Source organism: Amaranthus tricolor, chromosome 5 (assembly GCF_026212465.1).
Source record: "Amaranthus tricolor cultivar Red isolate AtriRed21 chromosome 5, ASM2621246v1, whole genome shotgun sequence".
Lineage (NCBI taxonomy): Eukaryota > Viridiplantae > Streptophyta > Magnoliopsida > Caryophyllales > Amaranthaceae > Amaranthus > Amaranthus tricolor.
The window spans coordinates 16,104,124-16,176,212 of NC_080051.1; the positions used below are offsets into that span (position 1 = coordinate 16,104,124).

General features: G+C 34.4%; 4 protein-coding genes and 1 pseudogene across 9 annotated transcripts; 2 read left to right on the top strand and 3 right to left on the bottom strand.

Moving 5' to 3' along the window:
* Window positions 1–3,129: 3,129 nt before the first annotated feature.
* On the bottom strand, window positions 3,130–8,912 carry LOC130814082 (serine/threonine-protein phosphatase 7 long form homolog). 4 transcript variants are annotated; one of them, XM_057680080.1, is made up of 7 exons: window positions 7,789–8,912; window positions 6,675–7,547; window positions 6,543–6,593; window positions 4,469–4,803; window positions 4,203–4,397; window positions 3,687–4,124; window positions 3,130–3,607 (listed from the first exon to the last, which is right to left on the bottom strand). In XM_057680080.1, the coding sequence occupies exons 4-7, from the start codon at window positions 4,793–4,795 to the stop codon at window positions 3,257–3,259; spliced, it is 1,311 nt and encodes a 436-aa protein (XP_057536063.1). In that variant the 5' UTR covers window positions 4,796–4,803; window positions 6,543–6,593; window positions 6,675–7,547; window positions 7,789–8,912; the 3' UTR covers window positions 3,130–3,256. The 4 variants fall into 4 exon arrangements, with proteins under 4 accessions (XP_057536063.1, XP_057536061.1, XP_057536062.1 ...); XM_057680078.1 differs by having other exon boundaries at window positions 6,675–8,912; XM_057680079.1 differs by having other exon boundaries at window positions 4,469–4,806; window positions 6,675–8,912.
* Window positions 8,913–13,231: 4,319 nt separating this feature from the next.
* LOC130814083 (uncharacterized) lies at window positions 13,232–20,714 on the bottom strand. Of its 2 annotated transcripts, XM_057680082.1 has the most exons (12): window positions 20,367–20,714; window positions 19,884–19,973; window positions 19,668–19,793; window positions 18,628–18,795; window positions 18,457–18,543; window positions 18,201–18,322; window positions 17,132–17,173; window positions 14,882–15,877; window positions 14,518–14,688; window positions 14,295–14,426; window positions 14,090–14,176; window positions 13,232–13,997 (listed from the first exon to the last, which is right to left on the bottom strand). In XM_057680082.1, the coding sequence occupies exons 1-12, from the start codon at window positions 20,385–20,387 to the stop codon at window positions 13,373–13,375; spliced, it is 2,667 nt and encodes an 888-aa protein (XP_057536065.1). In that variant the 5' UTR covers window positions 20,388–20,714; the 3' UTR covers window positions 13,232–13,372. The 2 variants fall into 2 exon arrangements, with proteins under 2 accessions (XP_057536065.1, XP_057536066.1); XM_057680083.1 differs by lacking the exon at window positions 17,132–17,173.
* Window positions 20,715–33,542: 12,828 nt separating this feature from the next.
* LOC130814084 (transcription initiation factor IIA large subunit-like) lies at window positions 33,543–45,018 on the top strand. Its single transcript, XM_057680084.1, has 11 exons — window positions 33,543–33,992; window positions 34,210–34,380; window positions 36,625–36,783; window positions 37,040–37,097; window positions 37,202–37,257; window positions 37,446–37,559; window positions 42,215–42,340; window positions 43,632–43,692; window positions 43,782–43,945; window positions 44,046–44,129; window positions 44,545–45,018. The coding sequence occupies exons 1-11, from the start codon at window positions 33,870–33,872 to the stop codon at window positions 44,566–44,568; spliced, it is 1,140 nt and encodes a 379-aa protein (XP_057536067.1). The 5' UTR covers window positions 33,543–33,869; the 3' UTR covers window positions 44,569–45,018.
* Window positions 45,019–50,781: 5,763 nt separating this feature from the next.
* LOC130814086 (D-xylose-proton symporter-like 3, chloroplastic) lies at window positions 50,782–56,144 on the top strand. 2 transcript variants are annotated; one of them, XM_057680086.1, is made up of 13 exons: window positions 50,782–51,097; window positions 51,559–51,637; window positions 51,918–51,977; window positions 52,076–52,142; window positions 52,248–52,372; window positions 52,462–52,563; window positions 52,651–53,022; window positions 53,114–53,161; window positions 53,259–53,321; window positions 53,423–53,503; window positions 54,126–54,224; window positions 54,543–54,680; window positions 55,909–56,144. In XM_057680086.1, exons 1-13 carry the CDS (start codon window positions 50,940–50,942, stop codon window positions 56,098–56,100), a joined length of 1,584 nt encoding a protein of 527 aa, XP_057536069.1. In that variant the 5' UTR covers window positions 50,782–50,939; the 3' UTR covers window positions 56,101–56,144. The 2 variants fall into 2 exon arrangements, with proteins under 2 accessions (XP_057536069.1, XP_057536070.1); XM_057680087.1 differs by lacking the exon at window positions 55,909–56,144 and adding an exon at window positions 55,157–55,316 and having other exon boundaries at window positions 50,795–51,097.
* A 1,062-nt stretch (window positions 56,145–57,206) lies between these two features.
* Window positions 57,207–59,012, bottom strand: LOC130813483 (L-type lectin-domain containing receptor kinase IV.1-like; annotated as a pseudogene).
* Window positions 59,013–72,089: the final 13,077 nt, after the last annotated feature.

Genomic DNA, 72,089 nt, shown 5'->3' on the forward strand with positions numbered 1-72,089 from the left:
GCGTAAAGTACCCTAAAGTAGATCTTCTTTCATCTCGAGACAGCTGGTCCTTGAGGGCACATATTTCCTGTTCATCATCCCCGGTAATGATCATATCATCCACATGGATTATAAGGCACGTGATAATTTTTTCTCTCAAGGAACAAAGTATAGTCAGAGTTGCTTTGTTTGTAACCGAACTTCGTCATAGCTGTAGTGAATCTCCTAAACCATTCCCTTGGAGATTGTTTTAGACCATACAAAGCTTTATTTAGTTTACACCCTTCTCCTGGAGTAAAGTCATTAGAAAAACCTAGAGGGGATTTCATATACACCTCTTCCTCTATTTTCCCATGTAGAAAAACATTCTTCACATCGAGCTGGTGTAGTGGTGAATCTTTGTTTGCAGCTATTGAGAATAGGACCCCAATTGTGTCGATTTTTGCCAGTGGTGAGAAAGTTTCAAAATAATCCACCCCATAGGTCTAAGTATACCCTTGTGCTACCAATCTTGCTTTGTACCGTTAAATATTACCATCAGCCAAATATTTGATTGTGTATACCCATCTACATCCAACTGTCTTCTTTTCTCTTGGCAATTCACACTTTTCCCATGTTTTGTTGTTTTCAAGAGCGGAGATTTCTTCCTCCATTGCCTTTTTCCACTTCGAATCCCGGAAAGCCTCTTTTGTGGTTTTTGGAAGAAAACACTAGAATACAGGGAGGTGTTGAAGGCTACTACTGTCTAAGATAAATTTCCATCATTTTCTCGATTAGTGCGATACCGAGATCGCTAAGACTCAAAATCTGGATCATATCTCTTAGGAGGAACACCTCTTATGCTTCTTGGACGTAACTCATATCTACTAGGAATATCAACACTAGGCACATCATTATTAGATATATCAATTAAGGGTTCAAGTGCTACCTCTTGTTCAGTTGGATGCTCGTCATAAGGGACTGGAGTGAACTGAAGAGGAGATAGTATGACTTCAGAAGCAACATCGGTAGTTTCGCCTACCTTCTCTTATGGGTCCGAATCAATCATAACTGGGTGTATTAGCCAGCTCAGGTCATCACTAATTGTCTCCCCCTGAGGACCAAGCTGGGAATAGTAGTAGGATTGTTCATAGAAGTCACAATCCATAGTGGTATACATTCGGTTTTGTAGAGGCTCAAAACATCTATATCCATTTTGATTCACCCCATAGCCAAGAAAAACACACTTAATTGCCCGAGGTTCCAATTTGGTTCTAGTCTGTTTGGGAAGATGGACATAAACAACACAACCGAAGATACGAGGTGGTAAGGAATGAGAAGAGGGAAGAAAGACAAAAGATCCCAAGGTTTCAAGAGGAGTTTTGTATTGTAAGGGTTTGGAAGGAAGACGGTTGGTGAGATAAGTTGCTAAGATAAATTGTTGTAGCAATTGCTTCAGGCCAAAAAGAAGCTGGAGCATTAGACTCTATTAAAAGAGCTTGAGTAATTTCAAGCAAGGTGCGGTTTTTGCGCTCAGCAATCCCATTTTGTTGTGGTGTGTCAGTGCAAGAGGTTTGGTGGAGCATCCCATGGTCAGAAAGAAATTGTTTTATGGCTGAATTAATATATTCACCTCCATTATCAGAATGTAGTATTTGTGGTTTAGCATGAAATTGAGTTTAAAGCATGTTATAAAAGGTGACAAAAACTGAAAAAACTTCATATTTGTGTTTCAAAAGATATACCCAACTCATACGAGTACAATCATCCACAAATAAAACATAATAAGAGAAATTATGAGTAGCAGAATAGGAGCATGTCCGCACATATCAGAATGTATTAAAGTAAAAGGACTCGTGGAATGAGGGAAACTCGACAAATATGAGTGTTTGTGGCTTTTCGCCAGGACACAAGATTCACAATCTAGAGACATAACAGTATTTTTAAGGGAAGGGAATAAATGTTTCAAGTAAGGTAGAGAAGGATGACCCAAACGTCGATACCACGTCCAGAGTTGATGAGCAGGGGACCCACGAGTAAGCATAGCTTGACTTTGTTGAGTTGTTTCATCCACATAGTACAAACCTCCTTGTTCAGTACCACGCGCAATGATTTTCCCAGTCTGAGCATCCTACAGAATAAAATCAGTGCAATTAAGTTCCTTGGTCAACTGACTGATAGAGAGTAATTTATGAGACAAGCTTGGAATTAAAAGACAATTATTTAAATGAATAGAGGGTGAAATGTCAACATGACCGATGTGGTCAACACTAACACATGCCCCATTTGCGGTCTAGATATGAGTACGGGATGGTGAGCCAAGAGTTAAAAGATCTCGAGGGTCGAAGATCATAGTATCAGTTGCACTACAATTAAAAATTTGGCAGGTTAGGCCCATCCCACTATTAGTAGGTAGATAATTCCAATTTTTTTGTGAAAATTTGAAATACATAAGAGAAAAAATAAAAAAATTAACAAAATAAACTAAGTTTTAAACTTATTCCAAAAGTAAGCGTGAAATTCCCAAACCTGAGGTTTGGGGCTGTTCGCAGTTAGTAACTGCGAACAGGTCAAAAAAGACAAAATAGTTGTTCGCACTTACTAACTGCGAACAGCTATTTGACCTGTTTTGACCAGTTCGTAGTTAGCATCCTTTTGGAATACGTTTAAAACTTAGTTTATTTTGTTAATTTTTTTATTTTTTCTCTTATGTATTTTAATTTTTTTTTTGTTGGACCTCAAAATATGTGGGCTGGGAATAGAATTGAGCCATATTTATTAGATAGGCTTAGGTTTTTGAATTTTTGAAAAAGGTGAGCGAAAAAAAAAATTAATTGAATAATCGATTATTCAAACTTTTTCCAAAACTAAACGTGAAAACCCCAGACCTATGGTTTGGAGCTGTTCACAGTTACTAACTGCGAACAGCTATAAAAGACAACACAGCTGTTCGCAGTTACTAACTGCGAACAACTATTTTGTCTTTTATAGCTGTTCGCAGTTAGTAACTGCGAACAGCTAATTAATTTTTTTTCCTTTATTTTTGAGTTGTTGTTTGTTGTAATTGCACTAGAGATATTAGAATAGATAATTACAAGTCGATGTATCTTTAAGGCGGCATGATTCATTGCCAAAACTCCGATCATTCATAAGTCAAAGTTTGGGGGCTATGATAAAGTAATTAAACACGTATATACAACAAAATATATACAAATGTGTGAAATATACAAGTCAATTAAAATATATATATATATATGTACATAGTCGATCCAAATACACAAAAGGTAATCGTTAACGCTCACGAACCCTCATCTACCATATCCAACTGAGTTGGTCTCCTTCGCCTCCTACGATAGTAAAAGGCGTTCGCGTGACGCTCTGGCAGTGGAGGGGACTGGTACTGTGATGGCTGTGATGGCCCAGCCTGCGAGGTCCTCACAGCGTCAACGAGATATGAATGATCCATCTCCTCCAAATGGTAGTCATAAGAAGGAGAGCATGCCATGTGCGTATGGGAGGTAGTTGGTGAGTGTTGTGCAGCGACTTCCTGTATGAAGTGCTGGAACTGCGAGCCGAAGAGCATGCCATGCGCAATCTCCCTCACCGGCTCCTCCTGGCTGTACCGCATCACGTCTGCCGCACCTTGTGCCTGCAATTAATATTTAGATAATGTAACATTTTATTATTTAATTGGAGACTTAATCAAATAAATGCAAATGAAGACTTACAAATTGGGTCATCGTAGGCGCAGCAGGTGCGTAATGTGCTGCTTCCAAGATGGCACGTGGTGTCATCCATCGGCGCGTGATGGAGAGGAACCACGGCATATAGTCAGGTGTAGTAGGTGCACCGACAACATCGATCGGCGCACCTTGTGCCAGCAGCTCAAGTCTATGATCCCAACGAGCGATGTGGCGCCCGTTGATCTCCATCCAGTTTGCCCCGGCTTGATTTCTTCGCGAAATTAGGTGCAGCTGGGGTTCAGTGTCACAAGGCGGTGGAATGCCCTGTACCAACCCATATTGGCGCATTACGCACTCTGGTAGATGTACTTCGACAATGTCGAAGCATATGAGTGGCACAAAAGCCCTCCACGCTCCGGAATGAATCCCCGAGTGTTCGGATACAGCTGCGTAGGCTTCCGCTGGGTATGAGTCCCACAAAAACTAAATAACATGTTATGAAAAAGGTAAGTGATATGTTGATTAAATTGTACTAATGTTAATGAGTACTGAAATGTTTACCTGGTTGGGTCGTAGGAGGTCTACTTGATCTCGGTAGAATCCTAGACTGCTGCCGGTGTGCTTGCGCGTCCGGCGGGCAAAATTCCACCTCAAACCGTACGCAATATTTGGGCCTGGTTGTGGTGGAGGAGCAGTATCACCACGACCAACGGTTCTGTAAGGTTGGCCGATAAGAGTATGCTCCCACGCCCACAGCTAACGATCGCAAATGTAATTAGTATGTAATTAACCAAATGTTGATGAGAATTAAATGTTATTGTTATTACCTGTAATATGACTAGTGGTCCTGCAATCTCTTTGACGTTCTTATGGGCAGCACCACAAAGCCTCCTGTACAAGTATCCCAGGGCTGCGGAGCCCCAGCTATACTCGGCGATGTGCTCCCACGGGTCGTCAAGTAATGTTAAGTATAGGAGCTGTATTTGGTTGCTTGTTTTATCGGCAAACAACACAACACCTATCAAATATAGGATGTACGCCTTGGTGTACCTCCAAATGGTGCCCTCATCAGCATCCCAAAGAAGAGTACTCCTGTGCTCATGCTGCATGGTTAACACACTAGGGTCTAGTGGTCCTGGAGCTGCTGGATCCATCTCCTCTACTGCTGTGTTCGTGTTAGTTTTAGTTAATATTACTATTATGTAATAATATAAAATATATATAACATATTACCTTGAGTTACAGATTATTATTCTAGAATAATATATATAACATATTACCTTGAGTTACAATAATTAAAGCCTTCAATGCAAGGTTTAAAGGCCCAAAAGACACGTTGGAAGGTCCTAATATTAGGTCTCACATATACACCCATGTCATTGTCCTCCCTAAAATACCACTCAATTACTAACCCCGGGTTGGAAAGTTGCAAAGCTTCTAAAAAGCGTGGAAAGAGTGAGTAAGAACCTTCCCATGTCCCGTAAATGGATAACAAAGCTTGTTGCTTTGCACACCACGCTCTCTTATAATTCACATCCACACCAAAGCGATCTTTAACCATCTGACGTACGACAGATACCTTAATGGATGGGTCTTTAGCAACACAATTTCTAATAACATTATTAATGACAGAAGATGTCAGGTGAATGTGTCCAGTCGACACACTGTCACTACCCAATACACAAGAACCGTGCTTACCCTTATAGGTAACAATACGCCATGAAGATAAATTAGAGTCAAACGTAGCTCTAAGTTTCCACAAACAACCCCGCTTGCACTTCAAGGAAAGGACAGTTTGGTTCGAGGTCTCCGTTCTGTACTCCACATTTCTCCCAATATGATACACTCTGATAGCTTCCAACAACGATTCCTTATTATCAAACATCATACCCTTCTCAAACTCTCCATGTTCGGTGTATGTGGTATCACAAGCCCAAGTCCTCCATGATTTGTCCTCCGCATACTCGTTTAAAGGTGGACAGAGGGCATAAGGTGTAGGAGGAATGATTGTAGGAATATTGCCTAGAGTCATGTCATTTGCTAGCGCATCCTCATCGACATTCACATCGTCCTCAGAAGGATCGTCAATAAGCTCATTACTCTCATTCTCATCATCCCAAGGTCCCATCTCAGGAATTTCTCCTAAGTTAACCATTGAATCAATTGGAACTTGATTCGTAGGGGGTTGAGAAAAAATACAAGATGCGGAAGAAACAACGAGATTTACAGTTTCCTGAGTTAATATAAGCATAGGGGTAGGAGTTGGATCAGAAGCAACTACATTCCCTAATGGTACTTCTTCTACGTATAACTCCAAAGAGGGAATTTGGGTGGACTTTGAATGCTCCCACATCGCATCTATAGGCTCATCATCCTCAACAGGAAAGACAATAAATTCTCCACTCAAGGCATATTTAAAACTTATATTTACGGTACTTCTAGTAGGGTCCAATCCAATCTTAGAAGATATAAAACGTCTAAAGTGGTTCAAATCCATGTTTGAATTGCAAGCAAACAACTTACGTCTTCCCCCAACATAATGAACTTTGCCATTATTTTCTCTAATACAACCATTCCAAAAACATACTATAGTGACGCGAAATGATGCCATTTTCTACATTAATACAAAGAAAATCAACATTAACATCAACTCATGTCCATACAAGTATATTATATTCATTTGATTATAATCTTTTTTGGTCTACAAATTAATCAAATCCATAATGTAGCTAAGTTCATACATATATAATACACATAATCCAAATAATAAATCAATTCATAAGTTCACAAATAACATTTCTAATACCAACATCAACATCAACATTTTCTAATAATATTCAAATAATACAACAACATTACTTCAAAATCCAACATAAAGCAATAAAAACAATTAGCAATTACCTTCAACGCTTATGGATGATTAAGATTAGTCTTGATTTAACAACTAGAAACCTACATTTGAAAAAATAAACAAATTTGGTTAAAAACCCTAAAATCCAAATATATACACCAAAAAAACACAAAAAAATTTACCTTTGTGCAAGCTATAGTATCCCACACTAATTTTGAAGTGCCAAATTCAAAGAGGATTGTACGATTTGATGAAATGAATCAATGGTTTTAGAGGGAGAAGGTGGAAATGTCGAGTGAAGTAGGGTTTGAGAAATGAGATTTTGCGAAAAACAGAAACTGATCTGATTTTGTAGATCAGGTCTGTTCGCAGTTAGTAACTGCGAACAGCATATAAGACAAAATAGCTGTTTCAGTTACTAACTGCGAACAACTAGTTTGTCTTATATGCTGTTCGCAGTTAGTAACTACGAACAGCTCTAAAGCACAGCTTTGGGGTTTGGACACTTACTTTTGGGATTTTTTTAAAAATTCGTTTATTTAATTATTATTTTTTTTTTTCACTCAACAATTTCAAAAATTCTAGGTTTTTTTAGTGGGTAAGGTAGTAGCTTCCACATATAAGGCTATTTGAGGCAACTTTTCATTTTCTTTATCTCTCTTCCCTTCATTTTCCTGTTGCCCATCTTCAAACTTTCTGAACTTTTCCTCTTCACCCAATCCTTCGTGAGTTGTACTGCTTTTGAATTTTACTGATTTCAATTATTTCACCCAAGTATTTTCATCCAAAGTCCCCTTTTTCCATTTTAAGAAATTACAAAATCGAAAAAGTTTAGGAATTAAAGGTGATTTAAATTAGATAACCAAAGAATTAGGAATTAGAATTAAAAAAAAATTCGGAATAATTAATCGGAAGATTAAGATTAAGAAATTTAAGCCTGTTACAGACAGGGTTGGGAGAGAGAGCGAGAGAGAACCAAAGGATGGCCATGTCTTGTAATATGATCAACAAAGTTAATGTAGGATCCAGATCGCAGAACGAGCCTTCTAAATTATCTGTTACAAAAGAAGAAATCAGGAGGCCATCCAAGAAAACAAAAACCAAACCCTCCAGCTCTGGTCATAGAAAGAAAACACCAGTTGAGCTCGATCCTAGGCCCACAAAGGAGGAGGACACAAAAACCTAACTCCCCTCAAATGGAGGTGGATGAACAAAATGTAAAAGAAGTGATCTAGGATGAAGGATCATAAAAAACTGTAAAGATTGGGAAGGAGCTAGATCCTGAAAAGTGCATACCTTTTTCATACTCAATTGATATGCTAAAGCATTGAGCCTGCAACTATCATTTACAAGTTGAATATGTTACAAGGGATGCAGCCTATAAAATAGAATAAGAGAAATTTTGGGGCTGAAAAAGATAACATCATTTAGGATGAGATACAAAAGCAGCTTGATACTGGGTTCATTGAACCATTTATGTACCCAGACTGTCTGGCTAATGTGGTCCTTGTCAAAAAAGCTCAACCAGAAAAGTGGAGAATGTGCATAGATTTCACTAGCCTAAAAGGGCTACTTTTCATTGACAGTGCATAAATTATAGAGCGTTCAATGAGTACATATACAGTTAATAGATCACTCATGTAGTATTGACATGAGGCTATGTTTACTGATAACAACACACGTCAGTCCTTGAAAGAGAGAAAGGTTATTTACAACATTTAATGCACCACCATGAATCCAATGAGAAGCCGTCACGTCAAGGTTTGTAGCTGACTCTACAAGAAAAGTGTCTTGAAATTGAGAACGACCTCTTTAGAAGAACATTTAAGACATTTCTAAGAATCCCCAATGATGAGATATAAATACTCCATCACTACACCATTTTCTAGGTATTTATTATTCAATAGTTTAAGCATTTTATTCTCAAACATTTATTGATCTTCAAACAATATTTATTGAGAATGATAGCATTAGAACATTCTTCAATCAATTTGACATTGATGAACATTTGCTCTACAAGACAAATAAGAGTTTGTTAATATTACATAGGCTTCATGCCACAAACAAGCCTTAATATTAACTCTCCAAGTTAAGAGCCACTATGCACTTGGTCAAGGGTTTATTAGACAAATACTTAGGATACTTGATGACTAGAGCATTGGAGAAGGTCCCCGGAAAATCATTACAGGCCCTTCTAACCCTTATTGCTTGTGCAAATTAAAGGGTATTTCGAGTGGTCTTATTACAAAATTGGCAAATTAGTAAGAACAAACCTCAAAATCCAGCATAATCTTTCTTAAGACATATCTTTGACTTATTCTAACTTAGTCCTTGATTAATTGTATCTCATTCAATACAAAAACACTTTATTGAAGTTTGATGGTCGGTATTATGTTTAAGGGGGTAAACAAGAATAAAGTCGAAATTTCCACTATAAAAATTTATGGCAAAATTGCACTTAAAATTTATTACTATGAACATATCGATGGTTGCAATCCTTTACATGAACTTAAGATGATGATAATTGAGTTTCGTGTATAAACTTTCAAATTCGTGTATGCATAAATGACATTTTAACTTAATTAATTCGATACAAATGTCATTTTAAAGTCAAGCTAGTTCATATTTATATCAATCAAGTCCAATTTAAATAACTCTTAATTTTTAAGGGGTTTTTCTTCCCTGTAATAAGTGTGCTAAATAGGGAAAAATAAATTTTTTTTATTAAGAAAATAACAATCACATGTTATATGTGTTAGATAATTTATGATAAAAGACATTAAAGCACCCAAATATAATAACTTAACTTTTAATCTTTGATCACTGAACATTCTTTATTGTTACAATTGAAAATACTCAACTGTAAACGTAGTAAGAGATTGAATTGATATATTGTATATCACTTGAAGTCTTTCTAGGAACTTTTTTTTTAAAATATTTGTGAATTAAATATTTGAAATAATGCATAAGCCAAATTTTGAACTTTTACCGTTCACTTAGTCATAAATTAAACTCCTTCTTGATAATTATTGTACTGGACTAAACCCATTTTCAATTTATCTTTAATTATCAAAACAAATACATGATTATGACTTTATCAAATTTTATAATGTGCACTTAATTTGGAAAATTATAACCTTTAATAATATCTCACAAAAATTTGTCTATGGCCGTCTCATACGTGCGACTAAAAAAATTTTATACTTGTCAAATTCAAGCCTTAAAACACTTTAACTGTAAAACATCCATTTCAAGACTTAGAATGTCTATTATAATGGTTTAAAGTTTGTCAAATAAGACTTAAAATGCCTATTTTAAGGTCCAAAATGTCCAATTCAAACTTTAAAATGGCAACTTTATTTACAAGTTAGACCTATAAATATTTGCACGTATGCTACCGTCTCAGAAGAGATTTACTGTAATAACATCTCAAAACTAGAGATTACTTACATAACATAATCTCGTGGTCCAAATTCCAAAACTAAGAAAAATAATTCATAATAAAAATACTATATATTTTAAACTTGAAAAGTTAAGACTAAGTACCTCCCCCATTTGCAAATATTTAATCACAAATAGAAATTACAAATTATTCTTGATTCAATTCAAAATTGAATTTTATACATAAATTTATGTATAATTTGAAAATACTTACATTATTACAAACTAGTAATATAAATAAATTATTAAACATTATGGAATTTATTTACCATAGTATTCTTAAAAGCATAATCTTTATACATACAACACATTATATTATTACTTGATAACATACATGTCCTAAAAGACAATTTATAAGTAGATACTTATAATTACATTATAGTTCTTGAAAATAACTAACATGTCTCATCTAATTTAAATAATGAATTATATATGATGGATTTTCAGGTATAATCTGAAAATAAATATTCTAATAATTTTATTACAAACTAGTTATAATTGGATTAGTAAACATTATGGAATTTTAACCACTATAAATCATATTAGCAACATCTATGCAAATTAATTTATCCTTTTTATATATATAACATAATATTTTATATTTATTTTACAAATATCTTCGTAAGTAATAATAAGATTAAAAATTTAATCACAATTTTAACATTGTTAAAATATACATAATAATACAAACTTTATTATTATAAATTAATAGTTGCACATATTAAACTTGAATTTAGTATGATTCATATACATAAACGTGTATATCCACAGACATATAAAATTATACAAAGAAACGCACTCCATAAATTAATTAAATTGTTTAACTAATTAAATTATGAGACTATAAACACTTGTTTGAATGTCATTTAGTAAAACAGGTCTACAATAATAGGTAATAATATGGAGCTAGTTTAACCAAATTTGTGCTGGAGCTCAAGCTAGTTTAACCAAATTTGTGCTGGTGCTCAAGAATCCTAGGGCCAATACTGTAACAAAATTTCGTAATTTTGAACCTGACGTGTGATACTCCCACTAGTTTTTGTTAGTTATGGGGTATTAATTTTAACAATAAACTGTTTTGGTTAATTAATTTACCAAATATTAACATTGAATAGGTTTCTAACCCCCTATTTATATCAAAATAAGCTAAAATTATCTAATAAACTACTTGCCAAACACTTTCATAAAATTTCTGTCCCACTCAATTTGAATTATTTATCACTTTAGACTGTTCAACTTATTTTACATCATTTTCATATCTAAAATTAAACTCATAACTTTTTTTTGAAAGCAATCGTGAATTGTAGCTCTTAATTTAATCTACAAAATTTAATCTCTTTCTTTGATTTATTACTAAATTTTTTTTCATTAAAAAAAAACTATACAGTGTAGTACACTAGATGGACTACGACCCCATTAAAAATTGTAATCATATACATTGCTTGTGTTAAGTTCAATCCACACAATTTAATCTACTCCTTCATTTATTACACAAATAACATTGAAATATTAGGAATAACATCATCATAGAAGAATTTTTTTCCCATTTCTTGATTCTTGAGTTCCCAATTTATCTAGTCTTGTTCATTTTACTTTTAGCAAAGAAAATGCAATACCGTAGGAGACTCCTAAAAAAACATACGTCAACTGAATATTATGCTTTGTAGTGTTGATGCATTTAGGATCAATTATAGCAAGACAAGATAGCAATCACAATGAGATGAATGAGTACATACAACGATTGATGTTGATTTACAATAGAAAAAAAATCCCATTTTTTAGTTACCTTTTCAACTGAAAGTTAATCCAAATAAAATTCCAGTTAGCATAAACAATCAGAAAATATAAAAACTGCAGGTGGACGTGGTAGTAGACTAGTAGTGTACTTTTCCAGATACTTCCTCCAGATTTTTTAGTTGTTTGCTAGTTGCTATGGCTCTTCCTCAATCGATCTTATTTTACTTATACTTTTATACATATAAAAGTAAAATATAGTTAAATGAGATCATGTTTAATCGTCTTAATGTACATTTTCATAATATTTACTTTTAAAATTTTAAGCATGAGTGATCAAAGATATGAAAGATTAAAATTGCACATTGAAACATGAGAAAAATACAAGGGTGGCAGCTAAAAAAACCATAGAAAGTAAGATTTAATGACAGAAAAGATAATTGAAGGAGAGAAATATACTTACAAAAGTTTAGGACAGATGGCATAAGACAATGATACCCTTATGGCAACCCCGCACGGTTTAAAGAATCGAAAGTATTCAACCTACCCTTGTAATATAACAAGGTGATCAATTTGAGATAACCTTTGCTTGCACACACAATCTACAATTTCACATAATTAAAAAGCACAAACGGAACAATGGCAAGTGAATCATTTCAGGTTTCCCACGGATATATTCTAGAATCGTTGCAAAAGCACAACTCATGCGCACTAATCTTCCAACGGTTGAATAGAAAACTAACAAAGACCCATAAAAGAAACTCCAGAAAGACCAATAAGGTTCATAAATTGTGAAAAACAAATGTGCTTACAGCAACAAAGCAGTACAGAAGAAAGAAATTCGCAATAAGTTGACAAAGCAAGGTCGATACTAAAACCTATCTACAATAGTATGGCAGATTACATATACATGTACTTATCTATTCAGAGAAGGTGTTACCAAGTAGCCAGAGGAGGCTTCCATAGCTAGCAGCAGTCAATAAGTATATACAGAGTCGAAGGACACCTTTCAAGCTGCCAATGATACAGACGTAAGAAACAAAATAACACAATATATGTCTGTAAGTAAAGACATTCTAAGGGACCATATCATAGCCTATAGGCAAACACATCTTCTCCTAGGACTGTCAAAAGGTTGAAAAACTTCACCTGAATGGTAGCAGGCCAAGCTCAGGTTCTCAACCACATCTAGTTGGAAAATTCTGATCTATCAATTAACCAGAAAGCCAACTTAGTAATAAAATTAAAATTGCATTAAGGCACCATTAGGTATTACTTCCTTACGATATAGTGACATTCACTAGATTTACTCAACACAACCATCATAAGTAATCGACATACGTCAGCACCGTTAAGTAAGCCTATAGAAGAATTTTAAAAAGAAAAAGGAGTTGCACCCAAGCGATGAAAGGATGATCTGTGGACAGTGTACAAATACAAGAAACCAACAAATGGAAATAGTCATTACCAGAATATATAGCAGCAAATCCTGCATACAGTTGCAGTCAAGAGATTATCTCAGGAAATCCTCAACTATTCATCTCAACTGCCAGCAGCAAACACAGACCACATCAATATATATGAACTACATTAATATAAAGATATAAAGTACATCATAACACATGATAAAACAAAGTAATAGGAAATGTTTGGTGTTGCAAATAAAACGAAGGGAACATCAAAAGTTCAAAAAAGAAAACAAATTTTAATGGCTAATGCCCTTTTTTGCCCTCAATGACTCGAGAGCCTTTTCACGTAATTCAATCTCAAGTCTCTTTTTCTGTGATTCAGTCTCTTCTTCACTTGAATACTTCTTACGACGTCCATCATTTGATGTATTGACATCCTTCTCAATATTTTCTGGACCAGAAGACAAAGCATCAGCATCATTTGACTTTGGCTTCCTCTTACTAGCACGCTTCTCCTCTCTCTTCCGACGCCGCTCCTCACGGCGTCTACGTCGCTCCTCCTTACGTGCTTTCCTCTCTTCCTTCTTTTTTCTCTTAGCTTCCTTTCTATCCTCTATCTCAGATTCAGAGCTTGTATCATCCGATGTGACTTCCTTTCGTTTTGACCTTCTACGCTTCCTTTTTCCAGTATGCTTGTCACTTCCCTCTGATTCAGAATCAGAGTAAGCAGAGCTTCTCCGCTTTTTATGTGACTTTACCAAGGACTCAGACATATTGTTCCCAACATCTTTCGCTTGGGAATTTCTCTTCTCATCAAATTTGGAAAAGTCACCAGTATAAGTGTCAGGCCTATCGCCTGTCAAAGAAACTCTGTGTGGTGACTTTTTTAGATGATGAACTTCCTTCAAAGATGCTTCTTCACTGTAAACCAAAATGTACGAACAACGAAATATTCAGTTTACAAACAAATGAAAAGACGATTAGAGTTCACAATCTCATGTAAGGAAAAATACCTGGTAGGACGATCAGGAGACTCCCTTTGCTTGACAACGGATGAGCGTCCAGATTTTCTTTCTTCTAATTTCTTGTCCTCGTACTTCCTAACATTAAGTTATGATGATCAGCAGATTGTTTCAGCAAGCTACATACGAATGCAATCTTTTATATATGAGATGTTTCAAATACACCAAAACTGAATAACTGTTTACACATAACAACCTGTCACTTTGTTGTCTCTCTACAGTTGTTTCTGGGCTTACACGGCGAACTCTCTGGTCTCTTGATTTAATAGGACTTTGACTACCATTCGGCACTAATTTCTCTCCAACTCTATTTTCAAGACTCGCCAACCTGCAAATGTGAAAAATATGCTTGAATAATCATTTATAGAAATCCTTATAAAATGAACTTTGTATTTACAATCAATAGCAGCAGAATTGACCTCCTATCTTTATCGAAATTCTGGTTTCGCACTTCTACATGTGGCGACTTCTCTGGAGAAGCAGCAACAGGTGGCACTTTTCTGTTCGACTCCCTTCTTATAGAATGATCTCTCTGAGGGGACAGTGAAATAGGTTGTCTACGAGACATTATTGTAGCAGGTTCAAGGTTCCTGTAAGGATGTCAAATAAAAGATCATCAAACTATAAACATATCTAGTTAGTTTATCTTCCATTATCCAATTATGTTTCTGACAATGAAAATAAACATCCAAGAAACAGAAAAAACTTCAGAAGGTTATGCAGAGCAGAGATTAGACAAAAAAACAAAGGTGAAATCAAATTTCAGAAACTTCTAAGGCATACCTGTTTCTTTCTCGAGGGGACCCATTAAGAGATTTCTGAAGCCGGGGTGATGTCATTTTAACTGGTGAAGCAGAACTATGCCTGACAGGTGACCCTGATAATTGACTAGCAGGTGATGGAGACCTGCTGGGAGTTAGAGTACTTGTTCTCCTGCGACCTGGAACAGGTGACCTTTCCTGTATTGGAGATAATGATCTACGATCCACAGGAGATAAAGATCTGCGGCTCCTTGGCGAAGGAGACCTATGCCGAGCAGGATATGAAGTCTTACGACGGCCAGGAGATGGAGATCTTCGCTTGGCAGGAGATGGAGACCTTCGCTGAGCAGGAGATGGAGACCTGCGCCGGGTGGGAGATGGAGACCTGCGCCGGGTGGGAGATGGAGACCTGCGCCGAGCGGGATAAGGAGATCTGTGCCGAGGGGCAGGAGATGGAGACCTGCGCCGGGCTGCATAGGAAGACCTTCTGGCAGGAGAGTAGAACCGACGTCGAAAAGGAGATGGAGATCTGCTCTTGACTGGGGACCGAGACCTTGGACTTGAAGTGGATCTCCTACTACGACGGCTAGGGGGAGGTGATCTGTGTCTCCCAGGGGATGGTGATCGCCGGCGCCAAGGAGAGGGTGATCTGCGCCGCCTGGGAGGAGAGCGGTGCCTAACAGGTGACCGTGACAGACGCTTAGCAGGTGACCGTGACCAACGCCTAACAGGTGATCGTGATCGACGCCTAGAAGGAGATGGTGACCTCCTAGCAGGAGAAGGTGACCGACGTCGAAAAGGAGATGGAGACCTTCTCCGAACAGGAGAACGGGCTCTACGCCTCAAGGGAGAGGGTGACCTTCTAGAAAAAGACCTCCGCCTTGGAGACATGGACTCTCGAGAAGACTGTCTTATAGGAGTGATGGATCTTCGTGGAGGCCGACGTTTCCCTTGAGGTGAAACTGATCGCTTCTTTGCCCCAGGGGAAACAGATATACTCCTCGACAGACTTTTTTCACTGCTTGTAAAAAAGCTGTATCAGTCTAGTAAAAAAGTAAGAAATAAACTCTCCACTATCCATCACAAACAGAGAGAATGGAAAAACATAGAATAGGAAACTCAGTGCAACAATAATATTCAATGTGAATCATGCTAAACACAACAAAATGCAATTAGCAAACAGCAATGTCCTCAAAAGGATAAATTTTTTAGGAAAGGAGTGAAGTTATAGTAGAAGCAAAGACAAAAATTAGAGTAATTGTTAAATGATAAAAAAGAATTATATATCACGAAAAAAATAAATTTAAAACAACAAAAATATTAAATAAGCACATTTTTAGAGTAGAAAAAAAAAACTGTAAATTCAAAGCAAGCAACAAGATTTATACAATGTTCCATTACTCAAATGTCACAAAGGGGTTCCTACTAAGGGTCCATCTTAAGCACCTAAACATGGTTTTTTTAAGGGGGTGGGATTTATCTATCCTTACTCTTGTGATAACAAAGACATTATTTTTTATCGACCCTTGATAGCCAACTTCACATAATAAGAAGCGCAGTGATTTCAATGTCACTCTACTACAGTTCATTATTATAGTGAGATAACGAGACAAGTGTATATGAAGTTTAACTTTGGCACAAATGAGATAAAGAGAGACACTATAAAGCCAGAAGGGAGAGAACTCACTCCAAGTGGATGTTTCAAATATCTAGGGTCCATATTTTCAAAATTGTGGTGATGTGGCCCAAAGGGTTTAAGTGCCGGTGACAAAAATAGAGAGCAGTCACTAAGATATTATGTAATTGAAGTGTACCCGTACAAAAAAAGGGAGTTATATCAAACATTTATTAGACAAGATCAACTACATGGACTTGAATTAAAGACGAAGACTTAAGGCAAGGTTTAGGTATCACAAATATTGATGGTAAGATGAAAGAGAACCTCCCAAAATGGTTTGCGCATGTGCAATGAGGGGTATGAGAAAACAGGTAAGGAAAATAGAAAGTTGGAACTTGAAACTTGGAAGATTTAAAATGAGAACGAGGTCAAAATTGTTGAAATCAAAACGTAGGGAGAAAGAGAATCCATGTGCACCACCATTGGACTAATATATTGGTTCATGTAGTCGACCCAATCTTTCAAGATTAAGGCTAGTTGTTATTATAAACAAATGCAACAATGACAAAAATTAGATCCATGAAAAACCAAAAGCAAGGCATTCAAAAAACGTTTGAAGTCTTGAAAAGCATTGCATATAACTATGATAGTTACCGATGAGGCGATTGTGAATGATCAGATGGTGAATTAGATGCCCTGCAACAAAGAGGTAGTATGCGAATGAGCATTGCCGTGATCAAACAGATCACCAAACATGTCTATGGTGGATCAATGGACATGTGCACAACAGGACAGAAATTTGAAAGGTCATGCAAATTTGCAACAGCCGCCCAAAAATCACAAACATTTGATGCAAACAAAAAAACAATTCGAACACAATATAAAAAGGAAAGGGAGATGAAAGGAATGACATATTTAGGTAATTAAGGGGCAAAGTACAACATCAATGCACTACTTAAGCATCAAGAGCAAGCTCCTTGACACAAATAGGGTTTACAGGCTCTACTTCCAATTCCTTTGAAATGCATACACTGATGTGATATTATAGGCCACATAATACAAGGAACAATTATGGCAAAAAAAAGGAATTCTTTTACTAAAAAATAAGCTAAAGATTAAAAAAAAACAACAAAACAAGAATACATCAAGTCATAGAGCAGACAACATACGAAAGCAAAAAAAACCAATAGTGAATAAAATTTAAGAAGACAAGCTAGAAACAAAACACCAAAGAGACGCATATTCAAGTGAGTATTACATACCTAACTATAAAGAGCAATTAACAAAGCTAAAGAGAAAAGTTATTGAAACCAAACTGTCAAAGGCAAGTATATATAATATCAAGCACTCTCTTGACTACATCAATACAACAACAAAGCAAAATGCCTTATGTGGTGTTCGGACAAATCAATCAATAAATCAGTTCTAGGTCTCTTGACTAATAATGCCAAAATCACATAATCCTAACTGCTAAAAAGACCAAGTGTATTGACAACAGAAAACTACAAATTGACAAAGATCAAAGAATGCCATCACAATTCGAGAAGTTACAGTTTAACTACAATGATTTATTTTCAATAACAAGAGTCCCTAGCAGAAAGAAACAATGTCTTACATAGAGCAATCAAATCATGTTCAATAGTCCCACAAAAAATTCACAAACTCAATTCAATCCATTAACAAATCATTCAAATGACATCAAAATACAGCTTAAGTGGCCAACCTAGATCTTCCTCTAAATCCATTTTGCGCATCAGCTCCTTTTTCATCTCCAGACTGCACACCAGAACCTCTTTCTCGCCTTCCATTTGAATCCTCAGCACGATTATTTCCGGTCCCATCATCCTACAGTAGTTTGAGGTAAGGATATGAACCCAAATAAGTGCAGAAGCAAGCTGAGTGGCCATCAGAAACACAGGAGTTAAAATCAAACAACTTGAGCCTAAAGTAGCTCGATCTAGCATGAAAGGTTATGTTACCATTTGCCTCTCTTTCTCTTGCTGGGACTCTCTAACTTCCTTTTCCTCCCTTCTCTGGATTTCATTAAAGATACGATCCGTCTCTACCTACAAGGTATCACAAAAATTAAGCATGTGAGTATTGGATGTACAAATGTGCATAATTAGGCATCACTTAAGACTTGAGCTAACCATTTTCTTCCTAGTTTCCTCCTCTTTAGCATCCAGGAATTGTTGGGGAACACCACTAGCATTCTTCTGGGCACTGAGGAGAAGTGCCCAAAGTTCTTTCATGAACTTACCGGTATTTTTTTCCATAAAACCCGTAAGTTGAATCTGGATCTTCTTTCCATTAACCTCCTACCTCAAAACAAATACATCATAGAAATAAGTACACAGAACATTTTGAGTAATAGAAATTCCACATATGAAAATTCTTTAGTCTTAACTCAGCTGATTAAAGGTTCATGAAACACAAAGGTGTTTTATGGTAACAATTCGAAGACGGAAAAATAATAATTTAGTAACTTTCTTAAATCCAAGATATCATGCACATCCAAAACAAAGACAGGTTTTTAGGATGTCTGAAATACAACATTCTCAAAGCAAAATCACATAGTCATCGCTGCTTAGCAAACATGAACAAAAACATCAGCACAAATTCTCAAGTTTTACCTAATCTCAAACACAAATGATAAAACTCAAGCACTTGACAACAGAATAGTATCAAGTTAGTAAGTACGAAAGATTTTAAATTCATAATAAGGTTACAATCTATAGTAAGTAGTGGTAGCAAAATAAAAAAAGAAGTGACATTAACGTAACTTCATTGCAAGCATAAAAAAATATTACGAGATCAAGCTCTAGAACTAAAACCACAAAGTATCACGACAAGAATAATATAACATACTGGAATAAATTGTTTGATTGAGCCCATCATATCAACATTCTCCACACAAAGTGAATACAGATACAACAGGAGTATACAAAACAACAACTACAAAAATAATTAGCCATAAAAATTATTCAGGCAATGTAGTTGTTGAGATAATGCATGTGCAACATACTTCTTTAGCTGAAAATCAGATTATAGATTGTGTCTAACAGTCTGTTAAAAACCATTTAACTATCTCTTGGATATAATAGTCAGGCAAAAAGTAAACAAGCTCGAAGTGAGGTGTACATCAACAACTAACACCTAACAGGCAGCAATACTACAATGCAAGTGGTACCTTTCCTTCGAGAAGAGTATAGATGAAGTTAATGAGCACTTCATCTTCAAATCCTTCGAGAAATTCAGTAACTCTTTTAGCAATCCACGGCTTGATGACATCCATTTTCACTTTCGTAATATCAACCTAACAATCAAATTTTCAATAAGATCAAACTCCATGCAATCCTCTCAAACTGGTGACGCAAAAAAAAGAACTCAATAAGGTAATATGTACCAAATGTTCCAGTTCTGGAGCAAACTTCTGCGTCTTAAGCAACTTCGCCTGCTTATTCGAGAACCGAGTATCTTGATCGGCCGATGTACCCTACTCAAAAAACAAAATCCAATCATAATCAGAAAACGACACCACATTATATATGATGAATCATCCAATATGCATAAGCAACCAAAAAACTAAAGTTAATAGTAGGTATTAATTTGCAACTTCATAAAGAGACACATATGACCAGTTAACCGCTTCAGCGTAATCGCTATTAAGTTGTATATTATCAGTGTGCATATCAATATCAGAATCAACTTAAATTTTCAGTAATCTAACTAAGAAAATGAAATCGACCACTAAAAAACCGATTAATAATAGAATATGCTGTACCCAACCAAATGCTATCAAGAAAAGATGCAATCACAATCAAACCATAAATAATTGACTTATACAATTCAATATTAGCAAATTAAAGGAAGAAACAGATTCTATTACCCGAAAGAATCCGCCTGACATTTTCTAGGGTTTGGAAAAAAAAAACGCTAATGAGAAATCGAGCTCAAATAAAAATTAAGAAGATGCTTCAAACGATTTCTGAATGAGAAAGACAAGATTAGTCGGAAATTTAAGAGATGAAAATGGCGTGGCTGAATTGGTGAGGCATGTTTGCCGAAGAAGATGTGAAATGTACGAGCATGCGTGGGCGATTCAGATAGAGAAAGAGAGCGCTCCGCTTAGAGTATGTGTTATCGAGTAGAATACTGCTGCGGGATAGAAATATGTAGTAGCCCTAAATATGTTGAGGAGTGTACTCAATTAGACCTATTAGGATAGGAAGTATAGTCACCTCATCCCTTGTGTTGATTTTGAAACATGAAAAAATTATTTGTTTGCAAAGTGCAATTAAACATTAGAAAATATATTCCCGAACAATCTCATCTATTGATCATCTCATATTTGTTGTAAATAATCTCTGCAATTAATTATTTCTAAATAATTTAATATTTATATATTTTTTGCTTATAATATTTCTTGCCACATTTTAACCGGCTGCTATAAGTAAGGGTGTTAAAAAATCTGGTTTGGAAAACCCGACACAGATTATCCGGTATCCGGTTCTTGAAATCGGATGTTTTACCCGATTAGTAAAAAGCATATAATCCGGACCAGGTACCTGGTTTTCAAATCGGATATTCGAATCGGAAACAGATTGCGCTTTTGTAAATTCGAATACCAGGTATCTGGTTTTTTTTAATCCAGCTAGACCTAGGTTTTTAAGAAAATCCTAGAATGCTCTTCTTCATTTCTCAAATCTGACTTCATTTTTCAAGTTCAGACGCCTTTTCGTCCTCATACTACTTAATGTCGCTACCTCTTCATTTTGCCCCATTATTGCCACAACCGCAGTACTTTTTTCCTCCTCTTCATTTCTCAATCATATCTCAAGCATTAATTGTTTAAGTATTTTTTTAGTCTCATTTCCATGTCTAGTTATTTTGTAACTTTATTTTCGATATTTTGAATTTATTTTCTGATATTTTTTTGCCTTCATTTTCATACCCTCTTCTCAATTTTAACTTGAAGATATATTGAAACTAGATGAAATTCAACTTATCTAATGCTTGAATCTACTATCAATTTAAAATGTCATTTGCTTCTCATGAAAGATTCTGCTTTAGTTAAGCTACTTAGGAAGTATCGTGGTACTCCTATTGAAGAGGATTAGAAGAAAGTGTCTACTTTCTTAAGTGTTTTTTATGATGCAACTTTGAGATATTCTGCTTCTCGTTATATAACTTACAACTCTTTTGTACATGAGATTTTTGGGACTAGATTGTTGCTTGCCAACAGAATAGGTGTCGATAATGAGGGTATGAGGAAAATGACTACCAATATGATGATCAAATATGACAAATATTATAGAAACATTGATAATATTAATATATTAGTATTTGTAGTTATTCTCCTTGAGCCCAGCATTAGTGGAATTATGTTAATTGGATTGTGGGTGCTTCATATGATGCCAGAAAAGCTACTCTCTTGTCACTAAAGATTGAAATGGTTTTTCAAAGTTTGTTTTGTTCCTATGCTTCTTCTATGTCTCCTCTAAAGACAAGTGGGGCTACTTCTTCCACTTCAACCTCTTCCATTTTTACTCAAATGGGACTCAAGAAATGGGAAAAGTGTACCTTATTAAACCGATGAATTCAAGATATCAAAGGGAGACACGTTGTTCATTAACTAATGTCAACAAAAGTGAGTTGGAAAGGTATTTAAAAAATACATGTGAACCTCATGATTCTAACTTTAAGATTTTACCATGGTGGAAAGATCAAACAAAAGGTATCCTATTTTTCAAAAGATGGCTAAAGATGTGCTTGCTATACCTATTTTTACCATTGCTTCTAAATTTTCTTTCAGTACTAGAGGTCATTTCTTGATGATTGTCGAACTTCAATGACTCCAAAGATGGTCGAAGCCCTTATTTGCGCACCTAATTGGCTTCATATTTTTAGGACTCCTTTAGCAATAGAGGAGAGTTTGCTTGCACTTGAAGAAACGAAGGAAGGTTAGTATAAATTTTAATTATTATTCAATTGAATATTTAATATTTAGGAGTTAAATATTGTTCCTTTAACCTTATATTGTTTATAACTTCATATGGTTTAGATAATGCATTGACTTTGGAGCATTTAGAGGTCATAGTTGATGAATCTCTTGACATCCTTGAACATGATTTATGGAGCTTGAAGTTTCAACTTTTAAATTTTAATCACTACATTTTAGTATTTAATATTTTGATGTGCAAATTTCAAACTAGTATAAAAGACTTATGGTTGTATTTTAATTCCTAAACTCTCCCTATCCCTTATATCATAAACATTCGTGCATGTACGAAGTTTCTAAAATTTTAATATATAAAAATTATAATTTTAAAGATGAAAATGAAGTATAAATTATACTCCCTCCGTTCTTTTTTATTTGTCCACTTTAAGTTTTTCTACTTTATGAGAGAGAAATCTAAATTTGATTTTTGAAGTATATATTCAAGACAAAATATATTAATGTGCAATCTTGTTAGATTCGTCTTGATGCAAAGAATTTTAATATATAATTTTACAATTTTTTTATTTTGCATACTATGAGATATCGAGACTCAAAATTTGCGTTGAAATATGTAAAAAAGTAAAGTGGACAAATAAAAAGGAGGGAGTATTTATCAAGATTAATTATTTTTTTCATTAAAATGTGATAATTTTTACTCAAATAAAATGATATATAGAGGATAGAGAAATTAATGTGAACATTAATGTAAGTATAAATATCAATATAATTCATCTTAAATAAGCATAAATATTTCTTTTAATAATAATGACAGTTCAAAGAATTTAAAACACCTCTTTTTATACAACTGTTAGTGTGATCACAAATTTCACCATTCTTATCACATAGTAGTATTAATCATCAATTATCTTCTATAGTTGTTAAAATTAATCAAGTATTCATAGTTTATAATAAAACTTATTATTAATCATAAAGAAGTTATATTTATTCATAGAAGTATACATATTCTTATTATCATTCTTATTTCTTTTACTTATTCTTACATGATTAATATATGTTTACAATTTGTATTATATAGTACTTATGTATTTTAAATTTAAGCAAGCTTTAATGAACAAGGAATTTGTGAGTAACAAGCTAATATTATCACTCTCAAATGCACTCAAATTTCTTATAATTTTCTCAATTACCATTGGAGAAAAAGTATCCAAATTTTTTACAGTTTTTCAGATTATTCTTTTTGACGAAAAATAATGAATGAGCAGACAAGTAAAAATTACATGGAAATTACTATATCTAAATCCTTATTTTCTTATTCTCTCCTCAATTTCAGATTCTCTCTTATGGGTTGTTCTCTTTGATGGGTTGTTCTAAAACCCCTCCTTTAATGAAGTAAGTTTCAGATTCTCTCCTCAATTACCCATTTCTAATTTTTAAAACCTCTACTTAGGACTGAACAAAGTTTGGTCTAAACCGTAAACTAAATTAAACCAAACCGTAATTTAAGTATTTGGTCTGGTCTACGATCTAAATGGTCTGACCTGATTTATTTATTTTTAATTATGGTTTCCGGTCCAGTCTAGGTTTTAAATTTTTTAGACCAAACGGGACCGAAAAACCGTAATAAATTCCGATCTGATAAAAACCGTAAATCATAGACCGGAAACCACAATTGAGCAATTTACTGATTTTAGGCTCAATTTACTCTATTCTCATTATGAATTATGCCGGTCCAACTCCCAAGTCCCCACTTCCAAGTCCAACTCTAAATTAAGGTTAGTAAGTAGAATCTGGATGCTTCATTGAGGTCTTGCTTTGGAAAACCACATTCAACACTATCAACAGTGAGTCGCCATTGTTTTTGCTTCTACTTGTCTTTGCTTCTTTCTTATCTTTCTAATTTATAGTTTTTTCATTCATCCACGTAGTTTCAAATCTCAAATACTATCATTTTATGGTATTTGAATTCAAAGCTCTCACAGACTTAATTAAAGACTTGAAATATATATTAATATTTATGTACATATAGATGAATACATCATCTTTGATTTTTAACTAAAAAAAGGCATTAAAAAGGAAAAAACCGTAGAATAGACCCGACCGTCCGGTCCGATCTGGTGTCTTAAAAATTTCAGGACCGAAATTTCCAGACCCTCAAGCAAACAAAGTTCAAATTGACAAATGAGGTCGAAGAATCCTTCAACAAGTTGAAAGAATAATTAGCTTCTCTGCCCAAATTAGTTTCACCTATCAATGAAGAAACCTTAGTTCTATATGTCTTAGTTTCGGAATACTCTTTATTTGGGGTATTGATCGCTGAAAGAGAAAAGAAACAACTTTCCGTGTACTACATAAGTCATGCTTTCTGCGCCTCAAAAGGAAACTACAGCGAAGTTGAAAAAGTATTGTTCGCAGTGGTAATGGCGAGCCAAAAACTGAAACTACTTCCAATCACACCAGATCATTGTGAGAACGAACCAACCTTTGAAAAAGATCCTTGAAGAAAAAATCAATCAAGCCGCGTAACTGATTTGGCAAACCAATTGGCAGACTTCGGAATTGAATATGAGGCATGCACGGCCATCAAAGCTCAAGCCTTTTGGCAGATTTCATAGCTAAAAGCACTGGGCCATGTCCTAATGATCCTAATCAGGAGTGGAAGCTATACGTAGATGGCTCTTCCACAAAATCTACAAGTGGAGCAGGCCTACTTATAATATCTTCTGCTGGGATCCGTATAAAAAGGGCAGTCAGATTCGAATTCGCAACTCCCAACAATGATGCCGAATATGAAGCGCTACTCTTGGGGCTAAAAATTTGTTATGAAGCTGGAGCAAGGATCTTATCCACCTTCTCCGACTCCCAACTAATTGTCATGCAAGTAAACAGGGAATTTGAGGCTAAAGATGATAGCATGAAAATGTACTTGCAACATGTAAAGGAATTTGCCTAGAAATTTGAATAATTCACATTGGCTCATATACCAAGATCCGAAAATGTACAAGCCGACTCTTTGGCAAGACTGGCAAGCTCATCCAAAACATCGGAGGCTCGTGATATTATCTGGGAAGTACTTCCTAACCTCAACATCAACTTAATGGTCTCAATAATTGATAGATCAGAGACATAGATGGACCCATATATCTAATATCTATAGAACAAACTCTTACCAAAAGATGAAAGCCAAGCAAAGCTCTTCCAAAAGAAGGTGAAATGGTTTGAGTTTCACGAAGGAACGCTCTACAAAAATTCATATACACACCCTCTCCTAAAGTGTTTAACTCCTAAAGAGGGAAACTACATCCTTCGTGAGATACATGAAGGAGGGTGCGGAATCCACCAAGGCGTTCAAATTGTGATAGGCAAAGCCTTGAGAAGTGGATACTATTGGCCTTCTCTAAGGAGTGACGCGGAAGAATTGATAAATCGTTGCCCCAAATGTCAATACTTTTCTAAGGCAAATAGAAAGATAACCAATTACCTTACGACTATACAAGCAGTCTTGCCATTTGACAAGTGGGGAATGGATCTATAGGTCAATTCCCGCTAACTAAAGGACAGAGAAAGTTCATTATTTTCGCCATCAATTATTTCTCCAAGTATGTGGAAGCAGAAGCACTCAGCACCATTACGGATAAGCAAGTATGTCAGTTCATATAGCGCGATATTATAACAAGGTACGACATACCCCGCGTCATCATCACGGGCAATGGACGACAATTCATTTGTAAGAATACCATGGAATATTGTAACAAATTTAACATCCAAATTTGGTTCAGTTCTGTGTCTCGTCCACAAAGTAATGGCCATGTAGAATCAGCTAACAAGGAAATTTTGAATGGCTTCAAGAAGAAAATAGAAGGGGCAAAAGAAACTTGGGACGAAGAACTACCAGACATCCTATGGGCAAGCTGTACTACAATAAAGGATGCAACTTGTCACACTCTTATAAATAGAGGCTGCCAGCATCATTTGCCTCCTATGTTCATAAAATTCCATACCAAAAACTATGCCCAAATATCCACTCATTATCATCCTAATCAACGTATCAAATATATAATTAACCACCATCCCGATATATACAGTCTTACATTTAAGTTCTTATCGTTCATTCATTAATCTTTCATCACCTATCTGACTTGAGATCACCCCCCGAGCAAAGCTAACGTGTTGTGTTACAGGACTCTAGGTTACGTTCGTAGAAGAATAATATCATACTTCCAGAGTTCCAGTTCATCGACCGTTGACTTTGATAACGCTTTCAATTCAGGTATTTCAAGTGTCTCTTGCACTTCCTCGTTTCATTACCGAAACAATAATTAAACAAATGATCTCAAAGTATATTATTTTAATCTATTGATATGGTATAGAACATTACTTCTTCTGCACATAACCCAACCAATAATACCTTACTAAATCCTACAGTTTTTGAAGAATTGAGTTTTGTTGCATGTATTAACCCTTAGAAGAGTTGGAATTTAGTGTTTTAGATGTTCCATATATGTGGCTTGGATGACAAGTTTGATCAAATCTTTCATACTCCATATTATTTAATTTTTAAGAGTCAAAGAGAGAAGTTCTTAGGGAAACATTCAAGCTTAATTCTGATTGCTTAGTTTTTAAGCTATAACGCAAACTTCGTACTTCTCTTTATCTAATTTATAGTCTAATCTAATAGTAGGATTTAGTAATCTTTGATAATTTGAATGTTCTCGTCATTTAGTAATCTTTGATAATTTGAATGTTCTCATCATTTAGTGTTTACTGTGTAATATTTTAGGTTTAAGTTTCATATTGAAGAACATTAAAGAAGTTTATGTGGTTTTACTTCGAAGAACTCAAGCATTTGAAGAAAGATTTGTTCTAGTTCATGTTCATCTATCTATTTTATATTAGTAGTCTCTAATTCTATCTATTTTTATTACACAGTTTCATATTTGAAAGATGGCTCTTAAAAATCCAGCTCAAATTTTATTTATGTTAATTAAAAAAAACTGATGCACACATGTCAAGTGTAATGTGAAAAATCACATAATATATTTAGGGTTATAACAACATTTATTTGGGGTTATAACATAATATATTTGGTGATATACCAGTATATATTTGGGAGTTATAACATAATTTATTTGGGGTTAAAACATAACATATTTGAAGTTATAACAATATATATATATATATATATATATATATATATATATATATATATATATATATATATATATATATATATTGTTATAAATTCAAATATATTATGTTATAACCCCTAAATGTATGCTAGTATAACACCAAATATCTTATGTTATAATCCCAAAATTAAATGTTGTTATAATCCTAAATATACTATTTGATTTTTTACATTCCACTTCACACGCGTGTGTCAGTTTTTTCTAAATTAACATAAATTATATTTGGGTTGGACTTTTAAGAGCTGTCTTAAAAGACGGTTTCACAACTGTTTTTATTAAATTTTATGTCCAAATGTTGTGGTGTCGTAACATTATGTTCATAATAAAGTGTTCTACATCTTTTTTTATTTAAATATAAAATTCATTTGTTAGTTGTTTTTATTTTAGTTTATTTAATATTGATTTTACATTTAGGTGAAACAATCATGCTAAGCATCAATTTGTCCATTTCCATGTTGAAGTATGTGTTTAGTTCTCTTACTATGTTTAGGGGCTTAATAATTTATAAAACATATTCAGTTTGTGATTTATTTTAATTTGGACTTGGAATGAAATTTAGTGGTACATGGTAAAGTTTGAAACTCTCTTAAGAATCCCTAGTTAGAAGACTTAGAAGGGATGTGGAGTTGTCTTTAAAAGAGGCTTACACCTTTTACTTTTAACCCATTGTTAGTAATTTGTGATTATTGACCATAAGATGAATGGTTGCATTCTCGTTCCCTCAAAATTAATAATTGGCTTATGTGATATTACGTTTTGTGCAAAAATCGATTTTCAACTCAAGTATATATGTTATCATCTTAAATCATATTAAAAATTGATTATTTTACGGAATGGAGTTAGATTTTGAGAGTTTTTCCATTATCTTTCTTGCATTCTTATTTTTACAGGTTAATGATCGTTTAGGGACCAATCAATGAGGTTCACTTAGAAAATTAGTTTTATTAGTGGTTATATCTTAGTTTGAATTTTCACTTTCACTTGCTTAATTTATAATGATCTAGATTTTGGTTTAAAAATTCTCTAAGTTGTCAGACTTGTTTAGTGGTTAAACTTTTATTAAGTTATTTACAGTTATCTAACCTTACGTTATTTCTCAACAATAAATGTGGCGATAAGGCTCCCACGAATAGGTTTTGGTTTAAGTTTTTCCTGTAAAATGTGTTTTTAAAATTGGATTTATGGGTGTAACATTTGAGAAATAAAGATGTTATACATTGTTATCGATAAAATAACATGATGAGATATTATACAGATGTTATTAAGTACTCAAAGGGGTTGTTGAATATTATTGTTCTTCTGGCTAGGGGGCATTGTTAAGCCACCACAGGGTTTTGACCTATAAAACTCAAATAGGACCGGCAATGTCATAGGTAGAGGTTTCTCTGGGATTAACTCTCTCAAAATGGATTCCTCATGGTTACTTGAAAGATAGAAGGGAATCGTTGTATTAGTGTAAAGCTGATGATTAAGTACTTGGAAATTTGTTAAGATCAACATTACATAAACTTAAACTTAGAGACAAAATGTTTGATACGACGAACTATTATGCCTTACTTTGATATTATACATTTATTTATGTATGTGACTCCGATGTGTACCTTATTTGTCCAGCTCTCTTATGATGAGGTCGTCTTCTATTTTTGGTGATGTTTATCACGTGAGCTTTGCAATGGATGTGTGAGGATTCATAAATTTAAAAGATAACTTATTTAGCAAATACAAAACATAAGTAAAATTACTTTTATTTTGTGTTATTGTTAAAAAGTATTACACTGTAGTGTTATCAGTATAAAAATGTTATATAATTAATGTTATTCATTTTAGGAAAATTCCATGTGGTAACCCTGAGGTTTTGAGTTTTCCATGTGGTAAACAAAACTTTTCGAAATTCCATGTTGTAACATTGAGGTTTACCAAATGCTTCTACGTGACCTTTTTACCCAAAAAAAATATTAGCAAACGTTAATTTCGAGCTTGGTACCTTGCTGTATGCCTATTTATGCGTTTTACCATATCAAATTGCTTCAATTTCATAAATTTCCCCCAAACATAAACCCTAACTCTACCATCTTTCATTTAAATCACATGTTCCCCCAAATTCAAACCCTAGTTTTTTTTCAATTTTTCATCTACTATCAAATTAGAATTCCATTATGCCTAAAATGAATTTTTTCCGAATGCAAATTTGCACAGAAATTCGAATGAATTTTCATCTATTCATTTTCGAATGCAAATACATCATGTCCACCAAAGTTTAAGAACTAATTACTAACTTTTCTTGTTCTAGAGCTTGATTTTATAGTCCTTGTAGATGGGTTTCATGGAATTCGAAATCAATTTTATGGATTTAGGGTTAGGGCTTTAAGGAAATTGGGGGAATTGTTAGGATGAGAGAGAGAATTTAGTTGGGGAAATGAAAATTCGTCGAATTGCATCTACTGGAATACCAAGCTAATGTTTGTTAACGTCTTTTTGGTAAAAAGGTCACGAAGAAAGCATTTGGTAAACCTCAGGGTTACCACGTGGATCTTTTATAAGTTTTGGTTACCACGTGGAAAACCCAAAACCTCAGGTTACCACGTGGAATTTTCCTTCATTTTAAAAGTATTATTAATATTAAAATTGCTACATATTAATGTCTTATCAATTTTTAAAATATTACATGTTACTGTTACAAAATTAAAGTCTTAGATTTTAGTGTTCCAATTAAAAAAGCATTACATTCTTGTGTTACTTAAAGATAAGGCATTACAAAAGTGTTGCATAATATTTTCAAAAAGTTAGATATTTCAAAGTGTTACTAATAAGTGTTGCATAAAGCCAATTTTGTTTTAATGTGTTATGTTGGACTCTATTAAGATGTTGTCGCTCTCGAGCTGTAATGAACAAACTTCAAGTTCCATTGCTCATTACTTCTTTACTTTTGTTGTTAATTTAAAAGTCCTATTAACAAAACTTGATTGTCGTACACGTTAAGTTAATTAATGATACTATTTAAGTCCACTATTTGAAGTAATATGTCACTGCCTAGATCTTGTTATATAATAGTATTTGATTCTGTTTTGTTGAATATATAGGCCTATTCAAGATCTTCTTAAAATCTTCTTATGGCTATAATTATCATTAACACATAATAATAATAATAATAATAATAATAATAATAATAATAATAATAATAACATTTGTATATGAGAAATGTGTTTAGAGTTGTGTTTAGTATGTTTTTGATAAGGAAATATATGGTGTGACACGAACTTGTTGTTGTATTAAGAATGTTATTTTCCAACTATCCCAAGTGTAAATAGAGGAGAGGCAATATACACTCACTACTTGAGGTGTGGAGGAAATACCACTCTTGCACAAGTGAATAGAAAAAGAGATATAATAGAATAAGAGTTGTGTATTTGCAAATGAATAAAACATCATCTATTTATATGGGTTTTATAACCAACTCTTTTTCAACCATCATAAAGCATGGGCAAAGAATATAAATGTATTTTATTAAGATTAATTCAAACCATGAATGAAAAAATAGTTGTTGGAGAAAGCTTTAAATGACTATTTATCCAACAAGTTTTGTTCAAACCATTCCATTTTCCCTTTTAGTAGCATAAGTCGGACTACTTAAAGCTTACAAGCCTATGGATGACTGTTAGAGCTCTGACAGCGGAAATGTGACTTCTACTAAATAATATGAAATCGAGAACTCACAAGAATTATAATATTTTAGGAGTCAACAAATAACCACTATGAAGGAAATAATAATTGTAAGAAAATAAACTTTTCTTAATCTTTTTGATGTGAATTGTGTTCAAAATATTTATTAAACAACATTACAACCTAAGCATTATATAATAATGTAAGCCCTAAATTAGGAATGCTAAATAAGGAATGTTCTTTAAGAAAACAATGACGTACATTGTTTACTCTCGTACAATTCCTCTTACTATGATGATTAATGCTTCCCCTCAAATTAGGGAGAATTAATCTCAGAACCAATAACACTTATTTCTACAATGACCTCTTCAACTACATAAGTCAAACTCATTAGGTATCAATACTACAAGAATTTCCTTTTTAGCAATATCAGTCAAACTCCTTAGGGCTCTTTAGCCTAAAGATGTCCTCAACAGCAACATAGGTCAAACTCATTGGGGCACACTAGCCTAAGGATGATGTCCTCTTTAGAAACATATATAAAAATCCTTAAAGTTCATTCACCATATGATGTCCAACGTTGGAGCATTAGTCAGAATCCTAGGGTCTCACTAGCTTAAGGACGAACTATTAACAAAATAAGTCAGATATCTTGGGGCTCACAAGACTAAGGAATTCTTCTTCAGCAATATCAACTAGACTCCTTGAGGCTCACTAGCCTAAGAATGTCCTCTTTAACATCATCTATCATAATCTTTTGGGATTATTAACCTAAGATTGTCCTTTTAAGCAATATAAGACTGCTTTGGGCTTCTTAGCCCTAGATCACCAGTAGCAACAACATAAGTCGGATCCTACCAACATAAGTTGGACTTTGTCGGTTGAGCTTGAGAATAATACTATTTTTGATGCAATTTCTTAAAGTAAAATTGAAAGCATTGAAAATTTTGATATTTCGCACATAGCCACCTAACATTGATCATATTATCAATGTTATCCTCTGTGTGTAAGGCTAATATTTTGAGGGTCAAAAAGTCGAATAAACCATCAACTCAAAATTTCATACTCGAGCCCAGCCCATTTATAATTGAAAATAGGCTTTCTTTGCTATTGACGAGGCCGCTGACATCACCCTCTTATACTATTTTTAACAACATAAATACCCTAAAAAACAAATTTATAAAGCCAAGAAAACGTTTATGAATTGTCATTATCGAACACATCAACCATTTTTCTCTATCTAGATTTCCATAAATAAAAAGCCAAAAAGCTATAATTGTTTAGCAAAGAGAGGTTAATAACGAAATTAGTATTTTTACGGGAGAAAAGAATGACACTAAAGAAGATTGAAGGTTGAAATTTTTTTTCTTTTTATTCAAAACTTTAATTAAAAAAATTAACCTATTATTCAGAACACATATAAAAATACCAAATAAAAGAAAACGATCCTCGAATTTTAACCCAATATTTGTAATTCGTAAAGTACAACCCATTGATGTTGGAAGAAGCAAAATACAACCTAATGAAAATAATTTTCCTATCATTTATCAACCATTTATTTATATAATAAATAAAAAAGCAATTTCAATTTGTTTTACGCTTTATCACCTATGTATCAAATAATGTTTTTTTTATCAAATTCTTTGATTACTTTTTGTTACTGATAATGTTAATGGCACTATTATAATTTACCATTTTGTTTTCTTTTATTAAGTTTACAATTCCAATATTACTAAATATAAATTTGTCATGAACCTAGAAAAATGTGAGAGAAGCAAATTAGGAATGAAATGAGCGAATTGTAGATTTCATATTTGTATCTCAGACCTTGAATTTACTTATGTCTACATCTATGTTACCTATGTTTTGTTTATTGTTTTGACGTTGATTTCTTTTATATTTCTTTAGTCATGTAGTTAGTCTTGATTTATCTTATCTTACCTTATCATGTTTATTTATCTTGTCTTGTTCTTTGTTTTTTTTGTGGTTTTTCTTGAGTTGATAAACTATTTGATTTAATTCTTCTTTATAGATATGATTTATCGTTTTATTTATTAGAGATCTTAATTATAATTTACATGACCAAAATATAGTGATGTTTAAACATAAAATCTTGGTAAAACAACCTTTACTCATTTCTTCGAATACTTTTTCTATGGAAACTATATTACTACAACTCTTATCGCGTTCCCATTCTTTCAAAGACTCATGTCCACTTAAAAATCTTCGCGATAAATATATAAAGGTATCTCAAAAAAAAAAAAAAATCACAGCAGATTTTGACACGTGGACCCATAGCATTATAAACGGATGCAAACCTATTTATATTCCAATCTTTAATCTTCCTTTTTTGTTCCGCTTCCCCCACCACTACTCTTCTCTTGTCTTTCTCTCTCCACCGCCATTTCCGCCGCCTTATTTCTCCTTTCTCTCTCCTCTATCATCTTGAATCGGAATTGACGAATCCAGCTCGCTGATTTTCCGTTACACCCGAGTTCCTCACAGAAATCGTTCCGGTTTGTTTAACTCGATCGGAGAAGGAACGAATTTTGGAGATTTAATAATTGTTTTTAAGCTGGTGAAAATGACGACGTCTACCACGAGCGCGGTTTACATCACTGTTATTGAAGACGTCATCGAGAAAGTTCGTGAAGAGTTTATGAGTGATGGAGGTCCTGGTGAAAAAGCTCTTCAAGAACTCCAAGCAGTGAGTGTTTCTAATTTTTCATTAATCAATTTCTAAAATTCCGATCGTTTTTAATTTTTATGGCGTGATTGTGCTTTTATAATGTTTAATTAGGGTTTGCGGTTGTGATTTAGGTTGATTTGGAGTGAGATTGGTTGTCAAGTGTTCTGATCTGATTGATTCTAGGGTTTGTGATTTGCGGATTTGTTTTCGTAAAATTTATGTGTATTTTTTGTAGCTGTGGGAGTTGAAGATGATGCAAGCCGGTGCGGTGTTACAGCCTAGTGAAAGGCCGGCTGTGCCGAAGACTGTGCCAGGGGCGGCAATTACTCCGGTTCATGATTTGAATGTGCCTTACGAAGGTACTGAAGAGTTTGAGACTCCTACTGCGGAGATGCTTTTTCCTCCGGTGAGTAATTTGGGCCGTCTTTTAATGTGAATTCGATTATTTTAATCGTGCTCGTGTTTCTTTAAGATTTTGAAGTTGAAAATCTTGATTTGGCAGAAAGGTATCTAAAATTAATTTTGTGATCGAATGTAATAGTTTCTTCATAAGTGTATGGAGTTGCTACTTTTGTTGAAAAATCCACCTATCTGTTCAAGAATTGGATTGTGAACTTGTGTCTCATTTATGACCTTGTTGAGTCTCATTACTCTCATAAATCATAATAGTAGTATTAAAGATGCTTCAATCCATATTTGGTTGTTGATTTTAAAGGGTGAGGAATTATGATAAAACTACAATGTATTTAGCTTGAAAATTTTACTTAATAAAGTTCATGATCATGGTTGCTTTTTGGTGGTGATGAAAAATTACGATGGAAAAAAATATGTTTGAAAACTATAGCTCTAATACCACGAGAATTATAACACAAATTTCATCAAAACTAACATTTTAACTTATTCCCTTATCAAATTGAATACAAATAACCAAACGGGGCATTATATGTTATTGTCTACATAAATTAAGCGTAAAGGACCGGAAAAAAATGGGAGAAGATAAGTTGCTAGTGAAGTTTCAATCATAAGCAAGAAATATATAGAAGGAAATAACTGTAAGATCGCTTATAATAGTGAATGAGTAGTTTTCTACAGAAAGGAATACGGATTTTTAAAAGTATTGATGCCATGTTTGGGTATGATGATTTCATTTTGAAATTTGTAATTGACTCAAATTTATTGTTTGGCAAATCAAAAATTTACAAATTTGGATTTGGATCAAATTCCACCATTGTTATTTTTAAAGTAGTTGAAATTGAGAATTTGAAAATGACTATTCAAACCTTGTCGTTCTCAAATTTTTCATTTATGATTTCATAATTGAAATTCATAATTTGAAATGAAATACTTGTTCTCAAATACTACATGATATAAATGAAGTGTGAAAATTTGTAAAAGGAAATGAAGTGAGGCTGATACAATGATGAGTGAGCAAGCATCTAAAATATGTACTAGATTTTAAGAATCAATACTTTTAAGTATTTGTAGCTAGTTGCGTTTATAAAGCAAGGGATATTCTAGAATGAAAAAACTTTAGACTACTAATACAATTCATTTAATGAATGATCAAGCTTTTGAAACATTATGCCAAATTTTTTAGGAATTCATTGTTATAAATTATACTAGGGGAATGTCAATTACCAAGCAAGATAAATATAATAGAAACAATTTCAAGATCACTACTATATGATGAACATCTTCCCAAGAAAACCATCCAAGATACTTTGAAAGAGTTAATATTTTGTACAAAGGGTTATTGTTAGGCTTAGATTATTACATTACATTATATTATTCCAATGCTATTAAGTGGCTCGCACATGGATGGGGTTGAGGGGTTGGATGTATGCAACCTTACTTCGGTTAGTGATAATAGTATCAAAAAATTGATGTTATATGAATATGATTGTAGTGAGCATAAACCGGGAGTTTGGAACATTTCTCTAATAGTGTACGTATTTGATTTTTCATATTTAATTGAGCTTCATATGTAAAGTAAAAACAATGTCGTTGAGAATTATTGATCTTTCTACTAGTCCATCTGTTCCTTTATGTTTGTCCATTTTGAATTTTTTTTTGAGCTTTTTGGTCAAAAGTGGAATAATAAAAAGGAACATGTGGAATGCAAGTATTTTTCCGAAAAATAACATTGGAGGAAATATATTTAATATATTTTTTGTTCTACAAAAGGTAACCTTTAATTTCAAAGACCGAATTGTTTTAACTTATTGTGATTACTCGCACCTTTAGCATCTCAATATCTTGTATTTAGCACATGTTTTAGCTAGTAATATCTTTGGCATTATTTCTTGGACTATCTAACAAATGAAGAACTACCACCCATTCACTATCTAAGCAGGCAAACAAAAATATTGGACAATGATGTTTAAACATTCACCAAACAATGATTTTTGATATTAATTTTGAAGTGTGATAAAAGCTAAATTTCTGCGTGATTTTTTTTAAACTGGTAAAATATGAAATTTTGTAGGTACCATTGTATGTTGGTTATTTGTTGGAAATTGTTATATTGGTTGAAATCTAATACATTGAGAGTACATTTGTGATTCTTTTTGCATAATGGGAAAGTTTCAAATTCATATCAGAATATGTTCCTTAAGAGATCAACTTTGATGTTGTGACTTTTCTGTTGTAGACGCCACTTCAAACTCCAATTCAGACTCCTTTGCCTGGAACAACAGATAGTTCAATGTATAATATTCCTACGGGACCTACAGATTATCCAACTCCAAATTCGAATGAAGGTGTCGGTACAGACATGAAGCCTGGAGCTGGAAGGCCTAGTCCATACATGGTATTTCAAGCCTTTTTAGCTATCTATTTGTTTATATAGCTCTTAATTTGGTTACTTTTATAGTTATAATAATATAATAGTAATAATTTATTCCATTTAAGATTTACCTCTTATCTAATTGGAAAAGACCATAGTTATCTAAATATGAGGGTTGAGGCTGGTAGCTTGTCGGCTTTCAAGTGTTTGTATTGTAGTTATTGTTTGTTTCCATAGGTGGGTGGTTATGAAAACTTTTTTGATCTGAATGGTCTTGCAGCCAGCTCCGTCACCTTGGATGAATCAGAGACCAGCAATTGGTGTGGATGTTAATGTCGGTAAGTAATATACATATATCTACTTAGTTAATTTGCTTTCTTTCTCTTCCCTGTATATTTCTTTTCTTTTGCTTGTGAATAATAGTATTGTTCATGTTTTGTAGCTTATGTGGAAGGTCGTGAAGAGGTGGATAGAGGAACCTTACAACCAGCAACTCAGGTGAATCCTAATCATTCCTTTTAGTTTTTTTGGGGAGGGTGTTTTAGCATATATGTTTTCAGATGATCTGTTTTGTCATTATATTTTAAATATGATACATTTGAATTACTTTTGCATTATTTTGTAGAGTTTCTTGTCAATAGACCCATTTTACTTTTAGTTGTCTAATTTTTGAGATCTATATGCAGGATTTCTTTACTGGCCCTACTGGAAAGAGGAAACGTGATGAGTTTCCACCACACTTTTCGGGAGGTGGATATATACCTCAGCAAGATGGATCTAGTGATATATTTGAACTAGAGGTAGAGCTCATATCCCCTTGTGAGTCTTAGTTATGAGTAGACCTGGAAAAATTTGATCCGACCCGAAAATGAACATGGGACCCGACCTGACAAAACCCGAACCCGACCGACCCGGAAGTGACTTAATCCGAAACATGACCGACCCGATAATTACCCGACCGAAAATGACCCGACCGGAAACCGACCCGTTTTGACCGATTTAATATCAATTTTTAGAGTAATTTCAATGTTAGAATTCATTTCAAATAAAATTTTAGTTTTCAAAGTATCTCAACATATTGAGTATATCACTTGAACCCTAAAACTCATCAATAGATCTCAAAAAACACGTATTTAACGTCTTTTTAGCCATCGTAATTATTTTTCTTTAAAAACAGGACGTTATAATCATCTTAATTGAATACATGTATCTTGTTAAATCAGTCAAATGAGTTTTTAATTCTTCTACATTTCAGTAAGCAAATCAATATAATTTATACGAACGTTTCGCACGTTTGAATGAGCTTTTCAAAAAACGAATGTCGCTACCCTAAATTATAAAACGCGTATCTTATAAGACGAAATAAGTACTTAGTTAGTTGTATATCTTTCCAACATGAAAATTGTGAAGATAATTTTAACGTCATTTTTATCTAATGTTACAATTATAATAAACAAAATAACTTTTATAAAGCGCGTATCTTACAAGTCTTTCAAAATAAGTATTAATTCCCCTATTTTTCTTGCACTTAAATGAACCTGACATACCAACTATTTTTTGAAAATCGTACATGTAATTTCTCTAATGATTTTTTTTAGACATTTTAATGATTTTTTTTTATGTTGAATTAGTCGATTAGATATTCTAATGTTTTATGGTAACCCGTTGGGTCAATCCGAACCTACCCGAAACCCAGAGTGATCCGACCTGAAACTGACCCGACCCGAAAATAACCCGACCCGAAAATGACCCGACCGAAATTGATCCGACCCAAAACCCGACCGATCGACCGTTTTCCCAGGTCTAGTTGTGAGTATGCGATAAAGAATTCTACAAGTGGCTTTTTTACAAGCCTTACATGCATGACACATCATTGTCTTTCAGCTTGTGTGTTTTTTAAGATACATGTAGTCCAATTTACTAGATCTTTTTTCTTGGAGTTATGAGAGAAGAAATATTAAATCTGTTATGTGCTATGCTCTAGCTACTAAAAGGGTTGTATTTTATAGTACAATTATTATCTTTCTAGTTGTAAGGGTTTTGACTAAATTGTAAAACGCAGGCCATAGGATTAGTATTTGCTACTTAGTAATATAAAATCTTGATGATGTATAAGGCATGACCATGACAAGAAATGATTAGGTTTTCTACCTCCTCTTTAGTGAAGAAACTTCTTGAGTGAATTGCTAAGTGATTTTTAGTAAAACTTGTTTCATCTTGAGTTGTGAACTACAACTTGGGTTAGATGTCCAAATCTAAATTCCATTTGGCTTGGCTGATATACCATTATTTAAAGGGCTAAGTTGATGAGCTATGTATGGGAAATGTATGATGTTACAAGACTGAACTGTCTGGGGAAGGAGTGTGATTTAGGTAAATATTTAGACTTTTGAGCATTGAACACGTCCTTGGTTGAACACAAGGGTGGATTTATGTTAATTTGATATAGCTTTTGACTTTATATGTGAATAAGAGATAACTAGTTGCTAATCAATTATGCCTATTGTCTCAAAGTTATTTTGCAAGCCTTGTGAAAGTTCTTCTCTGCATTTTTTTTCTAAAAAAAATAGTTTATCTGTTCTATGATGGAGGAGGTATTTATTTGTGATTTTTTCAACCATGGCTCCTTCCCCTTTTCCCCTATTCGTGTCCTTTGCATATAACTTCATTTTGTAAATATAAATGAAACAAACTTCTCATGTTTTTAAAACAAGGATTTTAGACTTTAAAACTTTACAAATAGGATTTTAGTATATATGTAAATGAATTATTCGCTTTTTAGTGCAAGTGTGTAACCATGTCTAGATCCTAAGCATGGATGCTTGGATAATTATATCCCTAAATAAACTACTACGATGCCAATCCAAATTTCCTAATGGCGACAATAACATTTTGTTTGGGCTTTCTTACTTCACATTAGTGTTTTTTAACAGCGGCCTTACCATCTCATTTGTCTTGTCTCTCTTATCCAATCTGGTTGAGTAGCAACACCATAGAGTAGGATGTTAAATGCTATAAGGGTACCGAAACAACTTTCTTGGTCAACGAATATGGTTTTGCGGTTATCCCGACCTATATTATGGTTGCGATATCCTAAAAAATCTTTACAATTCGGTTGCAATATGGTGAATAGGCCTATATTTTACAATATGAGGTTAGCATGAAGCATAAATATGGTGGCAAGTTAGGAAAATTTTGTGACGACAAGACTTGATTGCTTATTAGTTATCCTTTGTATTGTGATGTTAATGTGGTTGTGTATCATTAATAGTCAAGTACATGCTTTGTGGTTGTCTACCAAATATAACTGGTTGTTTAAGCAAGGGAAAAAGTTGTCTGGTTATTTGGCATCTCTAGGAATATGGATATTTTGACTCCAACGATAATGGAATTTTTGAAGGTGCTGGCTTTTTGAATGCGAAGTACACAATTTTGCTAAAAAGCTCCAAAATCAATTTTAAATCATAAAAATTAAACAACTTGAAATTCACATTATAATAAAATATAAGTAAAATAAGCACTATAGCACATAACACCATACGATAAGTCGATACGAGAAATGGAAACGGAAACAAGAAGCGTTAAATTAGAGTTTTGGAAACGTAGGAAACAAAATTTTGTCTATTTTAAAAAAATTAATGCAACATTATATTAGTAGAGCTAACAAATAACCCAAAAATCTTTATCAATACATTTTAAAAATTGGGCCTTAAATGTGTTTATGGATAGAAAAGAAAAATTCAAATAAATAAATATAAAATAATAAAATAGATACTTTAGTACTTTACTTTAGGAAATGAGTAGTTAAAAAGGACCTTGAAGTAAAAGTAGTAGTAAATAAAAAGAGAAAAAAGGCGTTTTAGTGATCTAGCATACTCGAGGTGCAGAGTCGCACAAAACTCCACAAAGGTGCGCCTTTGGAGTGCCTACTATATTGGGTTGCACCTAGATTCAAGAAGGCGTTTTAGTGATCGCCTCTAAGCGCCTCGTGTTTAGGCACGTCTCGGGCACACTTTTGAAAGCGCATTCTTAGGGACTCATAACAGAAAGTAGAATGTCGGATGTGAGGAGTTGCCTACTTAGTTTTAAGAGGCACGAGGCGCACAGAGGCGCAAAAGCTCTTTTTTCTTGAGGTGCACAATTTCCCTAAAAGGCTCCAAATTCAATTTTAAAAGATATTTAATAGTTAAAACAATATGAAATTCGTATTATTACAACATACAGTTAGATAAACACTACTTTATCATTATTCTTTTGATTAATTTGTAAACAAATTAGAGATTAAATGAACCATTGTAATAAAAGATTGGAGAAGAAGTATAAAAAGAAAAAAAGAAGAAACAAAAAAAAAATAATTATCCAAACATTATAAAATAAAATAAGAAGAAAAGAAAGAATCAGAAAGAGAGAGAAGCGATCGAAATTAGATTCAAAAAAGAAGATTAGAAATAAAATATAACGAAGAAGAAAAGGGAAGAAGAATGGCGGCACACTTGAAAGAGAAGAACATTGCTCCTTCTGCTATCTTCATCTACTTTGGCTAGGGCAAGAAGGTGCTTTTCTCTCTTTTAAATTCAAATAAACAACTATTTCTTTAAGGGTAATCTATTAAATCAAGCAAAGGTAAGTATTTTAGTACACAAAACTTAAAAAACAAAAAGCAAAAATAGAAGGTAACATACAGGATGCGCACGAGGCGCGCTATTCTCCCTCACTTCTTGTATTGCGCTGGGCCTTGAGTCTTTGAGGTGTTTTTCTGGTCACCTTGGTGCGTCTCACGCCTAGGCGCCCCTCAGGCGCTTTTTAAAACCAAGGTTGTGCAGTAGGGTGATCGAGTTTCTTTATCTATTCCTTATGCATTAGCTATTACGCTTGAAAGATTTTTATGGTAATTGTCAAGGAACTGCCTTAAAGTTTTTGTAGAAAATCCATGATGTTGTAGCTGGTAGATGTTCATGTTTGCTAATTGTTTTTTCTAAAGAATAAAGAAAGCTGGTTAGCACTTTCATTGTCCATACAACAGGTTGTTGTGGTTAAGTAGTTAGGTAATTTGCATAATGTCCTTACCTCTAACCATCGTTGTATAAGTGTTTTGATTAGTCAAATGTATACATGCTATAGTTTTGCACTTGTTCTGGAGCCAAGTATTAATAATTGAAAGTATCTGGAGGCTGGAGCTTCATTTGTTTAGGCAACATATTATTCCGATTTATATTGTTAGTATTTTTTTGTTTTTCGTCTTTGACCTAAATATTAGAGTTGGTTGCATTTTGTAAGTTGTATCACCAAGATTGCTATGTTTGTTCACTGGTCTTGTTTATTGACTACTATTACTTAGAATATGCTTATTTTTGTCATTTTATGTAGAAGATTTAACATTTATAAAGAAGCTAGTCTTTCTGAACATTGTGATTGAGAGTTCATGATAGAGTAAATATTCTGCAATTTGTATTAGATTATACAAAGCAATTCAACTGAAAGAGGTGGCGCATCTGCACTGCATAAAGGATGTTCTTCCAGAATTCCACAACTAGATGGACCAATTCCCGACCCTTATGATGATATTCTTTCCACACCCAATGTAAGATTTTCCCCTCCTAGTTGTTTGATTGCGAGTTTGTTCTTTTTATAGACCCCTCTTGTATTTTTAGTAATAAATTATGCTGGGCTAGATTTCCATTTGTTTTTGACCTCTCTTATTTTTGATGCTTGCATGACTTCTTTGTAGTGTAGCATCTTATCTTTTATGGATTTTTAACTTTTTTGCAAGATGTCTTGCACTCGCACCAGAACAATCTTGTCTTGCACACTTGGGTGGGTTTAATGAATTCGGTCATTGTACCAAATAACTTGGAGGCCACTTTGTCTCATACCACTTACTATTTAATGATATTGGTGCTACTCAGTGCATTGTTTAAAAGTTTTTCAATATATATGGAAATGATTATTGTGTACAAATGGATGAGATGTGCTGTATAATGCTTGATACAAGTTTTTATGAAGATTTTTTGCTTGACTTGATTTTTATAACCCTATTGTATTGACTGCTTGAGGGTGTATAAGCCAAACCAGATGTTTGTGATTGAATGAGTCCTACTTTATTTAAAATCAATAAGGTCTTATTCACAGAATGCTTACATTCTCACTGCTCTTTTAATGTGGTAGCTGTAGAATTTTGTTGTATTTGTTGTTTTCAAATCTCTTTTGATTGTTGAACTAGGCTACAGAGCATGCTATATGTGTATGTAGCTGTGATATTTATATCTTTTCAATCCTTAATAGTACAAAAGTTCTAGTTGAAATTGATATCTTTTTATACTAAAATATATTTTTTGCCAAGGTTAGATCTCTGGTCTGTCCTACTGATCTCATTTTCTATGACTCTTATCATTTGTATAGCAACTTTTTCCTTTGGTAATGAAGTTAATATTAATTGCTTTAAAGTAATAGTTGTGGTGATAATATAAGACTTCATTGCACAAATTTTTTGTTTTTAATGTCATGTAACCGAGAAGAATATTTAGTGGAGGACCTGAAAAGTTGACATTTGCTGAGGCAAATATTCTGTAGAGTGGAGACCTACGCTTTAGTCTAGCTTGTAATTGTGGCAAATATGATCTTTTTGTATTTTTACTTTTTCAGTGTTCCGTCCATTAGATGTTATTTGATAATTGGTATTATAATTTGATTTATGAAATACAAATATTACAAGACAATCAAAACCTTGGCCCTTCTTTTTTATTCCACTTGATTATCATTTTTGTGAAAATGAAGATTCATGCCAACATCTTATGGTGCAAGATTGTGTCTTTTTTTTTTTTAATATGGCTATTTGCTTCAGTAGCTTACCTCTACCTTTTTTTACCTTGAAGATATACAATTATCAAGGGGTTAATGAAGACTACAATGTTGTGAACACTCCAGCTCCTAGTGGTATGCTTTTTAAATTTCCCAGTGTACCCTTGAAGATGTTTATTTTGTGGTGTAAGGTCTGCTTCTTGTATTCACTGTGTTTGCTATAGACCTGCAAGCAGGAACTCCTGCTCCCCTTGTCCAGAATGATGTCGGAGATGAAAATGGTGACGATGAGCCACCTCTGAATGAAAATGATGATGAGGATTTGGATGACATTGACCAAGCAGAAGAGCTTAACACACAACATTTAGTTCTGGCTCAGTTCGACAAGGTATTTACTGCTTCAAAGTCATCATCATTTTGGTCATGCACCCTTATATTGTTCCAACATGTATTCATATATTCATCAAATCTATCGATGCATTTTTTAGGTGACCCGTACCAAGAGCCGATGGAAGTGCACCCTTAAAGATGGCATAATGCACATAAGCAACAAGGACATACTTTTCAACAAGGTCAGTTCATTTTGATACTGAATCGACTGTGATTGATGAGGGCTGTGCCTAGACCTTCCCCTAGACCAACTAGGACCATACCCAAAGTTGCATGACCAGATTATGACACAAAACATGATTGAATCAATATGGCTATCGTGTTCATTATGGTAAGCTAATTGTCTACATTCAAAAAATTGATAACCTAAAATTGTCTAAATAAAAAAAAAGAAGCTTACTGTCAGTATGACTGAAACGGATATACTGGGTATAATGATGATGATGACTGAAACGGAGGATTCATCACCTGATACGGCTTGGGTCAAACCTGGATTCAAATGATTTTTTTGCCACTTTTAATTGTGCCTTAGAATATTTGTGTTTTCTTTGTGTTTGAATATTTCTTCGTTTTACTTACCTGATGTTTTCATGGCAGGCCTCTGGAGAATTTGATTTTTAATTTTAAGAGGATGGAGCCTTTTGGGTGATTCAATGGCGCGCAAAAAGAAGTTATCTCGAGTAGCCATTTTGCATCTTATGTCTTGTTAGTTGTTATCGTAAGCTTAATCTTTGAGGGCTATGAACATAATCAATATATGTTGTTAGATGACTGGATTTATGTTGTTGGTCAGTTGTATATAAAGCCAGGGCCATCTGTGTTTAATTGTGGATGGCCAAGTCAGTTTATCTTTGTTTCTTAAATGGAATGTGATTCCATTAGTTATGCATACTTTGGACATTTGGACCATCTACTTGAGATTGCATTTTTTTTCCTGCTTTCTCTTACTCTGTCTCGTTCAATTATTAATATTGTGTAATAGATTAGTAATCTTTATTTATGTTTTACCTCAGAATGTGATGAGGTATTGTAACTCATTTTCGCATTTACACTATGTGGTTACAAATTTTCAAATGATACGGTCTAACAGCAAGAAATCTCTATTGGATTGGCCTTATATATGGTACAATCTTAAGATATTAACTTTTAACCTTAACGTGATTACTTATAATCTTAAAATGATCAATTATAATCTTAAAGTAGAGTCTAGAGTGATTCCTTACATTCCGAAAGTGATCAATCAATGAAATTAACCGATCATACGAGCACATCTTATGGTGAGGCGGTTTTATACAAGGTGTCTATAGTCTCATAATATGTATCAGATGGGCTATTTAAGCCATGTATGATGATTGTCTCTCGGCGACACCATCTTATACAACTTGTAGTATACAGTTAGCATATTTTTAGTTGATCCATTATGTGACAACTTCATTTGAACTAGTTCAAACTTCAAAGGTTTCCGACATCTCAACTGCGCATTGCTTCTTTGATCTTGTCGGAGGTCTATCTTTGCGGTTCTTTTGTCAATATATATTGTTAAAAAACAATTTACTTTTCACTTTACTCCATTTTCCTATGCATGATCTATAAACGATGCTACACATTAATTTTTTTAATAGAAATTTAAAAACAGACAAATTGCTACTTCGTTACTGATTTTAATTTTGTGTAACTTCTAATGCAGTTAGCAATGTACTATTTAAGGTAGTTTTTTTTTGAAAGACTATTTAATGTAATAATGTATTTTAATTTTTGTTTTAAGAAGTGAAAATAAAAAAAATATAACCAAATATCAATGATAACCAATACTTGTAAATTTGCTACTTTAAGCAATGACAATTTTTAAATATGAAATATTGCCGCCTGTTAAAATTTAGAGAAAATAGAGAGAAAGTAGAATGAAGTCAACCTTGCCAAACAATAAACTTTTGCCATAATCCAATGGTAGCAAATCTTTAAAAGTTTCCATAAAATAGCATTGTATTTTTGAAATTTCACAATTTAACGTATAACTAATATATTTTGGGCATTAATGTTACGACAACTTAAATTCCAAAAGTACAATATTATTTTGTGAAATTTTAAGGAAAAAAGGCTATTGTATTTTAATGAAAGAAGACAAGTGTAAAAACAACTTAACAGATAATCTAACGTTTTTTGGGCATTAATGTTACGACAGCTAAATTTTAAAAGTACAATACTATTTTGTAGAATTTTTTTAAGATTTGCTACCATTAGCATTTCGCAAAAATTCGTTGCTACCATGTAGAATATCTTAAAAAGAAAAATACAACAAAATGCAATAAAAAAGGAAAAAAAAACCACATCACTACTATCATTCCTGGCGACCACCCACTTTCGGCCACCACCACCTTCATCGACCCAACACCTTGCACTCCTCGCCCACCCCTTCCCCATCACCTACGCAACCCCACTCCTCTTCTTTGCATAAATTGACTTATAACACCCTAGCCACCAAAACCACCACCATCCTAGAATATGCCACCCACAAACCAAAATCGAGCCAGCCCTTTTTCTATTTCTAGACGAACATCCCATCCCCTCTCCTAGACGCCACCCACTAGATGGGACACCTTAAACGCTATTACCACTCCTCCCTACAGTTACCACAATGAAAACCACCCTCTAAGATAGTTTCAAATTAATTTAAGAAAATAAAGTTTTATATAATAAATTATAACCCTTTTAAAATAATCAATTTGACAAGACATTAAGATTTTGCTATTTGTTATTTTTCAACTCTTTATTTTATCGTATCATTTTAAATGAAATTAATCCATTGGACAAGACATTAAGATTTTGCCATTTGTCATTTTCAACTCTTTTATTTTATTGTATGATATGATATGATACAATGTGATATAATATGGTTATTATGTAGGTATAAAGAAATAATTCTACAAATCTTTTAAATACTTAACCTAATATAACTTCAAATAATTTAGGAAAATAAAGTATTTTTTAATCAATTCTAACCCTTTTAATTTATCCATTGGACAAGACAATAAGAGTTTGTCATTTGTCATTTTCTAACTCCTTTATTTTATTGTATTGTTATTTTCTATCTCTTTTATTATAGGAAAAATTACCCTAAATAATACGAACTTTCACTGATTTCCCAACAATAATACGAACTTTCAATTAAACATGAATAATACGAACTTTGATATATGTTTCCCGCTGGCATACCTGACCAGTTCTTTACCTGGAGAAACAGTAAATTTCCCATTTCTTCATCATTTTAATGGGTATTTAGACAGCTTTTTTTCAGCAGCCTCTTCTTCCTCATTTGCTCACTTTGCTCTTCCAATTTAATTACTTCTTCCAACATCTAAATTTTTTTTTCCATTTTCATTTTAATCTCTAAAGTAATTTGATATTTTAACATGTATTCTCCTTCGTCATCATCTCAATCTAGAACATCAATTGCAAAAGGAATTCCTTTATGTAAACACGGTGTTCATGCTAAATTACAAGTACTCAAAAAAGGAACAAGGATTGGTGAGAGGTTTTATGGATGTGCATTTTGGCCAGTAAGTTTATTTTTTTCAATAGCTTTATTTTGTTTTATGTTATTTTTGAATTTCTTTATCAATTAGGGTTTCATGATTTTGTTTGAAATGTAGGCACAAGATTGCAAATTTTTTAAGTGGGAAAAAGATGTAGAGTACACAAGTGAAATTTGTTCTTGTTTGGAAGAAGAGAAAGCTATGTTGATTGACAAAATAAGGAAATTGAAGGCTAAGAATGCAAAGTTGAAAGAAAGTGAAGCTATGTTGAAATTGAAAGTTGTTGAATATGTAAACTCACAAAAAGCGTTAAGTTTTATTTGTACTTGTTGCATCATGGGTTTTATTTGAATTGTTCTTATTTATGTTAAGCTAAGTATAAGAATTTGATCATGTAATGGAATTTTATGTATTGAAAATCCAATGTAATGAAAAAGTGTAACAAAGTTTCTTCGATTCAAGAATTATAGCGTCAATCCATACATCTTATAGCAATATTTTCAATAATTACCTTTACATACATACAATAGGCTACTTGGAAACGAGTTGATGTTGAAGGAATGAGAGTGCACTTAACTGCTTCTTGCTTCTCTGAATCTAACGTTTTTTGTACTTTGGGACATAACAAACCCTTCCACTTCTTCAATGCCTCTTCCTTTTTATTAGCCATCCTCTTCATTAGCATTGTTCTAATATCTTCAAGCATATCTATTAAATGATGGGATCTGGCATTCATGATGTAATTGTTAAAAGTTTCTACCATATTGCTCAAAATAACATCACACTTTCCATCTAGTTTGACAAAAGATCTACAAAACAAGTGTGGACCATATTTCCTAAAGGCATCAACAGCAACAGGATTAACATCCTCTATCTCCGCAATTGCTTCCTCAAAATCAACCAAGTTGTATGCTTTGACATATCTCCAAAACAGTAATTTCAACTCTTCTCCTTTGAATGACTTGTTCCAATTTGCGTAGATGTGCCTCGCACAATGCCTATGTTCTGCTTTTGGAAGCTCCAGCTGGACTGCCCTCAAAATGCTCAGTACAATAGCTCATAATTAAGATCTTGTGAATCATCCTCCTCAAATGCATCTTCATCACTTACCTCAGCACTATTACCAAAATGTGGCTCATCTTCAGAAAAATCATATTCAAGAGGTATGCAACTTTCACTAAGGGATTGTTTTGCCTTAGATGCTCTCTTAGGGGTCAACTTTTTCCTATTCCCAAAAGTGGACAAAACTTCACTACCTTTAGTACCACTTTTTGATATTTCTAGAACCAACATCTCATTATCCTTATCATTAACTACATACACAGATAATGCTCTATTTTCAACAGCTATTTCAGTCATTTTCCCAACACAAATATCATCGGTAACTCGCTTTAACCCTTCCAAAAAGCTAACAACATTAGGTAATTGATACCAAAGACAAAACTCATGTTTTACCCCAAGATCCTCCTTTACAATTCCTTCTAACTCAAAAAATGACATCATATCTAGGTCTATGGAGATGGTTTTACATATACCATACACATACTCAAAGCCCACAACTCCTTTTTTTAATACCCCATCATACCAAAACTTCAAAGTAATTGAATCATCCAAATTAGCCTAAAAACAAGCAAAAAATAGTAAATTACATCCATTTTGAAAGGCATAAGCGTTTTTAATCAACATCAAACAATAATCATGTATGGATTAACAAAATGGAAACAAAATTCCATCCATTTTCGAGTAAATGGATAGAGAATTTCATCCATTTTCGACTAAATGGATGGAGATGGATGGAGAATTTCATCCATTTTCAACTAAATAGATAAAAATAGTAAATTACATCCATTTTCAAAGGCATAAACGTTTTTAATCAACATCAAACAATAATCATGTATGGATTAACAAAATAGAAACAAACATCCATCCATTTTCGAGTACATGGACACATAATTTCATCCATTTTCGCCTAAATTGATACACGCCCTAATTTTTGGGATTAAAACAAAATTTAGGGATTTAAATTGCAATTAAGAAGAATTAACTAACCATGGATGAGATGATATCTTTGTAGTTGATGCGTGAGAACGAGAGGGAGAAGAATCAATGGAAATCACGAGCTTGAGGAAGATGATTGAAGAAGGAATGGCTGCGTGAGGGAGAAGGACTGCTTCTGTTTCCTTCACTTAGTTTTATCAGCCACAAAAATTTTTTTTAAAAAGAATGAGTAAGTTTACCGGTAACATGTAAATTTGTATACCAACGGGAAATATGTATCAAAGTTCGTATTATTCATGGTTAATTGAAAGTTCGTATTATTGTTGGGGAATCAGTGAAAGTTTGTATTATTCAGGGTAATTTTTCCTTTATTATATTCTATGATGATATGATTATCATTTGGATATAAAGAATTGATGTTATAAAATCTTTTAAATACGTAATATAACTTCAAATCAATTTAAGAAAATAATAATGCAAGTATATATTATCGTGATTAAATTTATCGAATACATGATTTTTTTAAAGCAAAAATTAAATACTCAATTTTTAAAAATATTTGTTGAATACATCACTTTTTCATTTAATCAAATATATCAAATTTTAGGTTAATAATATAGAATCGCTATAATAAATTATACTCCATACTATACCTAATTTAGCTCTAATTTTAAAATTAATCAAATTTTAAATTAGATAAATATTGCCATGTAATAAACAATCATCGATTAAAATAATTATATTTGTCATGTCTTAATTATTTATAGTATTGTATGATTTGATGATAATCAAAATTTAAAAATAAGACCGACTTAAAAATGAAAATGGGACAGAGGAAGCAATAACTATGCTTCAATCATTTATACTCTCCCAATAAAAAATTTATAGTATTGTATGATTTGATGATAATCAAAATTTAAAAATAAGACCGACTTAAAAATGAAAATGGGACAGAGGAAGCAATAACTATGCTTCAATCATTTATACTCTCCCAATAAAAAATTTATAGTATTGTATGATTTGATGATAATCAAAATTTAAAAATAAGACCGACTTAAAAATGAAAATGGGACAGAGGAAGCAATAACAATGCTTCAATCATTTATACTCTCCCAATAAAAAATTTATAGTATTATATGATTTGATGATAATCAAAATTTAAAAATAAGACCGACTTAAAAATGAAAATGGGACAGAGGAAGCAATAACAATGCTTCAATCATTTATACTCTCCCAATAAAAAATTTATAGTATTATATAATTTGATAATAATCAAAATTTAAAAATAAGACCGACTTAAAAATGAAAATGGGACAGAGGAAGCAATAACTATGCTTCAATCATTTAGACTCTCCCAATAAAAAATGGCATCAATAGACACTACTAGTTACTACTACTAACTACCACAGTTTGTACAAATAATTGATCATCTTCAAAATTTCAGTCATCCACAGACGATAAATGGAGTTAAATGGCAATATTATGATGGAAAAATCAACAATCTACAGTCTTGAAACTTCATTGTTACCTCATAAGGTAGACGCCCAAAGAGAGGATGATCTTGTTGAACAACATGCATCAGAAGTTGAATTCTTTTCCATGTCTTCCGTTATTTTGCCGTAAGTACTTTTAATTTTTTCCTTGCAACAAGTTTTTCTTTTGTCTTCTTGGTTGTGAATTTAGAGTTCTGAATTTAAGACTAAAAAATAAGTCATTTCTGATTATTTAATCTATAATGTTGTTTAAATTGAAATGATTAAGTTCAATTTGTCATATTGTAAGTATAAATGACTGATTACTGGTAAAAATTTGCTAATTTCAAGAATTGGGGGTATGAATCTGTTTGAATTGCCCAAATTTTTCTACTTTGAAGATAAATACCCTTAAGTATCTTCAATTATTGAATTGGGTTCAAGATGGAAGAAACAACCTGTTAGTAATTAGTAAACTTGAACTCTTTCTAGTCAAATGTTTTTTCCAAACAAGCCTTAGTTTCAAATTAATTGAGGTATTTTCCAGATTACATTAGATATGTTGATCTTTGATTTTAAAAATATTAAAAATTGTTTCATAATTTCAGGTTTCTATTTCCTGCATTAGGTGGGTTACTATTTGGATATGACATTGGTGCTACCTCTGGAGCTTCCATAGCATTACAGGTATGCTTTTGGTTTTTGAATACTGGTTTTTACATAGAGTTTGTTGTCTTCTACAATTCTAAGGGCGGAGCAAATATTTACAAATTCTTCTTTGAGGTCCAGTGCAATTTCAAAAATTATGATATTTTCAAACCAACTTTGTATTTTTAAACACTTAATGTATACCACATAATTTAATATAAAGGCCCTTAAACTTTTTGGGACCCTATGCGGTCGAACATGTAGAACAGAACCTCCCTTGTCTACTTAATATATAGAATTAATTCTATTGTTAATGCAGTCTGCTGAGCTTAGTGGTACAACATGGTTCAATCTTTCAGCAGTTCAACAGGGTTTGGTGGTAAGCTTGTGTATTGATTGATGATCATGCCTTTGTTTCACATACGGTTGGAATGAGTGCATTTTTAAACTATACAGTTTTGCTGTAATGTAATGTAGGTCAGTGGCTCGCTTTATGGAGCTTTTTTTGGTTCTATCTTTGTCTTTCCGGTAGCTGATTTCCTTGGTATATCTTTTATGTTTTATGTTATTATATCTGTGCTCTATTGTTGCATTTAAGATCATCACACTAAAATTTCTTTTTCTGAATGATACCTGCACTTTCCTGAAGGAAGAAGGCGAGAACTTGTCATAGCTGCTATATTTTATGCAATAGGTGGCCTTACTACTGCATTTGCTCCCGATCTTAGTGTTCTTTTGGTTGGGAGGTTTCTGTATGGCATAGGCATTGGTTGGGTGAGCCATTTAATTTTATGTATCAGTTTTGGTGACGGGTGAATTATTTTGCTAGTTTTTAGACATATACTAATGTTACGTTCTTGTAGGCTATGCATTCCGCTCCTCTTTACATTGCAGAAACTTGCCCGTTTCAGATTCGGGGAACTCTGATTTCATTGAAAGAACTCCTTGTTGTTCTTGGCATCTTGGTACTACTTTCACTGTAAAGTCACTCCTTTCTTTTGTGCTTTCTTTTAACCTGTAATTTGACTTGTAGCACATTTGCATTTTGTCAGTTGGGTTATTTTGTTGGTAGCTTCAAGATCAATGTGGTTGGGGGCTGGCGTTACATGTTTGGGATGAGTGTTCCACTTGCTTCTGTTATGGGTCTTGGGATGTTATGTCTTCCTCCTTCACCTCATTGGTTGCTTCTTAGAGCTGTTCAGTGTGAAGGATCTTTACCAGAGTACAAGGAGCAAGCGATTGCTTCTCTGAGCAGACTCCGCGGAAAACATGTAGGTGACAAGGTGTCTAAAACGAAAATTGAAGACACAATAGTATCAGTAAAGGCTGCTTACCAAGATCAGGCGGCAAGCTTTTTAGAGGTGTTTCAAGGTCGTAATCTAAGAGCTTTTATAATTGGAGGAGGCCTCGTACTTTTTCAGCAGGTATTCTATGAACCCATGTTTACAATTTTTTTTTTTTTTTTTGAATGGACATGTTTGCAATTATCATGCTGCATTGATGCATATTTTTCAGATAACTGGGCAGCCTAGTGTTTTGTATTATGCTGGTCAAATCCTACAGGTAAACCAAAACTTATCCATCTTCATTTTCCAGGCTCTTTTGCCGAAGAAGTTTCTCTTAAACTTATCCATCTTCGTGTTTTCTTGACTGTAAATAGAAAGCAGGATTTTCTGCTGCAACCGATGCTACTCGAGTTTCAGTGTTGATTGGCCTTTTTAAGGTATATAACTCACTTAGTAATTAGCTAGGAGTAACATAATACCGTTTTTATGAAGAGGAAAATGAATTTTGATGTTGATGTTTCTCGCACCCTTTTTGCAGTTTATGATGACAGGAGTTGCTGTTCTCAAAGTCGATGACATTGGAAGGAAACCCTTATTGATAGGAGGTGTTAGTGGGATTGTATGTATACTTAACTTTTTTGTTCTCTAAATAATATTCACGGGAAGTGTTAGTAGGAGTAATTATTTTATTGATACATAACTGATAAAACACAGAAGAAAAATAAAATATTTTCGAGAAATCTGTAGAACTTTTGCATTAAAAAGTTACAATGCATGAACAGTGTAACATTTTGATCAAATGAGCGAATAATTATTAATAAATTGAAGAAACAAAATAGTTAAGTTAAAACAAATCAATATAGTTCCAGTTGAAGAATTTAGGGAATCTTTCATGGTCCAATGATGATATAATGTTTACATCAATTGCGCCTTTCAAATATTGATTTATGTAATAATAAGTAATGACAATATTTTTTTGAATTAATAATTAATGACTATCAATTAAAGATATTACTTTTTAGTTAGTCCAGAAAATCTTGGGGATGAAATGAAAACCTTGGGAATGAGTATCATTATTTTTACAAAAAAGGGTAAAACAAACGTGAGAGGAGGTGGAAAGATTTGAAATTAAACAGTATATTTGAAACTGGTTCGCTATCATCAATATCATTCTTCATCCTTTTAGTGTTGCAGAGGTGTTAATTTGGCAACTGAAAACTTCCTTCTTTGATATTATGCAGGCTGTATCCATGTTCGTCCTTGCCGCTTACTACAAATTTCTAGGAGGCCTCTCATCTGTTGCAGTAGGGGCGTTGCTTGTATACGTTGGTAGCTATCAGGTAATTTTCTACAATACATGTATTCCAGATCATACCTGTTATGTGCTCCCCTAGTAGCTTTCTCAAACATTCTAAAACATGATACTGAAGCGAGTAATCATGCATTAGACTGTTATATGTTAAGACGTGCGACTTCTCATAAGATATAGGCGTGGATTTAATGATTAAATTTGCATATTTTGAGGGCTTCCTATTGAAAAATCGGGTAAAACTTTCATTTCATACTAGACATTTCTTTCAAAGATAAGTCTGCATAACATGGGAACTGTGGTTTGTGCCTTTGTATCTGAAATTGCTTTTGTGAAAATGATGCCTTAGATATCGTTTGGACCCATCAGCTGGCTAATGGTATCCGAGATATTCCCCCTTCGCACAAGAGGACGAGGAATCAGTCTTGCGGTTTTAACAAATTTTGGCTCAAATGCTCTTGTGACCTTTTCTTACTCACCATTAAAGGTAAGAGTTAAACAACCACTATGTTTGGATAGAGAAAAATGGAGGGAAAAGATGGAGAATCTCGTTTGGATAACGAAAAGGGAGGGAAAGGATTTGGAGGAAAAATATGGACAAATTTTGTTAAGAATATAATCTCTCCTGAGGTGAAAAGATTTGGAGGGAAAACACTTGTTTTCCTTTCCTTTAACATGATATACTTTCCGTCCTTACCCCTCCCCTTCCTTTCCCTTCCTTCCCCTCCCATTCCTTTCTTCTCTCTCCTAATTTGCTATCCAGACATAGTGTATGACTTTAAGAGACAATTTTCTTTCACACATTGTTTGGAATTTGGATTGAGTGAGTTGGTAGAGAAGGAAGGAGAAAGATTTGGACAGAATTTCCTTTGTTTGATTACCGATTTCGGAGGGGAGGATTTGGAAGGAAGGGATTAAGTCCCTACAGTTTTTCAATAACCTTATCTCTCCTAATGTGGACAGATTTAGAAGGAAAATAGGAATTTTCTTTCTCTTCCTCTCCTTTCCGCTCCCTCCTAAACATGGAAAAAAATCGCGGTTGCGGATGCTTATGCGGAAACAGTTCCGATGTCGCGGAAAACGGCTATAACGGAGAAACAATGCGAATCAAAAAATCACACAAGGTGTTTTGAACTTATAATTGCATTTTTGTTTTTGAGCTAATATTATTATGCTATAATATGCAACTAGCTATTATAATTGCGATATTTGAGATTCTTTTTGTGTATAATTAATTAATTTATTAGTTATTAGTTAATTATTTTGTTTATCAACTAAAATTATGAGTTACTATATATAAGTAATCGTAATGATTGAAGTTAAGGGGTATTAATAAAATTTTAACGGGAAGACAAATAACGTTGTAACGGTGAAATATCGTTATAACGGTAAAATATTGCGCGTTACACGTTATATAATGGTCAATGCGGCGTTTTGACCGTGAAATTTCATGCACCGTTATATAACGGGATTTAACGCCGCGGTAACTTTTAAACAGGTTATATAACGGGCGTTACGTATCGTCATGGGGGAGTTTTTATTCCATGCTCCTAAACAAACATGCAGAATTTCCCTAATATTCCCTCCCCTCCCTTCCCCTTTCCTTCCATTCCTTTCCCTCCGAAATTGTTATCCGAACAAAGTATTAGTCTGGAACCATATTGCATACCTGGCTAGTTGTGTGATGTTCTGTGCTAACATTTTTAGTTTTGCAGGAGCTGTTGGGGGCAGGTAATCTTTTCCTTGTATTCGGAGCTATTTCTTTGCTGGCCCTTGTATTTGTATTGACGTTGGTCCCAGAAACCAAAGGCTTAAGTCTGGAAAAAATCGAGGCTAAACTAGCAGAATCAGATTTGATTCATATGTTGCAAGATGAGAACTGTCTTAAGCCCTCTATCTCTGTATAATACAATTTTAAATCAATATATTGTTAATAAATAAGCATTGCCAACAGTTCGTTTTTACGATTTATTTGTGGCATTCCGAGATGATGGGAGCACAAATTTGTATTCTTAATTTTGCTCACTGGAAAAGAGTTCTCAATTCTTGCTTGTTAAAGCTGAAGTGCTGAACAGCTGAAGTCATAATTTAGTTTTGCAACCTCCGACTGTCCAATCCCAGGTATAAAACAAACATTACTCAGCATTGTAGTTCCCTATTATATTGATGGTGATTAATTATCAGATTCCTAATTTCATGAGAATTTGAAAGATCAAAGGCAAAGTTTCCTTTTGGCATGATCATGAGACAAAGACGTTCTTTTCCTTTTTGTGGCTCCTTAGAGTGTGTTTGAATTGAAGGAAATGGAGGGAAAGGAAGGGGAAGGATTTTGAGGAAGGGGGAATTTCTTGCTTGGATAACAAAATAAGAGGGAAGGGATTTAGAGGGATGGAGTTTGGAAGGAAAATATGGACAGATTTTATTAAGAATAGAATCTAGCATGCTTGAACTGGATGTAAATGTAAAGAAGTTTGTGAGTTTCAATCTAGTCTATAGGTAACCTAAAGTTTTAATATAAATAAAATATAAAATAGTAACACCTTCCCCTAAGACAATCAACTCCTTACTCGAAACAACCCTCCACCGGTAACAACCTTTCCCCCTCACCTGAAACAACTTTTTCTTTTTATAAAGCATATGACCACTATTGGAAGTCATCAATACGGAACTCGATCATCATGACCTTTCTTGATGATTCAATCCCAATGATTTCCAACTGTTCGAAGTTTATTATACTGAGTAACTATCAGAAATGTCTTCTCTTTTTAAAATAATTAATGACAAAACAATAACTTCCGAAATTCCCAGTAATAACAAGACATTATGGAGGTGTTTGATACATGAATGCTGAGGAAGAGACGAGGAGGATGAGTTTGTTTGTTTATTTGTTACCTCCTATGTTATTGCTGTGACATAAAGATAAATCACTAAAAACAAAGTAATGGAAACATTACTGACAAAATTAAAACAAATATTTCTAACCCTTCAACAACTGCAACCAAACAATCCCAATCTATGAGCGACCATACTGCAGGACTGAATTTGCACTAGACGTGTTACTACAGCAAACAGTTCCATTCGATGATGTCAATGATGTCGATGAACTCGATGTTCTCCATAAATTGCAACTATCAATATCATATTCAGAAGGAATTGTTGGCAATTTTTCTTGATCATGAAGCATGTGAACTACTTGCCTCATTGTAGGCCTTTCTTCTGTTTTGGGATTTAAGCACAGAAGTCCTAACTTCAACACAACCTCCATTTCCCTTTCCTGATAATGTCTTCCCATCTTAGGATCACTTGCCTTCAGAATTTTTCCCCTCTTCCAACAATCATAAACCCAGTCACTCAGGAATAAAATCTCTGCTTCATTTCCATATTGTCTGCTAATAGGTCTCCTTCCACAACCCACCTCGAGTAAGAACATTCCAAAAGCAAAAACATCAGTACTAGTTGTAGGTTTTCCCGTTCTGCTTACCTCCGGTGCAATATATCCAATGGTTCCCACTACATGGGTGGTACGAGGATCATTATTATGATTGTAAAGTCTAGCAAGCCCCAGATAACCAAGCCTTGCATTCATTTCAGCATCTAATAGGACATTACTTGCCTTCACATCTCGGTGAAGAACAACTTGTTCCCACTCCTCGTGTAGGTAGAGAAGTGCAGATGCCACCCCCTTAATTATCTTAAATCTCGAGAACCAACTTAGATTTGTTTTTTCATCTTTGCTAAAGAGGAAGTTGTCAAGGCTCCCATTAGGCATATACTCATACACCAAAAGAAGCTCTCCTTTTCTTCTACATTAGCCCAAGAGTTGTACCAAGTTTTTATGGCTTAGCCTTTTCATATTAGTAATCTCCGCCATAAATTCTTTCATCCCTTGCTTTGAATCATGGGAGACTTGTTTAACAGCTATTTCAGCATTCAAAGAGCGCAATACGCCCTTGTAAACCTTCCCAAATCCACCAACTCCAAGAATCCCGGAGTTTCTAAAACCTTTTGTTGCTACATAAAGCTCTTTGTATGAAAATCTTTGCGGAGCAAATTCCTTTTCCCAAGCTTCATGTAACTCTCTATACTTCATCATCCGCACAAAGCAAAAAGCTGAAGAAATCACTAAAAAAAACAGTACAACTATAACCTGAATTACAAAAACCATCTTATTTGAGTCTATCTTTTGTATGATAATTGGAAGAGATGGAAGCTTAGAAGGATCAAAATCTTGTGCTCTCCCACTTTGATTCCAGCTTCATCCTAATATGTAATGGGTATTTGATGGATAACCACTCGAAGAAGCAAAACCGATATACATGGAATCAAAGAGTATAGCAGAAAGATTGACGGGTTTAGACAATAAACACTTACTTGGTTTTGGATAGCTAAATGGAGCTAATGTTACATTCACTAACATCTCTAGCTCATCATAGTCTATCCAAATTTGGATAGGCTTACCAATAGTTAAAAGCAGTGTTTTGTTCACTCTTTCTTTATCAGAAAAGTAAGCCGCAGGAGCAGCATACTTAGATTTGACACTGTTTATGTCGATCCCAACATGGTTTCCATTTATATCTTCAACTTCAAGATTTTGATTGGTGTCGAGCTCGATTGCGAATATGTGATTAGTGTTTTTGCCATTTGTGGTAGGATTGAGGAGTCCTAAGTATGCTGCGGGGAAAGCATGTTGGAAGTTTTTGGATGGAGTGATAAAAAAGACGATTCCATGTCCAAAATGATTAACTAAGGTTCGAATGATAGTGAAAACAAAAGTGGTGGAGAATGAAAGATGATTTGGTTTGAAGGTTATAGGATGTTGTTATAACTGATGTAAGAAAGAAAGCGTAAAAATTGACAAACACAAAACACACAGAATTTACGTGGTTCACCGACAATGTGTCGACTACGTCCACAGGCAGAGGAGAGAAAAATTTTATTACTAGAGGAAACCCAGAATACAAATATTGGCTAGATTACAAAAAATAGGAGTTTATAAATTACTCCAATACAGAAAACCTTAGCCAAAACAGATTTTTGGGATGATGCAAAACTAATGCCCAAGACTCCTTTTATAAGGAGAAGAATAACAAGCCTTTGTTATTCTTCCGATGTGGGATAATGATAAACATTAACCTTCCAATGTGGGATAATGATAAACATTAATCTTCCAATGTGGGATAATGAAAAACATTAATCTTCCAATGTGGGATAATGACAAACATCAATCTTCCAATGTGGGATTCAAGACATAACCTTACAAATCTCCACCTTGACTTGAATCCTTTCAGCAACAACAGATAACAGATGTACTATCCACGAGTACCAGACACAAGTCCTCTGCCTCAGATTTTTTTTTTCTCTTGCCCCAAAAGGGCAATCAACAACTTCCCACATTTAACAAGTCCAAGCAATGTTGGAACTTGCTGTGCGGAACAGACTTGGTGAACATATCAGCAGGATTATCAGCAGTACCCACTTTGTTCACCTTAATTCTCTTCTCATTCCTTAAGAAATGATATCTAACATCAATGTGTTTGGTTCTCTCATGATGGACTTGATCCTTAGCCAAACATATGGCACTAAGACTGTCGCAATACACGATAGCTTGATCATGACATAGACCCAGATCACTAACCAGTCCTTTCAACCAGATTCCCTCTTTTGCAGCTTCTGTCAAAGCCATGTACTCTGCTTCTGTAGTTGACAAACTCACTGTAGGTTGCAAAGTAGCCTTCCAACTAACAACAGAAACACCAAGAGTGAACACATAACCAGTCATAGATCTCCTACTATCAACATCTCCAGCATAATCAGAATCGGAGTAACCAGTAACCAAACACTGTATATCACCTCTATAAATGAGACCAAGGTCAGAAGTACCCTTGAGGTACCGAAATATCCTCTTCACAGCTTGCCAGTGCTTTTTTCCAGGTTGTGACATAAACCTACTGACAACACTAACAGAATGTGCAAGATCAGGTCTAGTGCAGACCATAGCATACATCAAGCTCCCCACTGCACTAGCATAGGGAACTCGAGACATGTACTCCTTCTCTCCAGCAGATTTTGGTGTAAAAGAAACAGACAAATGAATATTTGCAGCAGATGGAGTATCTAAGGCTTTAGCATTAGACATACCAAACCTGGACAATATCTTCTGAATATACCCCTTTTGAGACACAAAAAGTTTATTCTGGCTTCTGTCTCTGTAGATCTCCATTCCCAAAATTTTCTTTGCAGCACCCAAATCTTTCATCTCGAACTCAGCACTCAAAAGACCCTTCAACTTCTGAATATCTGACTTATCCTTTGAAGCTATTAGCATATCATCAACATACAGGAAAAGATAAATGTAAGAACCATTTTTCAATTTGTTGTGATATACACAACAATCATACGGACTCCTGTTGTAGCCAATCTCTATCATGAAACTATCAAATCTCTTGTACCACTGCCTAGGAGACTGCTTCAGTCCATACAATGACTTCTTCAACTTACATACATAGTCTTCTTTTCCAGGAACTTGGAACCCATCTGGCTGAGTCATGTAGATTTCTTCCTCCAACTCCCCATGTAGGAAAGCTGTCTTCACATCTAGTTGTTCAAGCTCAAGATTTTGATGTGCAACCATTGCTAGTAGCACTCTGATGGAAGTGTGTCTAACCACAGGTGAGAAAATTTCATTGTAGTCTACTCCCTCTCTCTGATGAAATCCCTTTGCAACAACTCGTGCTTTATACTTAATACCCTCAGCAGGTGACATTCCTTCCTTCTTCTTGAAGACCCATTTGCAAGTAATAATCTTCCTCCCCCTAGGTTGTTGTACAAGATCCCAAGTCTTATTCTTTTGAAGTGACTCCATCTCGTCTCCCATTGCGGCAAGCCATTGGGCAGACTCTGTACATGTAACTGCATCTCTGTAGGTGGATGGCTCATAAGGATCCACTTCCTCAGCAACCTGGAGAGCATAAGCTACCATATCTTCGTACCCATACCTCTTTGGCGGCTTCCCAAAATTCAACCTTTTAGGTCGATCATAAGCCAAAGTTGTCTGAACTGGTGATGTAATCGAAGGATCTGGCTGAACAGTTTCTGAATGTAGTTGCTCAACTTTTTCTTCCTGTTGTGATTCATCACTTTCATCTTGAGTGACTTGCAGCTCCACCTGATTCTTAGCACTACCATTTTCTGATACAACTACAGACTTCACAATAGGGTTAAACATAGAATTTTCGTCAAAAACTACATTTCTACTAAGTATAACTCTGTTCTCAGGTGATGACCAAATTCTATACCCTTTAACCCCTTCCCCATAGCCTACAAATACACCCCTCTTCGCTCGTGGTTCTAATTTACCCTCATTTACATGATAATAAACAGTACAACCAAAAGCTCTTAAATTAGAGTAATCTGCGGGCTTACCAGACCACACCTTATAAGGAGTTTTCAGATGAATACCAGTGTGAGGTCCGCGGTTTATCAAAAAACATGACGTGCTAACTGCTTCCGCCCAAAACCTTCGAGGTAACCCAGCATTTGAGAGCATGCAACGAGCTCTCTCGAGAAGTGTCTGATTCATGCGTTCTGCTACACCATTCTGCTGCGGTGTATCTCTGACTGTACGATGCCGAGCAATGCCCTCATCCTTGCAAAACTCATTAAAAATCAGTCCAACAAAACTCCAAACCATTATCAGTTCGCAACCTTTTGATCTTCTTCCCTGTTTGATTCTCCACTAATGCCTTCCATTGCTTGAAACATTTAAAAGCCTCACTTTTAAGCTTCATCATAACCACCCAAGTCATTCTTGAAAAATCATCGATGAATGATACAAAGTATCTGTAGCCTCCAATAGCTTCAACTCGAGAAGGACCCCAGCAATCAGAATGGATGTAATCAAGAGTTCTTTTTTTTCTATGATCTGCTTTAGGAAACTTGGTGCGATGAAGTTTCCCAAACACACAATGCTCGCAGAATCCAAGATCCTTGACCTTGTGGCCACATAGAAGATCTCCTTTCGACAGGACTTGCATCCCTCTTTCACTCATATGACCAAGCCTCATATGCCACAGTTTAGTCATATTATCCTCGTGAACCTCTGATGATGCAACAACAGCTAGACCAGACAACGTAGAGCCTTGCAATAAATACAAAGTACCAGTTTTAACACCTTTCAGAACCACATTAGAACCTTTGCAGACATGTAACGTTCCACCTTCACCCTTGAAATTGAAACCTTTGCTGTCTAAAAGACTAAGTGATATCAGATTCTTAGTCATTGATGGAACATGCCTAACTTCGTTCAATGTACAGAATTTACCATCATGTGTCCGTATTTTAATCGAGCCAATACCAACCGCCTTGCAGACAACACTGTTGGCCATAGAAACATTACCTCCATCTATCTGCTCATAGGTTGTAAACCATTCTCTGCGTGGACATATATGATAAGACGCCCCTGAATCTAGAACCCACACATCAGGTTGACGTGTTTGTTCATCAGCGACCAGAACAAAATCATCTTCAGAATAGGTGTTTTCTTTTGCCAGGGCGACAGACCCAGATTTATCTTGCTGCTTCTTTTTCTTAGGGTAGTCATTCTTCCAATGCCCCTGCTCCTTACAGTAATTACAGATGTCTGTAGGTTTAGGACCCTTGGGAACAGATTTATTAAATTTCTTTTTCTTTGAATTTCCCTGACCCTTACCTCCTGTCGCTACTAACCCAGCAGCCTGATTATCTGTAACACTACTAGTCGCCTTATGGCGCAACTCTCTAGTATGAAGAGATGATCTACCTTCTTCTAGAGTTATAGTATCTTTACCAACAATAAAAGACTGAACAAAATTCTCATATGACAATGGTAAAGAAACTAACAGAATTAAGGCTGCATCTTCATCCTCAATTTTAACATCAATATTACGCAATTCTAATAAAATTGTGTTTAATTGATCTAAATGCTCTCGAAGAGACATACCTTCTTGCATTCGCAGACCAAACAGACGTTGTTTCAAGAGCAACTTATTGGTTAAAGACTTCGTCATATATAGACTTTTGAGTTTCAACCACAGACCTGATGTTGTTTCCTCCTCGGCAACCTCGGTGATGATGTCGTCAGCGAGACACAGCACAATTGTCGAATGCGCCTTTTCCTCTAGCACGGCCATCTCAGCCGATTCAGCATCAATTGTCTTCTTTGACAATGGTGCCCACAAGCCTTGTTGCTTTAACAAAGCCCGCATCTTGATCTGCCATAAACTGAAACTATTCCTCCCCGTGAATTTGTCAATCTTCACATTCATCGCAGACATCTTTCTTACCAAAAAATATATCTGGCTCTGATACCAGTTTGTTATAACTGATGTAAGAAAGAAAGCGTAAAAATTGACAAACACAAAACACACAGAATTTACGTGGTTCACCAACAATGTGTCGACTACGTCCACAGGCAGAGGAGAGAAAAATTTTATTACTAGAGGAAACCCAAAATACAAATATTGGCTAGATTATAGAAAATAGGAGGTTATAAATTACTCCAATACAGAAAACCTTAGCCAAAACAGATTTTTGGGATGATGCAAAACTAATGCCCAAGACTCCTTTTATAAGGAGAAGAATAACAAGCCTTTGTTATTCTTCCGATGTGGGATAATGATAAACATTAATCTTCCAATGTGGGATAATGAAAAACATTAATCTTCCAATGTGGGATAATGACAAACATCAATCTTCCAATGTGGGATTCAAGACATAACCTTACAAATCTCCACCTTGACTTGAATCCTCTCAGCAACAACAGATAACAGATGTACTATCCACGAGTACCAGACACAAGTCCTCTGCCTCAGATTTTTTTTTTCTCTTGCCCCAAGAGGGCAATCAACAACTTCCCACATTTAACAAGTCCAAGCAATGTTGGAACTTGCTGTGCGGAACAGACTTGGTGAACATATCAGCAGGATTATCAGCAGTACCCACTTTGTTCACCTTAATTCTCTTCTCATTCCTTAAGAAATGATATCTAACATCAATGTGTTTGGTTCTCTCATGATGGACTTGATCCTTAGCCAAACATATGGCACTAAGACTGTCGCAATACACGATAGCTTGATCATGACATAGACCCAGATCACTAACCAGTCCTTTCAACCAGATTCCCTCTTTTGCAGCTTCTGTCAAAGCCATGTACTCTGCTTCTGTAGTTGACAAACTCACTGTAGGTTGCAAAGTAGCCTTCCAACTAACAACAGAAACACCAAGAGTGAACACATAACCAGTCATAGATCTCCTACTATCAACATCTCCAGCATAATCAGAATCGGAGTAACCAGTAACCAAACACTGTATATCACCTCTATAAATGAGACCAAGGTCAGAAGTACCCTTGAGGTACCGAAATATCCTCTTCACAGCTTGCCAGTGCTTTTTTCCAGGTTGTGACATAAACCTACTGACAACACTAACAGAATGTGCAAGATCAGGTCTAGTGCAGACCATAGCATACATCAAGCTCCCCACTGCACTAGCATAGGGAACTCGAGACATGTACTCCTTCTCTCCAGCAGATTTTGGTGTAAAAGAAACAGACAAATGAATATTTGCAGCAGATGGAGTATCTAAGGCTTTAGCATTAGACATACCAAACCTGGACAATATCTTCTGAATATACCCCTTTTGAGACACAAAAAGTTTATTCTGGCTTCTGTCTCTGTAGATCTCCATTCCCAAAATTTTCTTTGCAGCACCCAAATCTTTCATCTCGAACTCAGCACTCAAAAGACCCTTCAACTTCTGAATATCTGACTTATCCTTTGAAGCTATTAGCATATCATCAACATACAGGAAAAGATAAATGTAAGAACCATTTTTCAATTTGTTGTGATATACACAACAATCATACGGACTCCTGTTGTAGCCAATCTCTATCATGAAACTATCAAATCTCTTGTACCACTGCCTAGGAGACTGCTTCAGTCCATACAATGACTTCTTCAACTTACATACATAGTCTTCTTTTCCAGGAACTTGGAACCCATCTGGCTGAGTCATGTAGATTTCTTCCTCCAACTCCCCATGTAGGAAAGCTGTCTTCACATCTAGTTGTTCAAGCTCAAGATTTTGATGTGCAACCATTGCTAGTAGCACTCTGATGGAAGTGTGTCTAACCACAGGTGAGAAAATTTCATTGTAGTCTACTCCCTCTCTCTGATGAAATCCCTTTGCAACAACTCGTGCTTTATACTTAATACCCTCAGCAGGTGACATTCCTTCCTTCTTCTTGAAGACCCATTTGCAAGTAATAATCTTCCTCCCCCTAGGTTGTTGTACAAGATCCCAAGTCTTATTCTTTTGAAGTGACTCCATCTCGTCTCCCATTGCGGCAAGCCATTGGGCAGACTCTGTACATGTAACTGCATCTCTGTAGGTGGATGGCTCATAAGGATCCACTTCCTCAGCAACCTGGAGAGCATAGGCTACCATATCTTCGTACCCATACCTCTTTGGCGGCTTCCCAAAATTCAACCTTTTAGGTCGATCATAAGCCAAAGTTGTCTGAACTGGTGATGTAATCGAAGGATCTAGCTGAACAGTTTCTGAATGTAGTTGCTCAACTTTTTCTTCCTGTTGTGATTCATCACTTTCATCTTGAGTGACTTACAGCTCCACCTGATTCTTAGCACTACCATTTTCTGATACAACTACAGACTTCACAATAGGGTTAAACATAGAATTTTCGTCAAAAACTACATTTCTACTAAGTATAACTCTGTTCTCAGGTGATGACCAAATTCTATACCCTTTAACCCCTTCCCCATAGCCTACAAATACACCCCTCTTCGCTCGTGGTTCTAATTTACCCTCATTTACATGATAATAAACAGTACAACCAAAAGCTCTTAAATTAGAGTAATCTGCGGGCTTACCAGACCACACCTTATAAGGAGTTTTCAGATGAATACCAGTGTGAGGTCCGCGGTTTATCAAAAAACATGACGTGCTAACTGCTTCCGCCCAAAACCTTCGAGGTAACCCAGCATTTGAGAGCATGCAACGAGCTCTCTCGAGAAGTGTCTGATTCATGCGTTCTGCTACACCGTTCTGCTGCGGTGTATCTCTGACTGTACGATGCCAAGCAATGCCCTCATCCTTGCAAAACTCATTAAAAATCAATCCAACAAAACTCCAAACCATTATCAGTTCGCAACCTTTTGATCTTCTTCCCTGTTTGATTCTCCACTAATGCCTTCCATTGCTTGAAACATTTAAAAGCCTCACTTTTAAGCTTCATCAAAACCACCCAAGTCATTCTTGAAAAATCATCGATGAATGATACAAAGTATCTGTAGCCTCCAATAGCTTCAACTCGAGAAGGACCCCAGCAATCAGAATGGATGTAATCAAGAGTTCTTTTTGTTACTAGAGGAAACCCAGAATACAAATATTGGCTAGATTACAGAAAATAGGAGGTTATAAATTACTCCAATACAAAAAACCTTAGCCAAAACAGATTTTTGGGATGATGCAAAACTAATGCCCAAGACTCCTTTTATAAGGAGAAGAATAACAAGCCTTTGTTATTCTTCCGATGTGGGATAATGATAAACATTAATCTTCCAATGTGGGATAATGAAAAACATTAATCTTCCAATGTGGGATAATGACAAACATCAATCTTCCAATGTGGGATTCAAGACATAACCTTACAGATGTGGATAATAAGCTTGGGAAGGCCCGTAGAGATGATCCATCTTTTTGAGAAGACCGTTAGGAAGGATTTTTGGTGAACCATGGAGATGGAGTTTATTGATGGATCCATGGAAGCCATTGTATATGAACTCTGTTTTATTTTGAGCAAATGCAGGCACAACTAATAATAGAAGAAAAATGAGGCTCATTATTACAAGGCTCATTATTTTGGGTTTCAGCCTTTCAGTTTCAAGGATAGTACATTAGTTAGACTAGAAGTGCTAGTTATAACAAGGTTCTTTATGAAAATGACTTGTCTTTATTCAATTTTGATTGCCTTCCATTCCAAAAAAGCTTGGGATAATTAGTTATTCTAAGGTCTTGAAATAGTAACACTTCAATACCTTTATATCATTAAGTAGCTCCGCCTAAGCATATTCGAAACATCAGATGTATACAACCTTATCCTTGTTTTTACAAAGATGTTATTTATAATTAATATTTTGTTAGCAAACATCACCTGTAACTTCACATCAATAACAATTGCACATATTTTGATGAGTAATTTTATATAGTATGTTATAATCCGATATCAAAGAATTATACATTCTTGACCTCTTCAAAATAAGGACATTAGCTCTAAGGTTTTGCATATTTTAATATTTGTTTATATGATTTTTGTTAATTCTTTTGGTGCATTCACATTCAATTTTCCATATTACTTGATGTTATGTTTAGGAATGATGATTTTATTTGTAAATCTAGCGTTGGATCAAATTAAGTGTTTGGTAAATAAAAAAACTTCAAATTTGGATTTTGGTCAATTCCACCTTTGTTTTCAAAGTAGTTAAAGTTGAGAATTTGAGAATGACTTGCCTAACTTTATTATTCTCAAATTTTTTATTTATGATTTCGTAATTGATATTAAGAATTTGAAAAGAAATACATACCCAAACACAACCTAAATGTATTTTGATAGCCTAAGGGCAATCTTTAACAAAATTATACATCTATGATAACAATATATAATCACCTAACTAATGATTAACACATTAAAGCATGACACATTTTAAAAATTTAAATCAAAATTTATACATAATGCTAAAAATTATTTTAAAAAAAAATTAATAAAATTAAATTTTGTATTTTTATTGTCATGTTAACTTTTGTTATTATGTCAAAAATTATCTGCACCAAAATTTTAAATGAAACCTCAAAAAGTCAAAATACTTTTCAAGGAAAATTGATAGGGAGTAGGGACTAAGAAAATATACATGCATTGCCCCGAGTCAAGGGGAAGTTCCCTTATATATAGTGCGTAGGTTCTGCATTTAAAATATATCTTTATATTATTTTGGTTGTTTTAATTTTCATTTCATACTTTCTAGGAATATTTTTCATAAAAGTGTCTCCTAGCAAAAAATATTTGGAAAATTCACGTGGTAACTTTGAGGTTTTGGTTTTTTCATATGATGATTAAAACTTTTTAAAAATCCACGCGGTAACTTTGAGGTTTACTAAATTGTTCTACCATGACCTTTTTGCACATAAAACGTTAGCAAACGTTAATTTCGAAGCTTTAAGACTGTTGTTCGTTTATTTATGCGACTCACTTTTTAAAATTCCATCAGTTTTAACTTTTTCCCTCAAAACATAAACCCTTACTCTACCATCTTTCATCTCAATCATATTTTTTTCCCTAAAATTTATGTTTGGGGGGACATTGTTGAAACTAATAGAATTTAAAATGGTGAGTCACATAAATAGACATACAGTAGCCTTAAAGCTTCGAAATTAATGTTTGCTAATGTTTTACGTGCAAAAAAATCGTGGTGGAACAATTTAGTAAACCTCAGAATTACCACGTGGATTTTTTAAAAGTTTTGGTTACTACGTAAAAAACCTAAAATTTCAGGAGTATTACGTAAAATTTCCTAAAAATATTTTCCTCTTCCACCAAAAGAAGAAATAATCCTTTTGCTACAGTAAGACGGAAGTCAATTTTTTTATTTTTATTTTTTTTTCTAATTATTTAAGAGATTCAACCTGTCACGATCCAAGTATTGTATACATGTAAATATGTAATATATAGAGGAGCTCTATGGTATCGCTTGAACTAGCGTTAGAATATAGTTTGCGTATTTCCACTTCTAACCGTGAAGAATTTACTTGTATAGCATGTGAAACTCACATCCTAATTTGAAAGTGGACATTAATCAAACACAAGTATAAAAGAGAAATGTATTGTCCCATATTGATGAAATGACAAATAACAAGATTTTAACTACTGATATAATAAGCACACTAGGGTCTAAAGATTCAAATTTTATTCCTAACAACGCCTAAGAATAATGGTAGGGGTGTTTATACAATGAAACAAACACTTCAATAAACTAGTAATGAAAAAACAATAAAAACAATGCAATAAACAAAGATACAAGATTTACGAGGTTCACCCAATGTGGGCTACGTCCTCGGTAGTGTTAGCTTGCTTGTATTATATGAATAATCAATGGAGTTCTCAAGAACTCATACAATGGAGAATATTACACTTGGAGAAGAAGAGTAGAGAAAGAGAAAGATTTGTGTTTGGCTTAGGGTTAGAATCTTCATAGAAATGTGGGTAGAGACTTTTATTTATATTAGAAGTCATGTACAAGTGATGGGGCAAAAGCTTATAATAATACAACCCGCTAACTTATCACGGAGGAAAACAGAGACTGTCGCTGAGCCTCGCTCGACGTGTCGAGCAGAAATGGTTTGGTCGAGCGAATGGAAACTTTGGTCGAGCAGCAGATCAGAATGTCTCTGAAATGGCTAGAATATGCTTGACTAGTCGAGCCAAGTTTCACTTGGTCGAGCGAGCTACAGCCTTGGTCGAGCGAAAGATCAGTGCCTTCTAATCTGCTGGAGCTTGCTACTGCTGCCCTTCTGCAATGATCTTGAGACTCCCTCATGCTTAACTTATTGGAAATATAACGCAAATATAAATAAGCAAACCGATTTGTATTTCCCTTGTGTGGATGGCAATGGAACTCCTTGCTTTGTAAATCACCAAATGGACACTATGAAGATAAGGTTGCGACAATCAGAGAAGTCGCTCGGAAACTTGATATGAGTAGAAGACGTTCATGCACTTTCCTATTGTGATATTTCTCCCACAAAGGTGCTTGGAATGATAAATGAAATTCACAATGAGATACAATCTACACAACAAAATCCTAGCACAAGGAAATTGCAATAGTAAATACAAGTGTTGTAGTGAATTATGAACTTTGATGATATTAAGAGTTAATTACTCTCTCAATATTATCTCATGAAAGGAAGAACAAGAATAAGAGTGTTCTAAAGAGAGAAATCATAAATTATATGAAATTGGGATGGAATGTCCCTTGGCATGCAATCTCTATTTATAGAGCTATGCATCAAACAATACCTCATTTTGAAACAAAAGTGTTTCACCAAACAAAGCTTATGAAACAAAGTAATGTTTCACCAAGCAAAGCTTATGAAACAAAGTAATGTTTCACCAAGCAAAGCGTAAGAAACAAAGTAATGTTTCACCAAGCAAAGCTTATGAAACAAAGTAATGTTTCATCAAAAAAAACTTACGAATCAAAGTAATGATTCATCAAATTCTTTGAGGCATTTAATTTGGACTTATAATTTATTTAAGTCCCACTACTATACTAAGTATGTAGTATATACAAATCTAGGTTTATCTACTCTAAATGTTCAACAATCCTCCCCCATTTAGAGTATAACAAACCTCCTTCTTCCTTTACACATTAAGTATATAATTCCGTTTCATGCATCAACGCTAATGTCCCTACGGATTGAATTAACGCCTAGTATAAAACACTTTACAATCGATCGAACTAGAATGATGTCCCTACGGATTGAATCAACTAGCCCATCCAACCACTTGAAGGTTAAATACACATAAAATTAATAACACATTGTCATTTACCTTGACACATTATATAGGGCCGTGTCCATATCTATTCATAAGTTTATCATAGTCGGATATGCCAATCTTGACTACTTGAAGCGGCCAAAACTTCAAACTTAAATAGGTAGGTTCTCACTATGTAAAACATATCCCCGTGATAGGATACCACCAAGAGCTCTTCAACCCTTGACCTTGAGAACTTAAGAGACTACCTTGTCATCACGGGCTAAAGCAACTATGGGTCATTCATCCTTGTTGCTTTCAAAGACTTTAAAGGACTTTACCACATTGAATTCAAGACACAATGCTACTTGTGTGTGAATTGGGATTTTCCTTTAAACTTTATTGACATAAACCAATCTCAATTGACGCTTGTTCAATTGAAACCTTACTCATGGCTTTAGTGAAAAAAACAGCCAAATTGAACTTGGTGTTCACATAGTCAAGAGTTATGACCCCATGAATGATAAGATCTTGCACTAGACTGTGTCTAAGAGCAATGTGTCTCGACTTACCATTATACACTTGACTATAAGCTCTTCTCAAAGCCGTTGTGCAATCCGAATGAATTTCCACCGGTGAAATTGGCTTTGGCAACAAAGGTATCTCAAACATGAGATTCCTTAACCACTCCGCTTCATTTGCCGACGAGGCAAGTGCAATGAATTCCGCAGACATAGTGGAATTTGCTAATACCATTTGTTTCTTGGAAGCCCATGAAATGTCACCTTCCCCATAAACAAACACCCAACCACTAGTTGAAGAATTATCCTCTTCATTAGTGATCAAACTAGCATCGGAATAACCTTCCAAAATAGGAGGTTCACCACTATAAGTTATACCATAATTTATGGTTCCTTTCAAGTATCGTAATACTCTCCTTATCGCCAACAAATGTTGGGGACCCGGGTAAATAGTAAATCTACTCAATTTACCAACCGCAAATGCTATGTCCGGCCTTGTATATGTCATAGCATACATCAAAGATCCAATAATCTTTGCATACTCTAATTGAGAAATTGGTTTTCCGGTATGCTTGGTAAATTTCATACCTTGCTCCATGGGACTTGAGATTGGTGTCTAATCTTGAAATTTAAACCTATTAAGCACTTTATCAATGTAATGAGATTGACTAAGCTTAATACGACCACCATGTCTTTTGATCTTTATGCCTAAGATCACATCGGCCTCCCCCATATCCTTCATTTGGAAGGATTTAGACATAAAAAAAAAACCTTTGATGGACCTCTAGATGAT

Excerpts from the sequence above, each read along its gene's own strand:
- LOC130814082 (XM_057680080.1), bottom strand. The coding sequence starts at position 4,795 with ATGGATCCAGCAGCTCCAGGACCACTAGACCCTAGTGTGTTAACCATG. Across the intron at positions 4,125-4,202 it reads ACCTCCTACGACCCAACCAG|TTTTTGTGGGACTCATACCC; the intron begins GTAAACATTTCA and ends CATGTTATTTAG. Across the intron at positions 3,608-3,686 it reads CGCCTACGATGACCCAATTT|GCACAAGGTGCGGCAGACGT; the intron begins GTAAGTCTTCAT and ends TATTAATTGCAG.
- LOC130814083 (XM_057680082.1), bottom strand. The coding sequence starts at position 20,387 with ATGTCAGGCGGATTCTTTCGG. Across the intron at positions 18,544-18,627 it reads AGGAAACTAGGAAGAAAATG|GTAGAGACGGATCGTATCTT; the intron begins GTTAGCTCAAGT and ends GATACCTTGTAG. Across the intron at positions 13,998-14,089 it reads TCTCCTGATCGTCCTACCAG|TGAAGAAGCATCTTTGAAGG; the intron begins GTATTTTTCCTT and ends TTTGGTTTACAG.
- LOC130814084 (XM_057680084.1), top strand. The coding sequence starts at position 33,870 with ATGACGACGTCTACCACGAGCGCGGTTTACATCACTGTTATTGAAGAC. Across the intron at positions 33,993-34,209 it reads CTCTTCAAGAACTCCAAGCA|CTGTGGGAGTTGAAGATGAT; the intron begins GTGAGTGTTTCT and ends TATTTTTTGTAG. Across the intron at positions 37,560-42,214 it reads GTGATATATTTGAACTAGAG|ATTATACAAAGCAATTCAAC; the intron begins GTAGAGCTCATA and ends AATTTGTATTAG.
- LOC130814086 (XM_057680086.1), top strand. The coding sequence starts at position 50,940 with ATGGAGTTAAATGGCAATATTATGATGGAAAAATCAACAATCTACAGT. Across the intron at positions 52,143-52,247 it reads TCCGGTAGCTGATTTCCTTG|GAAGAAGGCGAGAACTTGTC; the intron begins GTATATCTTTTA and ends ACTTTCCTGAAG. Across the intron at positions 53,322-53,422 it reads TGTTGATTGGCCTTTTTAAG|TTTATGATGACAGGAGTTGC; the intron begins GTATATAACTCA and ends CCCTTTTTGCAG.